Below are 72,089 nucleotides of genomic sequence, written 5' to 3'. Positions count from 1 at the left end.
AATTTATTGGTTGTCCAATACCACTTCTGCAGGGGTTTCCCCACCACTCCCTGAAGTATTATTAGGCCGAGAAATTTCCAAATGTCATCTTTGGTCACTGGTTCCCACTTTCTACTTCTTGAAAACCTCAGACGCAGAGTAGCCAATTGTTGTTCTTGGTACCGGTTTGCCTCAGTAACAATTTTTTCAATAACCTCATTGGTCAGAAATAATTGTAAGTACGCCAAGGGGTTGTCATGTTCGACGTCTACCTTCATACCAGGTGCTCCAGTAAATAGGAATCTTGGGGGCGCTGCCTGATCCATACCACAGTCAATAGTGCATCAAGTTCGCACATCACTGAGCTCAGTCGCAGAATCGTCGCTGTCCTCACTTTCAATGTCTGATGACAAATTTCCCCACAAATCACTGTCGCTCAATTCTGCAAGTGATTCTAATTCACGGTCGCTGTCTTCTAGCTGGTCCAAAACCGCTTTTGGCATACAGGGATGCTTTTTGGATGCCATGGCAGAAAGAACGGTCAAAGTACAGGCATGGCACTGGACAAAGCACTGGGGACAAATCTGAAGTGAAATGGATTGATACAGTAATGTAATACTAATATATTACAATGTATTGTGTGTGTGACATTGTAACTTTTTTGAATTTCCCAACGGTTCTGCCCCCCGTACGTCCCAACGCTCACAGAGAACGGAACCCGGAATCGGCCATAGGACATGGATGGGGACGCAGGACAAGGTAAGCACTCAAGGGACTGCTGCACTGTAATCCCGAGTGTTGCTCGGGGTCACCGCTTCTGTTACTGAAAGTTAACCCCGAGCTACACTCGGGATTACCGCCAGGGAGGTTAAAGAAAAGAATATAGTTCCTACAGTTCACATGGTGGGGGGGGTCACTGATGTTTTGGGGTTGCTTTGCTGGATGTCTTGACCATGTGCATGGCATTATGAAATCTGAAGACTACCAAAGAATTCTGGGGTGCAATGTAGGGCCCAGTGTCAGAATGTTGGGTCTCCGTCAAAGGTGATGGGTCTTCCAGCAGGACAAGCTCCCAGAAATGGTTTCAGACTAAGCGCCGGAGAGGACTGAACTGGCCAGCAATGAGTCCAGATGTCAATCCCATAGAGCTCCTGTGGAGAGATCTCAAAACCCTTCCAATCTGAGGGACCTAGAGCAGTTGGTGAAGGAAGAGTGCTCCAAAATTCCAGTAGAGAGGTGGAAAAAACTCATTGATGGTTACAAGAAGCCACTGATTTCAGTTATTTTTCCAAGGGGTGTACTCCTAAATATTACATTGAAGGTGCCAACACTTTTGTCCAGTTCATTTTTGGGGTTTTGCGTGGAATGTGTCAGAGTTTTGTTCAGGCTTTTTGATTCTACACTTTTTTTGTGCTATACCAATACAAACCACAGAAATAAACATGAGAATGCCGAAACATTGGTAATTGCAACAATTTTCTGGGTGAAGTGGTGCATTGTCTGACCGAAATGCAAGGGGGACAAGATTTTTGGCCATGACTGTTCAATTCAGAATCCGTTAAGAATTCAGCAATTCCATTACATAAGATCTGTTTGGATCCTACAAGTTACAACACTTGGAAATGATTATTTGCGAAATGACCACAAAACACAACAATCTTATGACAGAAGAAAAACCTCTTTTTTTTTTTTTAAGGTCTTCAAGCCTATGGCAAGCACAGTTGCACAGATCTACAACACAGTCCCCGTGCATCAGCATTCCACAGATGAGGGATGAACAAGAAAAAAAAAAAATGTTTAAATGTCCACAGTGCAATGGAAATTTTACTGTACTGACCACATTCAAAATGTCAATTAGTATAAGTTGTCAAAGCAGTCCGTCACCTCATTAAAAAGAACCTTTCACCCCAAAAAATTATTTTGTCTCCTATGTGAAGAAAAAAAAAAAAAAAGTTAAAAAAAAATATATATATTTTTTAATTGTAAAAAATTAAAGTTACACCCTAGCATATAAAATCTCTCCCCCAAAATTTTTGAGGCACTCTGGAGGAGTGGGCGTTCCTAAGTAGACTTTATTTGCATACCCTAGGTAACATGTGATACCGATCCTCCATGATTGAAAGTACAGAAATCCAATGAATGAATGAATGGGGCGGGCCAGGGACAGTCAGGCTGGGGAGGAAAGGGCTGGAGGACCATCCAATATCATTTATAGGTATAAGTTGGCAAAAGGGTTGGTCCAGGCAGCATGCAAAAATGTGCTCAAATATACCTGGCGAGTGTCTGTTCCAGGAATGTGGGGTTCTGACTGAGCCGATCCACCAGGAGATTAAAGTCTTCCTGTACAGACTTTGCTTGTTCAAAGAGGGATCTGGGCACTGGGGAAGGGAGCAGAGTGAAAGGGGCAAAGTTCACAACCTAAAAAACAAAAATAATATAAAGCATAATAATTCAAAAACATTTCCCCAACACACCCGAATACAGGATATTTTCCTGTACTCATGTCCCTACACGATTCTCTGCTACACTCCCCCTTCCTCCATCCATGACCCAGAGGTCTTAGCTTCTAACCAAGGTATTTAGTTACCCTAAATATTTTTTCCCGTGTATTTTATAAATCACAGTCTCTATCATTTTGCTTGAGACACCCCCCACCAAGCCAATACACATAAACACATACATCCCATAATAGTTTGCTCCCAAGCCAGACACACAATAGAACAATGGGATGCAACCACTTAACATCAAACAATCAACAACCCCCCACCCCAATATTAGGACAGATCACCCTGTACCCCTAATGGGCACAGGGTGACTTACACATAATATAGGGATATGGAGAGCTGAGACAGGGGTCTCCCCACCTCTCCAAAGTGAGCTGGGTTCCATGGGCCCCCCACCCAAAGAGACTACCGTCACACTCACAAAAAAGCAACAGGGGTAGAATTCCTGCTGTAGCTGCGAAGCAAAGCATGGCTTCCTCTACAGCTAAAGGGGGAGTGGTTGGTGGTGAGAGGTGAAAACGTGGCTCAACAATGGAGTTTTACCGCCCCTAAACCACTAACGTGAACAAGCCCTAAATCTGAATGTTGGTTGATAGCAACACTTTCCTTTGAAATACTCGTTCTAAAGAGGGTTCATATACTGTACATTGTGTTGTATATGTGAACAGACATCACTTACATCGGAAGAGTTCGGACTCTCCTTTGTCCTCATAAGAACACCCTGCAGCAAGGCGAAATCTACAGCGATGGGCGCCACCTCCTCTAGCAGCTGTGCGTTGCTGAAGACGTCCTCCCACAAAGCAGACATTTTCGAACTGCAAACCACAGAACATATATATATTATTTCGATGATCGGTAAAACAATGAAAGATCCATGGCGAGAAGACACTAGTGTCCAGAAAACTCCATCAAAAATATATTTGATTGGACAGTACTATTCCAAGGGATATATAGAAACCCGTGTTTTCCCATGAAGGGCAAAGCGAAAAATTCTCCCTCCACGATATCACCTACTAACCTCTCTCATTCTCCCACCATTGGTCGGCAGCTGGAAAGAGAAGTCACCTTGTGTAAGGTACGTGTCCCTCAAGTCATTGCTCACACAGGGCCATGGATCCTCCCCATGTGACAGTGCTGGTGTCTGGTGATAGGCCCAGGGATGTCACATGGGAGAAATGGGGCTGAATTACTTGCTCTTCCATACCTGGAAGTACCGGGCATTTTCTACGCTCTTGGTGGGTCAACAGAGTACTGGAGGAGTGAAGGAAAGGAAAATACGGGCTACAGACAAGAGGGTCATTACAGTGAACCTGTTGCTTTGCTCTTCAAGAGGTTTGTCCCTCCAGGATTAGCTCTGTCAACAGAACCTAAAAAATCAAAAACGAGCTTGTGTACCAAAAGTTGTGAAAAATTGTCATATAAAGTAGGGCTTAAAATTTCAAGTCCTGAGCTACTAGCCAGGCCTTAGAGTTACTCGCCACCAACAAACTCACACACAGACACCTGTACACACACACACAGACATGTACATACACACAAATGTACACACACGCAGAGAGACACATGTAAACACACACACACACGTACATACACACACACACAGAGAGACACATGTAAACACACACACACACACACAAATACAGACACATGTATGCACACACAGGCACGTACAGACACGCATACACACAGACACCTGTACACACACACACACAGACATGTACATACACACAAATGTACACACACGCAGAGAGACACATGTAAACACACACACACACAAATACAGACACATATACACACAGATACATGTACACACACAGAAATACACATCTTCCCTCTCCTTTTCTCTCTCTCTCCCCCCCCACCCCTCTCTCTCCCCCCCTCTCCTCTCTTCTTCCCCTTCTCTCTCTCTCTCCCCCCTCTCTCTCTCTCTCCCTCCCTTCTTCCCCTTCTCTCTCTCACCTCTCTTCCCCCCCCCCCCCCGCTCTCTCTCCCTCTCCTCTTCTTCTTTCTCCCCCCCTCCCCCCTCTCTTCCCCTTCTCTCTCTCTCTCTCTCTCTCTCTCTCTCGCTCTTCCCCTTCCCCCCCCCTTCTCTCTCCCCCCCTCCTCCTCCTCTCTCCCCCCCTTCTCTCCCCCCCTCTTCTCTCCCCCCCCCCTCTTCCTTTCTCACATCATTTGGGGCTGCACACAAACACCTTCTCCAAGGGCTGCTGATCTCCAGGCAGCAGGAAGGGGGGTTGCAGCCCCCATATGATCTGTCAGTATAGGGAGAGAGGCAGGGAGATCCCACAGAACACAGCACAGCTCACCTGCTCCGGGCTTATTCCTCTCCGACACTTCTCTCCCTGCTCCAGGCTGTCCCCTGGTCCCGGCTCATCAGCAGCTGGAGGGAGAGGTACAGGAGCATCACTCTGCAACTGCCGTCCCCCGCATCGATTCTCCTGCTGTCCGGGCCACTGCAAGGGTACTGGTGCGACCCCTCTGCTGGTGGCCTTACATGGCTCTGTCCGCCGCTGCCCAAAAGGTCCCTTCTTCTGGGGAGCGGTGCCTCAAGGTAGATACGCCCCTGCCCTGGGGGACACACTCGCCCCCACCACAATTTTCGCTCGCCGTTGGCGAGTAGGCGAGTGGAAATTTCAAGCCCTGATATAAACTATAGCTGCAAACACACCGTCAGATCATTTTTGTCATAGTATGGTAACATATATAAATATGGTGTTGCACTATTCAAAACTTAAAACAAATTCTTAATTATAAAACACAAACTAAATTTGAAATCCCCAAAAAAGTCCTTTTGTGTAAACATTGGAGGATTTTTTTCACCTTAAAGTGGAGCTCCACCTAAAAGGGGAAGTTCCGCTTTAAGGACTGCTCCCCATTAAGGATTAGCACCTTTGGGGGGGCGGGGGAGCGGGTACCCAAATTTGACAGGTACCCGCTCCCACTTCCGGTCCAATCACCTAGGTGATCGGAAACGGAAAAAGTGTCCCCCCCTTCCTTTAGTCTTTTGGGTCACGTAACAGGTCCCAGAAGACTACAGGATCATTCATGAAGCGCGATGCTACTCGTGCATGCGCAGTGGGTACCCGAGTGTGAAGCCGCAAGCTGTCACAGCCCACACTGAAGATGCCGGCCTCCTGGAACACAGGACGGCCGGTAAACCGAACTGCAGGGGACACAACACGGGACCGTGGGACAGGTAAAGGTTTATTTTTTAAAAGTCAGCAGCTACAGGTTTTGTAGCTGCTGACTTTTATTCTTTTTTCAGGGTGAGTGGAACTCTGCTTTAAGTGAAAATGCCCACATTCCTCCTCTGAACAGGTAAGTGTTCAAGGATCTTCACCATCACGTCTTAAGACACAGGTGTAAAAAAGAAAAAAAAAAAGGCCCGTGGGCCGAATCCAGCCCTCCAAGCCATTTCATGTGGCCCTTGCACCTCTCCTGCAGGTACCCCCTTGTCTCCACCCCCACCTTGTCTCGGTGGCAGCAGAGAGGAGAATAGAACTCCTCTGCTAAATTCCTGCACCTCTCAGTGCAGCTGCAGCACCTCCTCATCTCTGCCGCCCCTGGTCTCAGCATTCAGCAGATTCTGGAAACTGACTCCCCTCCTCCTTTGGTCCTCCTCCAGACCCTGCACTTTCTGCTTTCCAGCTCTGCCCCCAAAGTGGGTGCACGGTGATGTTAGGGAGGGCGTGAGATTCTTGACATCTGATGTAATGGGGGGTGGGGTGCTCTGGACATCTAGTCTTACAGATACAACCAGCCCTTTGAGGGTAACCACAATGCTGATACAACCCTCGATGACATGGAGTTTGACACCCCTATCTTAAGAGAATCGGATGTATGCCTACCACAGGTAAGTGACCTTCTGATTAAAGCAAGGTCAAACAAGCTGGTTTATATATGACCCTCCAAATACTGGCGGCACTTCACATCCAGTGTAACGTCTCCTTTCACTTCAAACTAATGCACACGGAAACATGAGAAATATAAATGCACCGCATCGCGTAAAACCCTTAAAAAACGGATTAGGCTTTAAAATCACACTTACAGTGAATAAAATCAAATGCACAAAAGAAAAAAAAAAAAAAAAAAAAAAAAACAACACTCCCAGCTGCCATGTATGTCGTTTTTACCGTCACTCCCAGTTGATGCATGCACACAGCTCCTCCCTACACGTTTCGTCACACCTGACCTGTTCCAGGGCTCGATATGGGTTTGAAGTGAAAGGAGAAGTTATGCTGGTTGAGGAGACAGATTTCCTCCAGGGCCCTAGAAGAAGTCAGCTGTGACGAAACGTGTAGAGCAGAACTACGTACTTGCATCATCACATCAATTAGAAGTGACGGTAAAAACGTCATACATGCCACCTGGTAGTGTTTTATTATGTGCATTTGATTTTCCTCCTTGTAAGTGTGATTTTAAAGGCTAACAAATCAGTTACACTGTATGGTGCATTATGTTTCCATGAGTAAAGGTTTGAAGTGAAAAGAGAACCTGTCACCTTGCCCTCAATGGACACAGTGAAAGTCTTTGAAGGCTAAATACTGGAAGGTGGTGTCTAGAGTGACAAGAGCCAAGTTATGGAATTATCCACCAGGAAAAATGAAATGAGGAAAGATGGGAGAGCCCTTATGGTGTTGTGTTAAGACAAAAATATGATGTATGATGAAGGACGTGATATGATTTACATCTATTAAGGTGGTGAGTGACGATGAAATAACAGAATCAGCAACCTAGTAGACTTGCTCATGAAGAATACAGCTCCATGCAGAAAGGAACGCAGGTCGCTCCCAAGGCTCAGAGTGGAACCAATCCTAGGTCTGCTCAGAGATCATCAGAATGGTGAAGACAACTTGGTATCCATTCAAAGAGACCCATTGTCTACGAGACGTGTATAGACAGGATGATGGATCTAGTGTTGGTAGGGACTGCAGGTAACACTACAAGAAGATTTGATCAATATGGCAAACTTGATGAACCAATATTCATAAGAATATGAAGATGTATTTCATGACTATCCATCACCTTTACTGGTTCATCTCTTGCCGTCAACTATGGTACCCACCACTATCAACATCACCCAGTCTACAAAAGGGGGCATCTGCAAGTACCCAACAGTTCTTTTTTGATCGATCACACACAAATGCTCCTGCACTTGTGGATGGGCTCAATGTAGGCTAGAACCACATCATGAATGTCCTGGAATATGCACACCTTGCTGCCCTCAAAAGACCAGGGAAATCCAAATATACTGAATGAAGAAAGAACAAAGAGAGGGCACACAGGCCCTAGTGAATTACAGTAAAGTCAAAGGCACGTCATAAAAGAACAGCTGGGTCAACACCGTGCTACGTGACTGTCCGCAATAGGGAGTGTAGACATCCAATAGGCTGATGCGTTCCGAGGACTTGCCTCTTCCTCAGAGCCAACACTGAGGAAGAGGCAAGTCCTGGAAATGCGTCAGCCTATTTGAGGTCTACACTCCCTATTGCGGACAGTCACGTAGCACGGTGTTGACCAACTCTGAGGAGGAGGCAAGTCCTGGAAATGCGTCAGCCTATTGGAGGTCTACACTCCGTATTGCGGACAGTCGCGTAGCGCGGTGTTGACCAACTCTGAGGATGAGGAGGCAAGTCCTGGAAATGCGTCAGCCTATTGGAGGTCTACATTCCCTATTGCGGATAGTCACGTAGCGCGGTGTTGACCAAGCTGTTCTTCTATGATGTGCCTTTGACTTTACTATCGTTTGTCAGTACAACACCAACTTTTATTTCTTCTTAAACATTTTTTATGGTAATGCACCAGGCCCGTGCGTGCTCTGTTTGTTCTTTCTTCTTTTTTGATCGATACCAAGTCACTGCTCAGTTCTGTTGAAGCACGCATCAGCAAGTCTGCCAAAGGCATGACTATCAGGATCTAGACTCCACACATCTAAGCTACAGCAGAAGCGTCCTTCAAGGGCTTCAGGAAAGCTGTTCGAAGGTTGTCCAATGCTGTGTAACTGCTTGCTGAAGCTGCCTAACGTTTACAAGCAAGGACCGGACAATGGACAATGTGTAGGAATTTCCAGGATTGGTAAGGAAGGGGGAGGGAAAGTATGACCAGCACCACCGACACTGAGAGCAAGCCAAGAGGTGGCTTTAATCCACCAATGTCCTCCTGAACCCGGACATTATGGGATTTATGTTGCAAGCTCCTTATACAATTCTTTGAATTTTTTTGGTAAGCAGAGAGTAGATATCAGAAAGCAAAATAATACGGACTGTTTTTATAACCTTTTTGCACAAAGCTTGTTTTGTTCAGAAAATTAACTATGAACTTGAGGAAAACAGCTAAACGTCTTACAAATTACAAATATGGCAGCCGTCTTGTCTGCCAAAGGAATTGCAAATGTGTCCATCCGGTGCCAGGATTTACTCAGCTTGGCTGCGCTCGCGACCTGACTTTTTTTTCCTACTGCAGTTGTGCAATACAGACAGGTCACCTCCCCACCCCCAGCCTGTGACTGGACAATGAAGGAACAGCAGCAGACTGCCAAGGTTGTCACTCCGCTCCAAAATTCCAATTTAAATTGGGGTAAAACCGATCGGCAAGAAAGCTATGCCTATTTGATTGATTGTTGGCTGATTTGATCAAATCACACATGAAATCTGACATAAAACGTTCGGGTCTTGGGGCTCCTTAACACCATGGGAGGTTGAATGAATTTTTAAATGCACTGAGAACACGTATGCACGAAGAACGAGTGTATTTGGTAGTGCAAAAAGGTTTACGGTGGTCATTTGCTGGTATGGGGAGACCGGTCCACTCGTGGGGTGGGGGGGGGGGGGAGACTGGTCCACTCGGGGGGGGGGGGGGGGGGGGGAAGAGACCGGTCCACTCGTGGGGAAGGGGGGGGGGGGAGACGGGAGACTGGTCCACTCGTGGGGGGGGGGGAGGGAGACCGGTCCACTCGTAGGGGGGGGTGGGGAGACCGGTCCACTGGTAAGGGGAGACCACTCCACTGGTATGGGGGGAGACCAGTCCACTGGTATGGGGGGATACCAGTCCACTGGTATAGGGGGAGACCAGTCCACTCGTTATGGGCACACCAGTCCACTCCTACGGGCACACCAGTCCACTCCTACGGGCACACCAGTCCACTCCTACGGGCACACCAGTCCACTCCTACGGCAATTTTTCCTCCCCTAATTCCTGAAGCTGGGCTTTCATATGTAACACTGGCATCCAGCAGGTGGTGAGCTCAATGCAAAAACTGCAGCTTTTACCAGTGGACACAAATAGCAGGGAGATCAGACTACAAAGACTGCAAAATTAGCCACAAATCCTTCCTGGTCTCTCCTAGAAGAGAAGGGACCTATCTTCCTTTTTAGGTCATGGATGCATAAAAAGTAAAGGGTTTGGCTGGAGCTTGTCTTTAAGAAGTCTCGGTAATCACGGACTCACATACCACGGTGCTGGAACAATTACAACACTCTATAATCCAGGAATGAATTTCAGCATTCACCATGGAGAAGAAAGTATCAGAGTCCAAGGATGCCATAGTGAGCAACGGGAGTCACTGTGATTGGCTGCACACAGGGGGAGGGGCTGGGATTACATAAACTCCATAAAGGAATACAATGAAGTCATATCTGGGGATTAGCGGCGTCAGGGTTGGCAAGACACCTGCCGTTTCCAAAATTCATCAGCTGCTTTGTTTCACGTATTTCTTTACCCCTCGCCCTCCAGCACTGACAGGATGAGCTAGACAGATTCTCATTGGTCGACGCTGTCCATGTTACAGTGCTGACCAAAAAGATTAAAGTGGCTGTAAAGGCTCAAGGTTTTTTACTTTCATGCATTCTATGCCCCCCCAGCCCCCCTTAATACTCACCTAAGCCCCCTCTCAATCCAGCAATGTGCACTGGAGTCTCGGCTACTCCGGGACACTCTCTGCTCAATGGCTGAGACAGCAGCAGGAGCCATTGGCTCTCACTGCTGTCAATCACAGCCAGTGAGCCAATGAGAAGAGAGGGGTGGGGGCAAGCTGCAGCTCCATGTGTGAATGGACCCATAGAGCAGTGGGTGCCCCCATAGCAAGCTGCTTGCTGTGGGGGCACCCGACAGGAGGGAGGGGCCAGGAGCTCTGTTGGGGGACCTGAAAAGAGGAGGACCTGGTTTCTTCTGCACAAATCCACTGCACACAGCAGGTAAGTATAACATGTTTGTTATTTTTTTTTCATTTTTTAATGTAAGCCTTTAGAACCACTTTAGGCCACCAGGATTTCAAATCCCTGGATCAGTGAAGCGGCATCCCGATGTCTAATAGCGGACAGCTGAAAAGGCGCCAAGACACAATTGCTAGTGGCCATGGTGACCTGGGATTTGTCGAGCCCTGCTCTACTTCAATCTTGCATCAAAAGTCACAGCAAAGTAGTATGGGCATCTTTTCAAAATCGCTGCAACTTTAAGTAACACAGATTTGAATGGGTGCCATTGAAAAGAATGGGATACAACTTTGATGTCAAAGTGTAAATGGAGCCCGAGTGTCTTTCCTGTCTGCTGCCTCCTTCCTCTGCTATCAGAGAAAAATGGTGACAGGGGAGGGACCTCCAGCATATTGACAACCTCAGCCCGGTTTCTGTGTGCTGTGTAAAGGGGTGTGTCCCTTTCCTCCAATCAGGTCTCAGAGCTCTCCTCAGCCCCTTTTTCTGAACTCTCAGACAAGTTTTATAAATCAGCACTTTGAACGATTGTAGATAGGAGATGGCTACAGATAAACAGGTACAACTTCTGTAGGAGGATTTGTTTCATCTCTGTGTATCACCTGAGGCCAGTCACTTCACTGGGTATATGGAAGATATATGTATGTTACAACCTCTTTAAGCCCGGGTTCACACTGATACGGTCTGGAATTCGCAGAGTTTTCAGTGCGAATTCTGCACCGCATCAGAATTGCACCCCGTTCATGCGAACCGAAAGCGGTCTGCAAAACGTGGTGCGATGTACAGAATCATATCGTATAGGTGTGAATACCCATGCGATCCAATTCTAGTGCAGACCCAAAAAAGGGTCCTATACGTTTTTGGTACGGGTGTGGTTAGAGCCATACAAAATGTACGGCTCCGATCGCACCGCACACAAATCGCATGTGATGTGCACAGGAGTGCGGTGCGGTTCCTGTGCGAATCACATGCGATATACTGCACCGCACAAGTGTGAACCCGGACTTAAGCAGAATTAAAGGCACAATTTTTACCTCCTCTCTGTCTGAAGACCATCAGGGGCCCCTCTCGCTGGCTCTGGAATCTTCTCCTGGGTGCCGGACTTCCGGCCTCTTCATTGGATGGTGCGAGAGGACATAACGTCTGCATAGGAGTCAGCCATCCCAGCACCCATGGACCGTGATGGTGATGTAAGCTGAGCTGCGCATGCACAGCTCAGTTTATGTGCCGCAGAGAATGGCAAGCAGGCAGGGAGGTAGGTGTAGTTTATATCACAGAAGACACACTGCATGACTCATCTGCAATAACTAGCCTGCCTGCTGGCAATCTGTTGAAGGAGACCACCAGAGGCTGCCGACGCGGCACAGGAGACCACCAGAGGCTGCCGACGCGGCACAGGAGACCACCAGAGGCTGCCGACGCGGCACAGGAGACCACCAGAGGCTGCCGACGCGGCACAGGAGACCACCAGAGGCTGCCGACGTGGCACAGGAGACCACCAGAGGCTGCCGATCTTTGGGGAGCGGGTACCCAAATTTGACAAATACCCGCTCCCACTTCCACAGAGTTGTCCTCCCTGTAGTCTTGTAGGACACGTGACAGATCCCAGAAGACTGCTGGACCATTCACAAAGCGCAGCGCTTCTCGCACATGCTCAGAAGCCACAAGCTGTCACAGCCGGGTGCCCACACTGAAGATGCCAGGGAGAGAGGACGGCCGGTGAAAGCAGGACACCGCTGGACCGAGGAGCGGGAAGGACCGACCAGCGGGTAGGACTGAAGAGCGGGTAGGAACGAGGAGCGGGTAGGACCGAAGAGCGGGTAGGACCGAGGAGCGGGAAGGACCGAGGAGCGGGAAGGACCGAGGAGCGGGAAGGACCGAAGAGCGGGTAGGACCGAAGAGCGGGTAGGACCGAGGAGCGGGTAGGACCGAGGAGCGGGTAGGACCGAAGAGCGGGTAGGACCGAAGAGCGGGAAGGACCGAGGAGCGGGTAGGACCGAAGAGCGGGTAGGACCGAGGAGCGGGTAGGACCGAGGAGCGGGTAGGACCGAAGAGCGGGTAGGACCGAGGAGCGGGTAGGACCGAAGAGCGGGAAGGACCGAAGAGCTGGTAGGACCGAAGAGCGGGTAGGACCGAGGAGCGGGTAGGACCGAGGAGCGGGTAGGACCGAAGAGCGGGTAGGACCGAGGAGCGGGTAGGACCGAAGAGCGGGTAGGACCGAAGAGCGGGAAGGACCGAGGAGCGGGTAGGAACGAAGAGCGGGTAGGACCGAGGAGCGAGTAGGACCGAGGAGCGGGTTTTGCTACACAGAAGAGCCGAGCAGACGACCCGGTATTCTAACATGGCAGCGGCGGGAATACTGGGCCGGCAGCTGGGGTTCAACTGGTAAAAAAAAAAAAAAAAGTTGGTCTTTTTTTCTGCCTTCACTTTTCTAAGTTTCAAGCAAAACAAAAACACACTTTTTTTTTTCTTCTTTTAACTGCAAAAATTGCGCGGTTAGAAACACGCAAAGATCGAAGCTCAAACAGGTGCGTAGGCTCCTGTGCGCCATTTGTGACCATTGAGATGAACGCGCTGCCCTAGCATGGCCACGCACATTGCAATTTTCTTTCTCGCGTGTTTATAAACTGTGTCAGCACGAATACCGACTTACATGGACGCGTTATTCAACGCTTACCATCAACCAATGAAATTTACCAACAAGTCCCGGTCATTTCTTGCCAATGGCACAGTGAGAGGGCGTGATCTGTGTACGGGGGAGGGGAAATGTCTTGTACAGTGCACAGCCCAGAACACTGCATTGTGTGTCACCGCTATCCTCTCCTTCTACCTGTAGGACACGATACAGCACTCACCTGCCTCCCCTCCGAGCTCAGGAACTCTCCCAGCGCCACAGCTCGCGAGTAAAGCCCCAAGGCACCTGGGCGGAGCTCAGCTCACCCTCCCTATCCTGATTGGCCGGGAAAGGGAGGCTTGGAACGCACGCTGGACCGCAGGAGAGAAACCGGATTGGCTGCTGGGGAAGCGCTCTTTCATCATGACTGTGCAGAGCCCGAACCTCTGGGTGGGTGTGGTTAGAACGTGACAGCCAGCCAATTAGCGGAAAGAATTCTCTTTAGGACCGGAGAAAGAGTGATGATGATCCTAATGTGGATACAATGTGTGCGGATATCGAAGGGAACGTGTTCTCTATGGTGTGTAGAATCATTCTCAAATCTTTATGAAAGTTTAAAAAAGATTTACAAAAATCAGTTGTGCAAACATACATCCTGTATATGAATAAGATTTTACCGCCGCCTGCTGACCAGTCTATTTTTTTTTTCTAATCGGCACTGCGCTACTTTAACTGGCAATTGCACAGTCATGCAACGGTATACCCCAAATGAGATTTAAATCATTTTCTCCCCACAAATAGAGCTTTCTTTTATTCATTATTATTATTGAGCATTGGGCAGCACAGTGGATAAATGGTTAGCACTTCCACCTGGCAGCACAATGGTTGTTGGTTTGAATCCCAACCACAGCAACACCTGCATGGAGTTTGCATGTTCTCCCTGTGCCTGCTTAGGTTTCCTTCGGGTACTCCAGTTTCCTCCCACACTCCAAAGACATGCTGGTAGGTTAATTGGCTCCTGTCTAAAATTGTCCCTAGAATGTGTATGTATGAATGTGAGTTAGGGACCTTAGACTGTACACCCCTTGAGGGTTAGGGACCAGGGGTGGACTGACCATTTGGAAACTCGTGCACTGCCCAAGGGCCCGGGGTCAGTGTGGGGCCCCATAAGATGCCCCTGGTACCTTTTTCATAGGCTTTTTTTAGTTTGGGCAAGGACACAGGGGCCCCATGATCCCATATTGCCTGGGGGGCCCATGAGTTGTCAGTCCGCCCCTGTTAGGGACTGATGTGAATGTACAATATATATGTAAAATGCTGCGTAAATTTACAGCGCTATATAAGTTCCTGAAATAGCTCCAACAGTTCGCTCAGCACTTTACAATATTATGGGAGACAATACAGCAACAATACAGTTCAATACAAGAGGGTTAGAAGGGAGATCCTGGGAGTTTACAATCTAAGAGGGAGGGGCTAGTGGTACAAAAGGTAGTAACGGGGGGGGGGATGGACTGGTAGGAGAAATAGAAGATCCTGTTATTAGCTGAGGGCAGGATAGGCTTCCCTAAAGAGAGAGGTTTTCAGAGATTGCCTAAAAGTGAGCAGAGTAGGCGATAGTCTAGATTGGGGTAGAGAGTTCCAGAGGATGGGGGAGGCTCTGGAGAAGTACATGATACTAGCATGGGAGGAGAAGACAAGGGAGATAGAGAGCAGGAGGTTGTGGGAGGAGCGGAGAGGATGGTTTGGGTAATATTTGGGAACAAGATTGGTGATGTAATTTGGGGCAGAGTTATAAATGGTTTTATATGTGATCGTTAATGTTTTGAATTTTATTCGTTGGGCAATAGGAAGCCAGTGAAGGGATTGGTGGTATTTGTTCAAAAGTGACTGCGAAGCTCAGTCTCAGTCCCGTGAAGTCTGAGTCCCGTGAAGACTGAGATTGAGCTCTGCAGTCACTTTTGCAGTCGTTGTTTTCTTATGCCGGGGCACGATCCTGTGCACAGTGAACAGTCTAAAGCTTGATGCAGTGGACTGTATTACAGTCTTCCATTGATCAATTAGTCCACAATTTATGGGAGTTGCACCACTTTCTCACTCTTCTGAGCAATTTATGTAATTTTTTTCCCCACAAATAGAGCTTTCTTTCAGTGGTATTTGATCGCCTGTGCGGTTTTATTTTTTGCGCTATAAACAAAAAAAAATTTTGAAACAAAAAAATATAATTTTTTTACTTTTTGCTATAAAACATATCCAGTAAAAATGTAAAAAATATAATTTCTTCATTTCTAAATTTAGGCCAAAATATATTCTGCTCCATGCCTTTGCTAAGAAAAACATCCCAATACATATAAATTGGCTTACGTGAAAGTTATAGCGTCTACAAATGGCGGTATAGATAATGGGACTTTTCTTTTTTAATACTAGTAATGGCGGCGATCAGTGACTTATAGTCGGACTGCGGCGGGCATTCTGACACTGGGGGGGGATGACTTAACTGCCACTGACATCCCCAGTGACACTAATACAGTGATCAGTGCTAATAAAAAGCACTGACACTGTACTAATGACAATGGTCAGGAAGGGGTTAACATCTGGGACGATTAAGAGGCTGTGTGCTGTGTTTGTTTTACTATGTAAGCATGCTGCTTTGTATTCCTCTGCTATGCAGAGCAATACAAAGCAGCATGTTGGTGCTGACAGGTGAGAGACCTGTGGTCTTTACACCGACCTCTCCCCTGTCACTGTTCCTCGGCAATTGCTGGCGGGGAATCTCCGTCTGAGACCCGGTGATCAATATCTGTAGTCAGCAAAAAAAACAATCGGCTGATTTTCGCACCGTTAGTGGGATAATTGGTCAGCCATTTTTCGGGGTTTTGGCACATTTTTTTATCGGTAAAGTTGGAAAAAAAATCAGCCAATTTTGCCGATCGGCCGATTTTCCCGGCAATGATGGGCAAATCGGCCGATTGTTTTACCGATAAAAAAATCTGCGCATGAGCCATGACCTGCAAGAAGAAGAAGAAAAAGAAGAAAAAGAAAGAAAAAAAGAAGAAAAAGAAGAAGAAAAAGAAGAAGAATTCCAGTCCGCTATTATATTTGACATGAAAAAGTCTTGTGGTTGCAACAATGTATCTATTTGTATCCGAATAAAAACATCTGTATCCAAAATGGATACAAATGGATACATTGTTGCAACAGCAATACTTTTTCATTTCAAATATAATAGCGGAGCTCTCTGAAGGGACAGAAGTAATTAAATGCCGGCCGTGGATGGAACGAAAATTGGCTGATTTTTTTTACCGTTGGTGGTAACGTCAGCCTATTGAACGACCGATTTTTCGTTTTTTTTTTAAAAAACGGCCGGTTTTCGACCCGTCTATGGCCTGCATTACAGATAGTGTCTGGGAACACTCAGCCTACTGCCGCTCACAAGGTCGAGACCCTTTAAGTGGACAGTGATCTATCTGGCACAGCCAACCCTTTCACCTTGTAGGCCAAGGAGATGAGCTTCATCCACCAGGAGGCAATAATCTTGTTGGAAGCCATAAAATCATTACACGCTCCACCTAGAAAGACAAACAAGTGCTCCGACCTTCTGATGCCAGATGTCACCTTGATGTTAAATTTTAAAGCTTGACCCACATCTGATGGGCTAACTTCTCAGGTTCTCCCCAAGAGGGATGTAGGAAGGCAACTTTCTATGTGATATGGACTATGAAGGCCACTTAGGCACAATCTTGAGTATCAGAATGAGTACCTCCCATCCGGGATGAACGTAAGAAAGGGTTCTTTAAACCCCAGGGTCGCAAATACAAACCAGGGGCGGACTGACAACTCATGGGGCCCCTGGGCAATAGGGGATCATGGGGCCCCTGTGTCTTTGCCCAAACTCAACAATGCCTATGAAAAAGGTACCAGGGTTATCTCTTGGGGCCCCCTACTGACCCTGGTCCCTCGGGCAGTGCCCGAGTTTCCAAATGGTCAGTCCGCCCCTGATACGGACACTCCTCTGGTTGAAGTAATTGCCACCAGGAAAGCAGTTTTCAGTAAGAGGTACCGCAAGAGGCCACTTTGATTGGAGGCATCTGATGTAAGCAAGTCCAACACCAATGGGAGATCCCTCTTCACAAACAATCCCTTAGGTTGGTTTCAACCAAGTTGTAGCTTGAAGGACAGTATACAGTAACTGAGTGTTGGATAACAGAAGAAGAAACAACACAGTGTAGACCAGGGGCGGACTGACAACTAATGGGGCCCCCGGGCAAGAGGGGATCATGGGGCCCCTGTGTGCTCGCCCACACTCAAACCACACCTAAAATAGCCTATGAAAGGTTCCAGTGGCATCTCATGGGGCCCCTTACTGACCCCGGGCCCTTGGGCAGTGCCCGACTTTCCGAATGGTCAGTCCGCCTCTAAGTGTAGACTGTTCGACAGCTTTAATGGTTAAAAGGTAAGTTTAACAACTCACATCTTTAACCACTTACAGTCCGGACACTATTACCTCCTTCCTGTCTAGGCCAATTTTCAATTTTCAGCGCTGTCGCACTTTGAATGACAATTGCGCGGTCATGCAACACTGTACCCATATGATTTTTTTTGAGACAGATAAAACTTTATTTTGGTGGTATTTATTTACCACTGGGATTTTTATTTTTTTGCTATATAAATGAAAAAGTCCAAAAATTTGGGAAAAAAGTATTTTTCTTATACAGTTTTGCAAATAAATAATATTTCATCATAAATCTTGGCCAAAATGTATTCAGTTATCTTTTTAGTAAAAAAAAAATATAACCCAAATTAGTTTATATTATTTTTTATGGGGGTTTTTTTTAACATACTGTCACCCTAGCAGTACAGTGACACTGTACTACTTGTGGGGGGTGATGAAGATTTTTTTTTTTACACTGATTGCTTTTACAACCATAAAGGCTGTAAAAGCAATAATTTCTCCTTCTCTCTGGCTGCATTCTTGCAGCCATTGAGAAATACTGGGTGAGCTGTGATTGGTCACAGCTTGTCACATGGCAAGCTGACAGCGTAAGAAAAGTGCAGCCGAGAACCCGCAAGTGCATTTCCCGGTGATCAGCGTGTCAGTAGGACACAGCGATCACGCAGATCGCCGGGGGCACGTAGGAGAGCATGTTCTGGGAGGGCGTCATATGACACCCTCCCAGAACTGGCTGGCCACAGTGCAGCCGTCAATCGGCTATCTGCAGTTGGCAACTAAGTCACGTTAAAAAATTTGAGTTTTTAGCGTTTTTGTATTAGCGTTTAGCGGCATTTTTTCACATTTGCATTTTTTAGAGGGTTTTTTTACCACAAAAAAGTGTTTGTTGGTAACAAAAAGTCCAAAAACGCTTGTTTTCCGCGATTTGACTGCGTTTTGACACATTAGAGCATTTTTACAGCTAAAATACTCCTCTAGAAACCCACTAGTCCCAGGTTTTTTCTCCAGCCATAAAAACGCTGATTACAGTCTCTGTGTGTATGGACACATAGGATAACATGCTGGGGGTTTACTGGGTGTAGAATAAAATGCCAAAAGCCAAAAACAGCCGTTGTAAGAGCTCATGCACACTTGACGTTTTTACAGCGGCTGTTTTTGGTGTTTTTATTTTTTTTTTTCTACAGCTAGTAAACCCCCAGCATGTTATCCTATGTGTCCATACACACAGAGACTGGAATCAACATTTTGTGTCTGGAAAAAAAACCCCAAACTAGTGGGTTTCTAGAGTTTTTTAGCTGTAAAAACGCTCTAACACTGAAAAACGCTGCAAAACGTGGTAAAACGCCACAAACTAGCGTTTTTGGACTTTTTTTGACAAAAAAAGCAACAGCAGAAAAACGCGAGAAAACGCCGCTAATTGCAGCAAAACGCCACTAAACGCTAATATAAAACAGCTAAACAAAAAGCTAAAAAAAATCCGTTTTTTAACGTGACTTTACTCAGCTAACGTTACCAGTGTTATCATAGCGTCCCGTGTGCATGAAGGCTGAACATGTGAGCTCCACTTCCCTGAGTTGTGTCTATTGATACTTTCTCACATTAAAGTTGATTAATTGAAAAAAAATTGGAGTGGAGGTCACGTTTCCTGTCCAGTGGAGCTCCACTCTGCGGCCTCTGCTTTGTTGCATTGAAGTTCACAAGAAATAAAAAATGTGGATTGGAGGTCACGTGTTTCCTGTAGAAAATGGAGCTCCATTCTGCGGCCAGACTCTATTGGGTATTCTGGGAATAGTTTTGTTGCTCCGCCCTATCAGGTGACCTCTGACTCTCCGCCCCACCCAGCGGACTCCGGTCTCTTCCTACCCGGAACCAATCTGCTGGATTGTGTGTGTCCCCTCTAATCCCGCCCCCCAGCGCTGTGCATCGAGCCTGCGGTCCCCGCTCTGCGCTCCGGGGGAGGCCGGACACTGGGCCCCGCACACCACCAATGTCCCTGGAGCCCGAGCGAAGCTTGCCGATCTAAGCTGTGTGTGACCTCCCAGATCTCATCTCTGTGTCACATTCTCCATGCAGATCTAAACCCTGTATTCTGTATATATGTGATCTTTGTGTCCTCCAACCAGGCCTGTACCCTGTCCTTCTACATCCTCCATGCAGATTTGATCTGTGTCCTCCAACCATACCTGCACTGTGTCCATCTACATCCTCCATGCAGATCTGTGCCCTTCCTACAGCCTCCATGCAGATTTGATCTCTGTCTTCCAACCAGACCTGAACTCTGTCTAGCTACATCCTCCATGCAGTTCTGTGTCCTTCCTACAGTCTCCATGCAGATTTGATCTCTGTGTACTCCAACCAGACCTGTACCCTGTTCTTCTCACATCCTCCATGCAGATTTGATCTCTGTCCTCCAACCAGACCTGTACCCTGTCCTCCCTACAACCTCCATGCAGATCTGTGTCATTCCTACAGCCTCCATGCAGATTTGAGCTCTTTGTCCTCCAACCAGACCTGTACCCTGTCCCTCCTACATCCTCCATGCAGATCTGATCTCTGGCTTGCCCACTCCCTGCCACCCATCTTGATCTGTGTTTCCTCCCCGCATCCTCCATGCAGACCTAAGCCCCACTTTTCCTATCAGATCAGGCGTGCCCCTCCCCCGGCTCTGTGTATGTCGCCCTCTGTATGATCGATCCCCCCACATACATGGAAGAAAGACTGAGGGAAGCATCTGCTTTGGGGGACCTGGAAGAAGTGCAGAAACTGCTCAGCTCCGGGGCGGACGTCAACTCCCAGAATGAGATCAACGGCTGGTGAGTGGCTGCACCGCGTCTGCATGGAGGGTGACATGTATACACATCACTACTGATCTACAGTATAGAGGACGTTCAAACTGTATCGTGTCCGCATGGAGGGTGACATGTATACACATCACTACTGATACATACAGGATACTCAGACTGTACCGTGTCCGCATGGAGGGTGATATGTATACAAATCACTACTGATACATAGAGGACATTCAGACTGTACCGTGTCTGCATGGAGGGTGACATGTATACGCATCACTACTGATATAGAGGACGTTCAGACTGTACTTTGTCTGCATGGAGGGTGACATGTATACACATCACTACTGATACATAGAGGACGTTCAGACTGTACTGTATCCACATGGAGGGTGACATGTTAAAACATCACTACTGATCCATAGAGGACTTTCAGACTGTACCGTGTCTTGCCTCTCTGTGCTGGTGGTCAGTGGAACTTTGCCCCCTTTGTGCTGGTGGTCAGTGGAACTTTGCCCCCTTGTGCTGGTGGTCAGTGGAACATTGCCCCTCTGTGCTGGTGGTCAGTGGAACTTTGCCCCCTCTGTGCTGGTGGTCAGTGGAGCTTTGCCCCCTCTGTGCTGGTGGTCAGTGGAACTTTGCCCCCTCTGTGCTGGTGGTCAGTGGAGCTTTGCCCCCTCTGTGCTGGTGGTCAGTGGAACATTGCCCCCTTGTGCTGGTGGTCAGTGGAACATTGCCCCCTTGTGCTGGTGGTCAGTGGAACTTTGCCCCCTCTGTGCTGGTGGTCAGTGGAACATTGCCCCCTTGTGCTGGTGGTCAGTGGAACATTGCCCCCTTGTGCTGGTGGTCAGTGGAACTTTGCCCCTCTGTGCTGGTGGTCAGTGGAACATTGCCCCCTTGTGCTGGTGGTCAGTGGAACATTGCCCCCTTGTGCTGGTGGTCAGTGGAACTTTGCCCCCTCTGTGCTGGTGGTCAGTGGAACATTGCCCCCTCTGTGCTGGTGGTCAGTGGAACTTTGCCCCCTCTGTGCTGGTGGTCAGTGGAGCTTTGCCCCCTCTGTGCTGCAGCTAAAGTTACGTGCAGATCCTGACTCTGGAGGGTGTTGAAGAATATGCCAGCACGTCTTAGGCCAGGTTCACACCTATGCAGTTTGCGTTTGATCTGTTTCTGCTGTGCATTTTGCATTTTTGCACACGTGTTTTTGCCATGTTTTTGATGCGTTTTGCGTTTTTTTTCCAACTAGTTGCTGGGCAGAATAAAACGCAAAATGTATCATAAGCACACCATGTGCGTTTCTGCAGCATCTCTATTGAAGTTTATAGAACCAAAAACGCAACATTTTGCATTTAAAAATAGTCCCTGACCCTTTCCAAAAAACGCAGCGGGTGAAAACGCAGAGATGTGAACGTGTCCCATAGGAAGTCGTGTTAAATGGACTGCTGTGCGCCTCTGCGAAACGCTGCGGAAAACGCTTAGGTGTGAACCTAGACTTACTGTTGTTTGTTTTCATCTCCAGCAGCATAAAATCATCAGACCCGGCCCATAGGCTGCAGAAAGGACCATTGGTATCTGTATGCGAGCAGCAGCCCCTGTCACTCATTTTGGATCTCTGCAGAGAGACCACTGCTTACACCCAGAAATCCGAGGTGGATGTGTGTTTCAGGGATTACTGCTTTGTCACCTCTTCTTGTTCTCTTTTATCCCTTGCTAGTATGATAGCCTTGTGTTTCCCCCTCTGCACAGGACCTGCCTTCACTGGGCTTGTAAACGCAATCACCTTCACGTCGTGTCCTACCTGCTAGAAGCCGGGGCTGATAAAGAGATCTTCACCAACAAAGGAGAGAAAGCCGCTCAGCTCACCTCCAAGAGAGAAATCAAGAGAGTTCTGGGAGGCAAGTTTGTCGTAGGTTCCCAGCCCCCTCCCTGTGCAGACCCCCACAGCCACCAGGCCAGGCATGTGTTGATAAAGCTCTTTAACATGAGGACAAGGGGGTGCCCCCTGGTAGGGTACCCTCAAAATGCTGTGGGCATGTGGCCTGGTATAGCTCCCCAGCCTGCAGCCAAATGTCATTGGCCAGATATAGTCAGAACCATATTTGGTGTGTGTATGTATGTATGTATGTATGTATGTGTGTGTGTGTATGTATGTGTGTGTGTATGTATGTGTGTATATATCTGTGTATGTATGTACAGTGAAGGAAATGTGTATTTGATCCCCGGCTGATTTTGAATGTTCGCCCCTCACAAAGAAATGATCAGTCTAACAATCAAATGTTCGATGTATTGTAACACTGAGACAGAATAGCAACAACAAATTCAGCAGAAATGCATCTAACAAATGATGACTGATCTGCATGTTCATGAGGGAAATAAGTATTTGATCCCCTATCATTCAGCAGGATTTCTGGCTACCAGGTGTCTTTCATACAGGTAACAAGCTGAGATTAGAAGCAGTCTCTTAAAGAGAGTGCTGCTAATCTCATTTTGTTACCTGTATAAAAGACACCTGTCCACAGGAGCAATCAAACCATCAGATTCCAAACTCTCCACCATGGTAAAGACCAAAGAGCTGTCCAAGGATGTCAGGGACAGGATTGTAGACCTACACAAGGCTGGACTGGGCTACCAAACTATGGCCAAGCAGCTTGGTGAGACGGTGACAACAGTTGGTGCAATCATTCCCAAATGGAAGAAACACAAAACAAGTGTCAGTCTCCCTAGGTCTGGTGCACCATGCAAGATCTCACCTCGTGGAGTGTCAATGATCATGAGAACAGTGAGGAATCATCCCAGAACTACACGTGAGGGTCTTGTCAATGATCTCCAGGCAGCTGGGACCACAGTCACCAAGAAAACAATTGGTAACACACTACGCCGACCAGGACTGAAATCCTGCAGTGCCACAAGGTGCCTCTGCTCAAGAAAGCACATGTCCAGGCCCGGCTGAAGTCTGCCACTGAACATCTGAATGATGCAGAGGAGGACTGGTTGAAAGTGTTGTGGTCAGCTGAGACCAAAATCCAGCTCTGTGGAATCAACTCGCTGTGTTTGGAGGAGGAGGAATGCTGCCTATGACCCCAAGAACACAATCCCAACTGTGAAACATGGTGGTGGAAACATTCTGCTTTGGGGGTGTTTTTCTGATAAGGGGACAGGACAACTGCACCGCATTAAAGGGACGATGGAAGGGGCAATGTGCCATCAAATCTTGGGTGAGAACCTTCTTCCCTCAGCCAGGTCATTGAAAATGGGTCATGGATGGGTGTTCCAGCATGACAATGACCCAAAACACACGGCCAAGGCAACAAACGAGTGGCTCAAGAAGAAGCACATTTAGGTCCTGGAGTGGCCTAGTTAGTCTCCAGACCTTCATTTGATTGAAAATCTGTGGAGGGAGCTGAAGGTTCGAGTTGCCAAACGTCAGCCACCAAACCTTAATGACTTGCAGAGGATCTGCCAAGAGGAGTGGGCCAAAATCCCTCCTGAGATGTGTGCGAACCTGGGGGCCAACTCCAGGAAACGTCTGACCTCTGTGATTGCCAACAAGGGATTTGCCAGCAAGTACCAAGTCATGTTTTGTGAAGGGGATCAAATACTTATTTCCCTCATGAACATGCAGATCAGTCATCATTTGTTAGACGCATTTCTGCTGAATTTGTTGTTGCTATTCTGTCTCTCAGTGTTACAATACATTTAGTTTTTTAGACCGATCATTTCTTTGTGAGGGGCAAACATTCAAAATCAGCCGGGGAGCAAATATGCATTTCCTTCACTGTGTTTGTGTAATATAAATTGTGTTATATTTGACTTTTTAATTATCATGAATTTAAATAAATACAAATTTATTTTCAGCACTTTTTTGGCTGCTTTCACACTGAGCAGTTTTTGAAGTGCTTTTGCATTTAAGGGCTCGTTCACACTTGGCTGTTTTACCAATGCTTGCCAAACGCCCCTATAGCGTTTGGCAAGCGTTGGTCCGGCGTTTGCAGAGCGTTTTTTAACGCTCGTCAAAAGCCGCATGCGCAGTGTAGCGGCGATTGCTAGGCGTTTGCCGAGCGTTAATAACGCCCCACAAACGCTTATAATGCAGTATGAGTGGTGTTACCGCTCCGCAAACGCCAGGCGGGCGTTTGCGGAGCGGCACCATAGACGAGAATAGGAGGATTCAACGCCTCCTGACTCAACCAGAGGCGTCCGTTTTGCCGCGACGCAAACACTCCCGTTAGAACAGCACCATGTGCTGCAATGTGCAGAATTGGCAGAGGTGTTTGGGAAGCTGTAAAAACGCTTCCCAAATGCCTCTCTGCCGCCTGCACACAACGCTAGTGTGAACGTAGCCTACAAAGAAAGCTCAAGAAAAATGCATCCTTTTAAATTCAATGTATGTGTTCACACTGGTCCTCTGTGCTTCCCTTGCGGTGTAAAAAATCTTACTTGTCTCATTTTTGGTGCATATTTGCCGAGTTTAAGAAAAAAGAAAAGAAAAGACACCGCTCTGTGACTAGTCATCACATTTTTCATTTTTATGTTTGTAAATAAATGTTTCTTTTTTTTTTAGTGGAGGATTTAGAAGCGGAAGAAGTTAGGCCTGAACCCGATTTATCTTTTGTCCCGAATTACCTCGCCAATCCGCCTTTCCCGTACAGTTACACCCGCGACAGCGCTGCCAAGCAAGAGACCACCCCCGCTGCGTTCGCGGAAAACGGAAACCCACACATCGCACCGCCGCCACCCACCGCCAGCTTTCCTTTGCTAAGCAACGGCGTGGAAAACATTCAACTGACTTCTTCCGTGAAGAAAGAGGACAAGTTCCCGGCTTTGTTTTACAACGGCGAAGTACAGATCCCGCAAGAATGTGCGCACTCGCCTGTACAGACTGGATCCGTGTGCCAGACGCCGGTCTCCCAGAACCGCGGGATGTTCTCGCCTGTTCCGTCTAATCTTCCACACAGCGCCGCTCATGGTGGACCTATGCAAGTCTTTCAGCCGTTCTTCTTCACTGGAGCCTTCCCTTCCAACATGAAAGGTATTGCTGCATGCTCTGCCAGGGTCTCAAATATGTCTCCTTCCCTGCAGGAGGAAGAGCCTAAGCGGCTGTGTTTTCCGGTTACCTCTTCCATCAGGTCACTAGCGGCTCCAACACTACAAAGTGGTTCAACCCTCTCAGGGGCCATTTTTGCGTTTTTTTGCACACGTTTAACCACCACCCGTCCGGCCGTTGTATATAAACGGCCTGACGGTGGCAGTGCAGGGTCGGGTGGCCATTTATAAATGGCCTCCTCGCCCCCTGCTTCTGCGCGCTCCCTGGGAGCACGCAGCACCGCAATCCGGTGCCCGCTGTGTCCTCTGGACACAGTGGAACACCAATCGTTGGACGGGACCTCTGCACGAGGTCCCGATCATGTGATCACTGATTGGCCAATCAGTGATCACATGCAAAGTAGTAAGCAAGATGTCACTTCTGACATCATTGCTTACTACGTGTGAAATCTGTGAATGATCACAGAGGTCATATGGTACAGGGCTGTTCACAACAGTACCATGTGACAAGCTGTGACCAATCACAGCTCACTCAGTAGTTCTCAATGGCTGCAAGAATACAGCCAGAGAGAAGAAGAAATGATTGCTTTTACATCCGTTATGGGTGTAAAAGCAAACAGTGTAAAAAAAACAAAAAACATCTTCATCACCCCCCACAAGTAGTACAGTGTCACCATGGTGACACTGTACTGCTAGGGTGACAGTATGTAAAAAAAAAAATAATAAACAATATAAAAAATGTAAAAAAAAAATGTTTAAAAATTATAATTTTGGTTATAAACTAATTTGGGTTTTTTACTAAAAATATAACGGAATAAATTTTGGCCAAGATTTATGATGAAATACTATTTATTTGCAAAATGTTATAAGAAAAACACTTTTTTTCAAAATTTTTGGGCTTTTTAATTTACATAGCAAAAAAAATAAAGATCCCAGCGGTGATTAAATACCACCAAAATAATGCTTTATCAGTCTCAAAAAATGCTAAAAAATTCATATGGGTACAGTGTTGCATGACCGCGCAATTGTCATTTAAAGTGTGATAGCGCTGAAAGCTGAAAATTGGCCTGGGCAGGAAGGGGGGGGGGGGAGTGTCCGAACTGGAAGTGGTTAAAAAACATTTTTAGGCCTGAAGATTGCATAAACCCCCAAACCATTATATATCTTCTGAAAGCAGACACTCTAGAGCAGTGGTTCTCAACCTTTCTAATGCCGCGACCCCTTAATACAGTTCCTCATGTTGTGGTGACCCCCAACTATAAAATTATTTTCGTTGCTACTTCATAACTGTAATTTTGCAGTGGGAGGAATAGTGCCACGTCATTGGTGTCAGTGGGAGGAATAGTGTCCCATCACTGGTGTCAGTGGGAGGAATAGTGCCCCAACACTGGTGTCAGTGGGAGGAATAGTGCCCCATCATTGGTGTCAGTGGGAGGAATAGTGCCCCATCATTGGTGTCAGTGGGGGGAATAGTGCCCCATCATTGGTGTCAGTGGGAGGAATAGTGCCCCATCATAGGTGTCAGTGGGGGGAATAGTGCCCCATCATTGGTGTCAGTGGGAGGAATAGTGCCCCATCATTGGTGTCAGTGGGAGGAATAGTGTCCCATCACTGGTATCAGTGGGAGGAATAGTGTCCCATCACTGGTATCAGTGGGAGGAATAGTGCCCCAACACTGGTGTCAGTGGGAGGAATAGTGCCCCAACACTGGTGTCAGTGGGAGGAATAGTGCCCCATCATTGGTATCAGTGGGAGCAATAGTGCCCCATCGTTGGTGTCAGTGGGGGGAGGAATAGTGCCCCATCGTTGGTGTCAGTGGGGGGAGGAATAGTGCCCCATCGTTGGTGTCAGTGGGGGGAGGAATAGTGCCCCATCGTTGGTGTCAGTGGGGGGAGGAATAGTGCCCCATCGTTGGTGTCAGTGGGGGGAGGAATAGTGCCCCATCATTGGTATTAGTGACACCAATGATGGGGCACTATTCCTCCCACTGACACCAATGATACTTACCTTGCTGACCCCTGCTCCAGCCTGGGCTCGCTCGCTCCCTCCCTCTCCCATGGTACAGACACTTACCGGTCAGATGTCTTCCTTCTCCGGCCGCTCTCCTCCTCTTCACTCGCTCGATCTTCGCGGTGCCGCTCGGCTCCTCCTCTCCAAGCTCCACCTCCTCGCCGGTAATTGGCCGCCTGTGTGCCTCTCCTGAGCTACAGTTCTGGCGGCCAATCATCGGCGAACGATTGATCCCGGGGGTGTGCCCAGATGACAGGGACGGCATGTCATCCCGCCCACACCTGGAGACAGATAGAGGAGCGGTGTCTCGGTTCCTAAGGCCATCGGAAATATGTGTTTTCCGATGGTCTTAGGCGACCCCCTGGGAAAGTGTCGTTCGATCCCCAAAGGGGTCGCGACCCCCAGGTTGAGAACCGCTGCTCTAGAGAATAAAATGGCGGTAGTGCCAATATTTTATGTCACTAAGGTCTAAGAAACGCAACATTTCTGTAAAAAAATTACACCAAAGTTAATTTTAAGGCACACAAATGCAACAAATCACCCAATTGTTTGGTAAAATATAAAAGTTGAGGTTGCACCAAGTACATGGATATCCAGCATGTCAAACCTTAAATTTGTGTGAAATGGCAACAAACTTCAGTTCCCTACATTTTTCACAGGAGGAAGTCACATGATGTGATGTAACGCTTAGAGTGTACCAATGACGTCAAGCCGCTAAACCGGAGGTTTACAAGCCGCCATCTTGGAAATTCCTGAACACATTGAAAATACATTATAACAAGGTTTTTTTTACTGTGGTGTCCCAGCAGTGTACACACGCTAATTCACGAATCCAGTGTCGTTTGTCTTCTGGGTTGAGTGATGCCCGGTATCATTCAGCCCACTTTCGGCGAGCTCAGAATGTCAAGGCAAAGTCCCCCCCACTTCTTACTGGCTACAGAGAGGTGCTCCATCATTACATGGCGTCACTGTGCAGCATTCAAGGTCTGCTGATGGAAAAAAATCGGGTGGTAGCAGAAATCGCATAGCTCATGAAAGACATCTTAACTATGGGGTTTTACCACCCCCCCAAAACTGCAAATGTGAATGGACCCTTACTGTTCAAGGCTGCTTTCACATTGATGTGTGACTTTTCCTGGGTTAGCTGCGCTTTGCCATAGACTTCTATTATGTCCTGCGGGTGTGGTGCACTGTTTGAAAGCGCACCAAAACTCCATTCATAAAGGGCACCACACCCGCAGGAAGTAACCGAAGTCTATTGCTATGAGCAGAAAACCACAAAGAAAAACTGCAGGTACACTGCACTGCACCCGCGATGTGGGTAAGCCGCAGCAGATCAGTGTGAAAGAAGCCCTATACAATTCTGCCCAGTGTATTGCTTCACACTGACCTGAAGGTCTCTTCTTCTGCTGGCACCACTCTGGATGTCGCTAGCCGGGATAAAAGATGGAGTGCAGTTGGTGTCACTCGGCATGGGACAGGAGCCGGCACTACAGAGGAGCTTATGCGGCTCTTGCTCCCTACTGCAGCTGCCACTTTACTAGTCCCTCTGCATTGCACTCTGTTTGATGCTCTGGGATGGTGGTTCAGCAAGCCCAGACCGAGGTCTACCAGTCACTTGGCCAAGATCTACTGGCTGCTGACCCCCGTGTTAGATGGAAAAGGAAGCTGGTATCTGTGAATGGTACAAGGACGTTTATTTTCATACATTGTACACTGTATCTCTGATGTGATTTTTTTTTTTTCTTGTTTTTGAGCAGAACTAGTCCTGAAAGTGAGAATTCAGAGTAATGCCCCTGGTGACAACGATTTCATCGAGGTGGAGATGGACAGGGAGGCCCTGACCTACAGAGAGCTGCTCCGAGTCTGCTGCTATGAGCTGGGCGTCAGTCCAGACAACGTGGAGAGAATCCGCAAACTGCCGAACACTATGCTCCGGAAGGTAGGCGCTAGATCGGTGCTGTCATTGGTTTCCTCTCTCTTACCCCCCCCCCCCGTCTAATTGAAGAGAGGGGGTAAAGGTCTCAAAAAGAAGTAGTAGGCAAGCGGCTCCAGAACGCAGGTTATTATGGTTTAGATTAGAGGGTGAATTTAGCAAAAGTTGTATGGGCTCTTTAACCCCTTCTCTGCCGTAGACATAAGTACTATGTAGTAGAACGGTCATGTGGACTGACTCCTGGGTGCCAGGGATGAGCTCAGGCGTGAGTCTGCACCCGCCTGAGCTGTCCCACCAGGAAGCCATCAAAGATGATAGCCAATCATAGGCAGCGTCATTTCTTACTGCACAACCGCACGTATGCATGGGGTGTTTTATACTTGTGGCTATGGGGTGGGGGAAGCCTCCGTCACCTATGATTGGCTGTTGGGTTTGACAGCTTCCTAGCAGGATAGATCAAGTGGGTTCATAGTCATGTCCAAACATGCTTGGGGCCATCACTGCTGTTGCAGCTGGAAGTCTGTTTACATCTCCTTTCAACTTTGTGATCACTACCACTCATGCTGGAAGGTGTGCCCGCCAGTCATGTATCCCTGCCCCCCCCCCCTCCTACCCCTCCTGGGTGCTTGCAATGCCCATGGTGGCTGTCAGTGGGGAGAGTGGAAGGAAATCCGCTTCAGTGGGGTACAAAAGTGACATATAGGGCTAATGTCTGCTTTGAAGAGGGCCTGTCATTTCCATTTTATTATCACATAATGGTCTTTCAGGAACGCAGAACATAATATTTCTACCCTACCTGTCCTTTACAGTGGCGGCCATGACTGGCTGAGGGCAGGATTTGGATGGCACTGCTGATACGCGCTTAGTGCAAGGTTTCCTCCTGTGAATGTGATGCTTTGGTTTTTATCATTTTTGTTCTTTAATTTATTTAACAAAAACACTGAGCTGTTAGGCTCTACGATATACAATATGTTTGTTTTCACTTTAAATATCAGCGGTTCTAATCATCAGCACCCAGAAATAATCGTGCTGTTCATGTTACAGTTAATTATTTTTTAAAACGGGCATAACTGATTTAAGCCCCGGTTCACAGGAAAGTGCCATTCACATGTGAGTGCAGTGCGATTTGAGCCCATTCATTGTGAATGGGTTGATATTGCACCACATGCACATATTTTGGAGCCGCACTGCAACCGGATCACATGGTCGTTTTCTGAGGAAGAGGTACAACCTTGAAAAGCGTCAGCCAGCAGCTATCTAGAGGTGTACAGTCCCCCACCAGACCACCTTCAGGGGTTTTGGACCATATTGCATCCCTTGTGACATGCTTTCCATCTGATTTTATTTCTCTTGTGAGTATTTTACTTTTTATACATAAATCTCATTTTTAACCCCCCTGGCGGTATTCCCGAGTGTAGCTCGGGGTAAAGTTTCAGCACCACAAGCGGTAACCCCCCCCCCCGAGCTACACTCGGGAATACACTGCAGCGTTGTTCCGGGATCTCTTCTTCACTTACCTTGTCCTGCACTCCCGCGATGTCCCCCCTGCAGTGTCCCCGGCAATGTCCTCCAGCCGATGCCGGCATCTGTCTTCTGGGTTCCATTCCCTGCGACGTCGGGACGTACGGGGGACGGAACGGCAGGAAATTAGAAAATTGTAAAAGTGACATTCACTAAACACACTAAAATCACATAGTATAACATTCCTGTATCAAACCATTTCATATACATTTTGTCCCGAGTGCTTTGTCCGGCGCCCTGCCTGCATTTTTACTGTTCTTTCTGCCTGGAAACTGAGAAACGTCCATCGCGTCCAAAAAGCGTCCCTTTAGGTCAAAAGCGGTTTTAGACCGGCTAGAGAACAGCGATAGTAAATCAGAACCACTTGCAGAATTGAGTGATAATGATTCGTGGGGGAAATTCCTCATCAGACACTGAAAACGATTCTGCGACTGAGCTCAGTGATGTGCGAACTTGGCGCTATATTTCACATTTCAGTGTTTTTGGTTTGATTATATTATTGAATTAAATGTATTATCATATTATTTTTATGATTATTATATTATAATTTATGATTTTGTGTTTCAAATTTTATCATACCCGGGATGTTTACTAGACTCTTGTTCGGACAGATTTCAGTGAGTTATTCCTAAAAATTACAGGCCTACAATAAAAAAAAAATACATATTTACATGCAAAAAAATGTACCGCTTTGAGCACAGAAATACAGACATAATCAGACCGCTAGGGAGGCTACAGGTAATGCACTAGGCCCATGCGCCCTCTTTTTGTCTCTTTATATACATGGTCGTTTTTGTACCGTACTATCCAGTGCAGGCAAATGCATTGCTTTCGCGACCTGTGTTTGGGGTGTTGTTCAATTGTTTTGACAGCCGCAGCAGATCGCAAGGGCAGTGCAATTGCAAAGCAGTGCGGGAAACGCGTTGGGACATAGGGTTTCCCGCACCACCTAAGTGTGAACCTAGATGTCTAAATATTCCTCCTGTGAGCAGCCCTACTGTCAGCTAGAGCCAAACCTGTCATGTGACAGGCAGCTGGATTACAGTCACGTGACAAGTGGCTGGATAACAATCTGGAATTATACATTAACAAGAGTCAGGCTATCTTTTGTGTCCTTAGGCCTTAATTACACTGCCGTGTGCACAGACATGCACTTCATTGTGTGTTGCGTGTTACACTTCAGTTTTTAAGATTCCTGTTCAGTAGATTTGGATGTAACTATGTAGGGACAGTTCACCCGCAGCATAAAAGGCTATTACCTGACACTCTGCGACGCAGCACAATAAGTGTCCATAGACACAAACAGCAGGACTCAGCCCCACCCCACCCCCCTCCTCTTCACTGGCTGTGAGTGACAGCAGTAGGTTCCAATGGCTCCCATGGCTGTGTCTCAGCCAATGAAGAGAGAGAGACCCAGGAGAGCCCAGACTATAGAAAGAATCCATGATGGTATAGTAGAATTCTGGGATAAACCTAACTAGTCTTAAAAATGCCCCTTCCCAGGGGCGGACTGACCATTGGGAAACTCGGGCACTGCCCGAGGGCCCGGGGTCAGTAGGGGGCCCCATAAGATACCCCTGGTACCTTTTTCATAGGCTTTTTTGAGTTTGGGCAAGGACACAGGGGCCTCATGACCCCTATTACCCGGGGGGCCCCATGAGTTGTCAGTCCGCCCCTGCCCCCTCCTAACGGCTATGCTGATTAACCTGTTTAAGAAAGATGTGTATATTTACCTAGTCCGCACTGGTCACGTGACGCCTGTGTCAGTCAGCAGTAGCTGCTGGGGAGAGGAGAGAGCTCCTCTCCCCAGGAGCAGTGACAACCTATATAAGTTTCAATGGCCCTTCCCTTGTTGGTGCTCCCTCCTCTCCCCTGCAGCTGCTGCTGACTGACACAGGAAAGCCAGATCACGTGACAAGACCAGAGCACCCTGAAAATCGGCACGTATATACATCTTTCTTACACAGGTTAGTCAGCTTAGGTGTTAGAAGCGGGGTGGGGTCTTTTTAATAATAGGTTTTTCCTGGAATTGTATTTTACTTTATTTTAACCACCTCCCGTCCGGACGGTGGCAGTGCAGGGGCGGGTGGCCGTTTAGAAACGGCCTCCCCGCCCCCTGCTTGTGTGCGCTCCCTGGGAGCGCGCAGCACCGCGATCCGGTGCCTGCTGTGTCCTCCAGACGTATGGGACCTCTGTGCAAGGTCCCGATCATGTGATCACTGATTGGCCAATCAGTGGTCACATGCAGAGTAGTAAGCAAGATGTCAGTTCTGACATCATTGCTTACTACATGTGAAATCTTTAAATGATCACAGAGGTCACATGGTACAGGGCTGTTCACAACAGCCTTGTACCATGTGACAAGCTGTAACCAATCACAGCTCACACAGTATTTCTCAATGACTGCAAGAATGCAGCCAGAGAGAAGGAAAAATGATTGCTTTTACAGCCTTTATGGGTGTAAAAGCAATCAGTGTAAAAAAGGAAAAAAAATCTTCATCACCCCCCACAAGTAGTACAGTGTCACCATGGTGACAATGTACTGCTAGGGTGACGGTATGTAAAAAAAACATAAGTAATAATATAAAAATGTAAAATAAAGTTTAAAAATTATAATGTTTGGTTATAAACTAATTTGGGTTTTTTTTTTTTCTAAAAAGATAACGGAATAAATTTTGGCCAAAATTTATGATGAAATATTATTTATTTGCAAAATTTTATAAGAAAAACACTTTTTTCCAAAATTTTTGGAGTTTTCATTTACATAGCAAAAAAAATAAAAATCCCAGTGGTGAATAAATACCGCCAAAATAAAGCTTTATCTGTCTCAAAAATATGCTAACAAATTCATATGTGTACAGTGTTGCATGACCGCGCAATTGTCATTCAAAGTGTGATAGCGCTGAAAGCTGAAAATTGGCCTGGACAGAAAGGGGGTGAAAGTGTCCGGACTTGAAGTGGTTAATAAAAGATTGAGAAAGGATCAATAGTTTGCTAAGTGCTTTGCAAAGCGAGACAGTACAGTTACAACTCCATAGGTTTAGGAGGACCCTGCTCGTGGGAGCTTACAATCTAAAAGGGAGGAGCAAGTGATGCAAACGGTAATAACTGTGGGGGGTTGAGTTGATGGAGAAGGTAAAAGTTTATTTGTGGGGTAGGGGCAGGATCGTCTCCCCTGAAGAGGCGAGTTTTCAGGGATCTTCTAAAGGCAGCAAGAGATAGCTGAACAGATTGGAGTAAGGAGTTCCAGAGGGTGGCAGAGGCTCAGGAGAAGTCTTGGAGATGAATATGGGCGGAGATGAAGATAAAGCTAGAGAGCAGGAGGTTTTGGGAGTAGCATTTTGAGATGAGGTTGGTGATGGGCTCAGTTGTGGATGGCTTTTTTTTTTTGTTAGTATTTAGAATTTTATTTGTTGGGCAATCGGAAGCCAGTGGAAGGATTGGCGGAGATGGTTGGTAAGGTGGGCGAGTCTGACAGCATATAGATCTCTGATAGCAGATAAGTCTCATTCTACTGTTCTGTTTTATTTTAGGATAAAGATGTTGCAAGGCTTCAGGATTTCCAGGAGCTGGAACTGGTCCTGAAATATGACCACAGTCCCTTCAGATCCGGGACACTGACTGATAGACCATGCTTCAACAAGAAGGCTTCACAGCTAACCTACTGATAGAAAGAACTGTGTACGTGTTCTATCCAGAGATCCACAGCTAACCTACTGATAGTTCTGTGTACGTCTTCTACCCAGAGATCCACAGGTAACCTACCAATAGACGGCTCTGTGTACTTCTTCTACCCAGAGATCAACAAGTGGTAACCTTCTAGTAGACGGCTCAGTGTATGTCTTCTACCCAGAAATCCATAGGTAACCTACCAATAGACGGCTCTGCGTACTTCTTCTACCCAGAGATCAACAGGTGGTAACCTTCCAATAGACAGCTATGTGTACTTCTTCCACTCAGAGGTCCACAGCTAACCTTTCAGTAGACAGCTATGTGTACTTCTTCCACCCAGAGGTCCACAGCTAACCTTCCAATAGATGGCTCTGTGTACTTCTTCCACCCAGAGGTCCACAGCTAACCTTCCAATAGATGGCTCTGTGTACTTCTTCCACCCAGAGGTCCACAGCTAACCTTCCAATAGATGGCTCTGTGTACTTCTTCCACCCAGAGGTCCACAGCTAACCTTCCAATAGATGGCTCTGTGTACTTCTTCCACCCAGAGGTCCACAGCTAACCTTCCAGTAGACGGCTCTGTGTACTTCTTCCACCCGGAGGTCCACAGCTAACCTTCCAATAGATGGCTCTGTGTACTTCTTCCACCCAGAGGTCCACAGCTAACCTTCCAGTAGACGGCTCTGTGTACTTCTTCCACCCAGATGTCCACAGCTAACCTCCCAATAGATGGCTCTGTGTACTTCTTCCACCCAGAGGTCCACAGCTAACCTTCCAATAGATGGCTGTGTGTACTTCTTCTACCCAGAGGTCCACCGCTAACCTTCCAGTAGACGGCTCTGTGTACTTCTTCCACCCAGATGTCCACAGCTAACCTCCCAATAGATGGCTCTGTGTACTTCTTCCACCCAGAGGTCCACAGCTAACCTTCCAATAGACGGCTCTGTGTACTTCTTCCACCCAGAGGTCCACAGCTAACCTTCCAATAGATGGCTCTGTGTACTTCTTCCACCCAGAGGTCCACAGCTAACCTTCCAATAGATGACTCTGTACTTCTTCTATCTAGGTAACACCTGACAATAACACATGCCTCGCATACAGCCGTGCCATCTAGCATTGCCCTTGGGTGGTGAGTCAGTACGTAATTCAAATAATTGACAAGGTAAAGAAAGTACACATCATTCGAACGACATCAAGAAGCACAAAGGATGAAAACCGGAAAATACCGTTTATTATGTTCTGGGTTTCCATTTCCGTTAAATGCCGAATACGGCAACCTTTGGGCATCCAGCTTTTGTGGAACTAAGAACACGCTGAGACTTGTGGTTCAGCTGCTAGAAGAGTCTTTGGATACCAAGCCTGCTCCTGTCCCATGTAAGGTATACCTGTCGCATATCATGCAGATTCAAGCAAAACTACACTCACCAGCCGTTGTAGAACCGCAGGCTCCAGCATCAAAGGTGTGCTGGAACTTGTAGTTTCACGACAGCAGGAGGTCAGCAGTATGCCTAACACTGATCTGGGCAGTACCTAAGCTAAGCTCTGAGCTATTATAGGAGAATACTGACACTTTTGTTGTTTACATTTTTAAAAGGACGATTTTGCTGGAAATAAGATCATTTTACCAACGTATTTCCTAGAATTATGTTCCCAAATTATCTCCCGCTGTACATTCACCTCCATCGGTTTGTGTGTCCATGTCCAGGAACTTTGTACTCCCTCAGTCCTGCTGTGGTATGAAACAGTGGAACATTTTATGGAGCTGGTAGGGGTTAAGGAGGGCTTGGGGATTGTTTCCAGTAGGCCTGGATGATCCCAACAGACCATATGGAACATGACGACCTTTATTGGTATCCGTTCTACCTCTGGGTCGTTTGATATGATTGACTGCTTTTCTGCATGCCAGGTTTTTGTTGAATTCCTTTAAAAGATTCTTTTAAAGAACAAGTTCACGATACAAAAAAAATCCTCCAACCCCCCTACCTAGCTCCTTAAAGTGATAGTAAATCTTCTTTATGTCTTTTTATTAAAATATCAAATATGTCATACTTCCCTGCTCTGTGTAATGGATTTGCACAGAGCAGCCCCGATCCTCCTCTTCTCGGCTCCACCCGCTGGCGCCTCTGGCTAATCTACACCCCCCCGCCTGAGTGCCCACATAACAAGTCACTTGCCATGGAGGCACTTGTGTGCTCACTGCTGAGCCCTGCTCTGTGTGTCCACAAGACACAGAGCAGGGCTCAGCCCCACCACCCGGTCCCTCCTCACTGGCTTTGATTGACTGCAGCAGGAGCCAATGGCTCCTGCTGTTGTATGTGGACCAATGAGGAGGGAGAGAGCAGAGAGAACCTTGGCTCCCGTGCACTTGGCTGACTCCAGATTGGGATCAGGTTTGTATTAAGGGGAACTGCATGCAGAAGGTTTTTTTTACCAAAACCATCCTCCCATCGCCCCAACCCCTCCGCACACACCCCCACAGGTCCATACTTAAATTCTTTTGATGGCAACAGCCCCCCATGCTGTCTAGAGCTCAGTCGGTAAAATTTTAATTCCAGGGTGCCTGCGCCTGCATAGTCCCATAGACTTGAATGGGCCATACCTGCTCTGAAGGAGCAACATCCAATTGAAGTCTGTGTGATGTAAGTAGACAGGCCAGGCTGGAAACCACACAGGAGACCCCAAGTGCCAGAGGAGGTAAACACAAACCTGTGGGTAGGTATGTAATTTACTGAATTGAGGGGTCTAGGGGGACTTTACATGAACTTGTTCTTTAAGTAATCTTTGTTTCCTACAAAATCTCCTGCTTACGGTTGGCTTAAAGGGGGGGTCCATTTGTGATTTTAGTAGATTCCAAAAAGTTAACCTACCTAACATCTGTCTGGGAACTCTGGAGGGGAGATCTATGTACTGGGGTTCTGATGTCTGCACTCAAGTCTTGCCATCCTGGCTACTCCTGCACATTGCAGCCCCATAGATTTCTAATGGATCATCTCCGATAGTGGTTATAAATATAAAAAAATGCAGCGCTAATCACAAAAACATAAAAAGTTCAAATTTGTAAAAGTCCCAAAAGTATTCCCACGATCTACCATCACCAGGACACCCGAATGGTTCAGCCTCTTACCAGATATTCTGACCATAACACACCGGTCAATATAGGCAACTCCAATGGGAGATGAACGTGAATCATGGAATCAGCAGTACTCATCTAGGTTGATATCAATCTTCCAAAAAAGAGGGGTTTGTGAAAAGAGATTCACAGAAAAGCGGCTACATAATGAATAGAACGTGACACTCAGAAAATTTCCAAAAATTATGCTTTATTACACATATATAGATATGACATATGGGCATATGCCCTGGTTTACCATCACCTCAGTATGAGACAATAACACACAGACCTAAAACCATATAAAATGACATCAAGACCGGTCTAAATGCATGTGCAACAGAAAGAATGACTTCAAGAGTCTAATACCTCTGCAGCGCAAGCACATAGGTGAACACTTCCATGGGGAGGTGTATCCAAAAATTGTACCATAAGTATACCATAATATTGAATATATAATAAGTGACCATATCAATCTGGTGAATCCCAATAAGGGAATCCAAAAATTATACTATGGATATATATGTATATCACATGTATGCAAGGCAGCAGCACAAAAAGCGTGAAGAAGAGAACAATAGGCCTAGGGCCTGTATGGAAAAAGACATAAATGTCCAATATATGATACAATGCATTCCTGTGCCAGCACACGTGGTTGGGGCCCATTCATCTGTAATATGAACAGCTGTATCTCAGAGCTTTTGAATGAAAATAAGCCCCAGTTATTCCCAGGATGGGAGAAAAGATGCAAATAGCAACATACTGCTTGAAATGGTGTCTTCACCACTGTTTGTGGACTACACACCACCTTTTGTAGAAAAAACAACAAGACATATCCCAAGGTATCTTCTGCTTGTAGAAATATATATGGTGTTATATCTTGTGTCCTACATAAAGCACCATGATGTCCCCATCCTGTAGTAAAACAAATAATGTGGGAAGTCACTGACAGAGCTTACACTCAGTAAGATATATAGATCATATAGATCACAGAGGATCATATATCTAATGTCCCGCAACAATCCACTCACCACCTGTGCTGTGGAAAATGAGAATAAAAGAAATGTCCTTCATGGGTATTGCCATACACGGCCACAGAGACCAGGGAGCCACCGCTGACATCCACCGATATACCGCGGGCTCCAGCCCCCTCTTGGCGCTTGTGCTGCTCACACTTGCCTCATGGCATGTGAAGATGGCTTCCTCCTCATGGACCAGCGTGCGTTCCACCTAGTGCGCATGACCGGAAGTGACGTAACTGACGTATGACGTCAACGCGTTTCGCCGATGGGCGTATCTCACTCAGCTTCGTCAGGACCATTGGTCCTGACGAAGCTGAGTGAGATACGCCCATCGGCGAAACGCGTTGACGTCATACGTCAGTTACGTCACTTCCGGTCATGCGCACTAGGTGGAACGCACGCTGGTCCATGAGGAGGAAGCCATCTTCACATGCCATGAGGCAAGTGTGAGCAGCACAAGCGCCAAGAGGGGGCTGGAGCCCGCGGTATATCGGTGGATGTCAGCGGTGGCTCCCTGGTCTCTGTGGCCGTGTATGGCAATACCCATGAAGGACATTTCTTTTATTCTCATTTTCCACAGCACAGGTGGTGAGTGGATTGTTGCGGGACATTAGATATATGATCCTCTGTGATCTATATGATCTATATATCTTACTGAGTGTAAGCTCTGTCAGTGACTTCCCACATTATTTGTTTTACTACAGGATGGGGACATCATGGTGCTTTATGTAGGACACAAGATATAACACCATATATATTTCTACAAGCAGAAGATACCTTGGGATATGTCTTGTTGTTTTTTCTACAAAAGGTGGTGTGTAGTCCACAAACAGTGGTGAAGACACCATTTCAAGCAGTATGTTGCTATTTGCATCTTTTCTCCCATCCTGGGAATAACTGGGGCTTATTTTCATTCAAAAGCTCTGAGATACAGCTGTTCATATTACAGATGAATGGGCCCCAACCACGTGTGCTGGCACAGGAATGCATTGTATCATATATTGGACATTTATGTCTTTTTCCATACAGGCCCTAGGCCTATTGTTCTCTTCTTCACGCTTTTTGTGCTGCTGCCTTGCATACATGTGATATACATATATATCCATAGTATAATTTTTGGATTCCCTTATTGGGATTCACCAGATTGATATGGTCACTTATTATATATTCAATATTATGGTATACTTATGGTACAATTTTTGGATACACCTCCCCATGGAAGTGTTCACCTATGTGCTTGCGCTGCAGAGGTATTAGACTCTTGAAGTCATTCTTTCTGTTGCACATGCATTTAGACCGGTCTTGATGTCATTTTATATGGTTTTAGGTCTATGTGTTATTGTCTCATACTGAGGTGATGGTAAACCAGGGCATATGCCCATATGTCATATCTATATATGTGTAATAAAGCATAATTTTTGGAAATTTTCTGAGTGTCACGTTCTATTCATTATGTAGCCGCTTTTCTGTGAATCTCTTTTCACAAACCCCTCTTTTTTGAATGCCTTTTTTGGCTACTGAATAGAAACCGAATATTGGGTGACATGATAACTTAACTGATAACCTCTTAACAATTACCTTTAGTATATGATATCAATCTTCCCCTTTAAGGATCTGAAGTCGGTCCTAAAAGAATACTCTGATCCAATATTTAAGTAAAGGATAAAAGAAAAAAAACACTTATAGTGTAGTATTTGATTAATAAATTCACCCTGTTTAATTTCAAGTTACTCGTACATTGTTTTGGAGGGTTACCAGCATTTGTATTACGTTTCCAACCAAGAAAATGTGCGCCGTCCCTCCAAAAAACGTGATGTCAATTGGATGACGAAACGCGTTGGTTGGAGCTTCAGCATGTGACGTCATCACGTTTTTGGAGGGACTGCGGCCATTTTCTTGGTTGGAAACTTAATATAAATGTTGGTAACCATCCAAAACAATGTACGAGTAACTTGAAATGAAACAGGGTGAATGTATTACTCAAATACTACACTATGAGTGGCTTTTTTTCTTTTATCCTTTACTAATTTACAAATTGGAACTTTTTATGTTTTATTGGATTAGTTGTTTTTGTGATTTGCGCTGCATTTTTAAATATTTTTTACCATTTTGTTTATTGCTTAATATGCTAGCTGCTTTTCTATGTTATTTGTTTAGTTACCTAAGTGCAGCTTTTTTTGTTTTTCATCTCCGATAGTGTCCGGCCTTAGCACAGCCCATAAAAGTCTATGGGGCGCTAATGTGCAGGCATGGCCAGAACAGTGAGACTTGCAGTGCTGGATGTAAACAAACAACAGAGGCACTGCATCCAGAGATCGAGCAAAATATGCATCTGTGGAGGGGGTTGGTGGGGCAGGTTAGCTCCAGGAGATGGGGGAGAATAAAAACATTTAAGGCACTTTGTCCTAATGTGCACTTACCATTTGAATCTAAAACTCTCCCTGGTGATCCTGCCCTGAAATCCTTTGTTCAGGCACTTTGTTATAGCTTGGTTTCCTGTCTCTCAACCGATCTCCTGCATTGTTACCCTGTCACATGGACTTCCAGTGGTGACTACAAGTGGTCGTTTCAACACACGATACTCAGGCATGGTCCACCGTTGTCATCATCAGGAAACCTGGAAACAAATCTTACCCAAGTTCAACTGCTCTATTCACTATGTGGAGACAGGAAACCAATGCACTGGCTGGGGCGTTCACTCCTCACAGTATATGTCCACAATACAGGTAGCCGGGACTTCGGAAAGCTTCTTAATGTAAATCTATTGGTTACATTGAATACAGAATTCACAAATCTTCACGAAGCCTTCCTCATAGCATATCAAGCTAAAATGCATTAGGTTTTTGGATCCTTTATTCATGTAACCAATAACGATTTACATTAAGAAGCTTTCTGAGTCGCTGGCTACCTGTATTGTGGACATATACAGTCAGGAAACCTTCCCCGAGAAATGGCAGGGGACCCATGCTGGAGTGCATGTAGACGAGAAGCAGTTGCCAAGAAAATGCAGGAGATCAGAATCGCTGAGATTGAACGAAGGGTGAAAAGGATGAAAACAAGGACAGAACACAGAGCAAATGAAATGCCATCCAGTTTGGGTTTACATCCAATTTATCTGAGACAATGATAGAGATTTACTACAAGTGGAGAGTGCAAAGTCTGGTGCCGTTCTGCATAGTAACCAATCAGCTTCCAGGTTTTATTGCCAAAGCTTAATTGAACAAGCTGAAGTTAGAAGCTGATTGGCTCCCATGCACAGCTGCACCAGATTCTGAGTGAACCACCTTTAGTAAATCTCCGCCAGTGTTCACTTTCTGGAAAAAACCCGACACATATACTGTTGTTCACATGGAAATTTGTTGTTCTGCATTTCTTCAGACCCATCAAATCTCACACTCAGTCCACCAAAGAGCAAATGAACTGTTTCTGCAGCTTCTTCTCAGCACTGAGACTCCACATGCGTTGCAGCACTTTAACAGATTTTTTTAATTCTAGCAAATGCTATTTGCCTGGCTGTAAAGCCAAAACAAGCATACAGCCAGTGAATCTGGAACTCCTGATCTACATATTTGGTCTCAGGTCAATGGCTCGGAGTATTGAAGTCAGAGGACAAGCATGACGGGCAACTAGCACTTTCAACCAGAGACCAGCCATGTATTTCTTTCATTTTAATGTTCCTTTAATTCTGGATCTTGGAAATTTTTAACCAATTTAGTAATCTGCAGATGTGGTGGTCGGTTTTTGCAGAAGTGGTGGTCAGTTTTACTACAAGTTACAACAATGGGAGACACACCCGAGGAACGCTGCAATTAGAATTGAGGATGTGTTTATACCGATGTCCTCCACTTTTTCCATTGCTGTATAGATTTGCAGTATATAACTTACCTGCAGTATTTTGGAGGGTGACCGAATCCTCATAGTCTTCCTCCTAACAAGTCCCAATAATTAATACTTGGTAGGGTTGACTAATGTGCACCCCCTGTGATTCATTCTGTACAGATTTTATGTAATTTACTTATTGTTTACAAATAAAATAACTTCAACGCTAATCTGTTCAGCGGTGTCCTCCTTTAACTATGTTTCCTGCAGTTCATCACATCAGCCTACCACTGGGTTGGCTCCACTCCCTGACCAATGGTAGGCTGACATGATGAGCCTCTAGGAAAGGTAAGTATGGATAATTGTTTTCCATATTTTGAATCCAAAGCCTGACCCCAGTCACAGTCTTCTGCAATACCCAGTTCTTCAGGTTATCCTGCCAGAAGCCTTCCATGATACTTCATTGGTCAACTAGGGTGTTTTAAAGGAGAACTCTCCATTCACATGCACAGAATCTTGTCACTCCAAGCCTGGACAGCTAAAGCTACCTGTAAAAAGCACCTCACAATATGCCCTTTCAGCAGATGCCTTTATGGGGAGGCACTTGTCCAATTCATCACAGATGTCACAGGAAGGAAGGTTTAACTTCAGTAGAGGAAGATTCCAAAACTTCCCTCCTCAGGGGCCTTTACCTTCTCAAATCGCAGAGCACCTAACCTGTCTACCCAAACTTTTTGAAACCTAAATTCAGCCCTTCCTTTTGGTACAATAAGTCCTTGGTGGTTTCAAAGGGGTACAAAATAGAGTTCAAAACTCTACCCCCTCACGGATTTCTTCTCTCGACTGAACCAGAAACTGCTCAAGGACGTGAGATTTGAAGGATGCCCTTTTCCATCTCATGTCCCAGGGAGTAATTGTGACAGAACCAAAGCACAACAAGGTTATTCTTCCTATTCTGGACTTACAATTGCTCAACAAATACCTTTGAATTCCAAAATTTCTCATTGACCTGGCAGCCGTAGACATCCAAGATGCCTATCTGCATATTCCCATTGATTTTCCGTATCAGCGAATTCTCCACAGAGATTTCCAGTTTGGAAGCAGAGAATAGGCTGAGTGGTAGTACAACAGAGTATTCTCAAAGGTCTTGCCATCTCAGCTTGCCCTTCCCAGAGCTCAGGGCATCCAGGTCACAAATTATCTAGATGACCTTCTCCTTAAGGATTAATCTCCCTTACAGCAGTCTGCAAACATTCACAGAATGATTCAGCTACTCCAGGCCTTTGGTTGGGAAATCAATTCCCAAAAATATTCTCTCCAGCCTTCTCTTTGCTTGGAATACTAGGGTCTGGTCCTGGACACATCTCAAACAAAAGTTTTTAACCCAGAAAAGAAAAATTCTTTCTCTCAGAATGCACACTTGAGATTTGAGATAAAAGAGACTTCCCACAATGAGATTCTCCGTGAGAGTTCTAGGCCTTATGGTAGCCTTCTTTGAGGCTGTACCATTTGCTCAATTTAATTTGAGAGCACTCTAGCACAGTATTTGTTGAACCAGCCCAGCCTTGACAGGGAAATCTTCCCTTCCTTATCACTGGAAGGGATAACAACATATGCCAGTCTTTCAGGCGGGGAGGAGCATTCCAGCTCTTTGCGGTCTGAGGAACTTGGTCACCCATGGAAGCCCAGTTCCCCATCAATATTCTGGAGCTCCAAGCAATTCAAATGGCATTGCAACACTGAACCCCCCCTTCTGCTAAGACACCCAATCAGGGTGCAGTAATTCAACCATCAAAGTGGGCACAAAGAGTTTTGCAATCTTGAAAGAAGCAAGCAAGATAATCGCATGGACGGAAGCTCACTGTCCATCAACCTCTGTGGTACACATTCCAGTTGCTACAGAACTGGAAAGTGGACTTTAGATGTAGACACACTATCTTCCAGATTCAACAACAAACTACCTCTGTTTGTGGTCAGGACAAAGGATCATCTAGAGCACTGGCTTTGAATGCCCTGATAATTCCCTGGTCTTAATTCACACTAATTTATGCCTTTCCCCCAGTGCGAATAATGCCTCGTCTGCTCTAAAAGATAAAGCAAAAGAGGAAGACTGTGATTCTCATTGCAGCAAACTGGCCTACAAAAGCCTAGTACGCAAACATACTCCGACATCTAGTAGACAACTCATGGGCTCTCCCCAACATGAAAGACCTGCGGTCTCAGGGCCAGCTATTCCATATTGCTTCTGTGGTAAGCAGCGGTTCCTCATCCTTCACAATGACTAGGTAGCTCTACACCTAAGACCATCCTTTCTTCCAAAGGTTTTAACAGTCTTCCACCACAATGAGGACATAGTCGTACCATTCTTATGCCCTGCTCCAAAGCATCAAAAGGAAATCTGTCTGCATTGCTTGGATGTAGGCAGAACCATTAGAATCTACCTCAGAACAACAGCTTTGATCAGATGGCCGGATTCCCTGTTTGTCCTGTTTTAGGACTTCACCAGGGACACCCTGCTTCCAAGTCCACTATTGTTTGATGGATAAAAAATCTAATCGCCAGAGCTTACACTCTCAAGGAAACATCTCTTCCTGTACTTTTATGTGTCCATTCCAACAGAACGGTGGGCAGTTCCTGGGCTTTCCAGTCTCAGTAGCCCAGCTTTGTAAGGCCATGCACATGGTCCTCTGTTGATACTTTTTTGAAGTTCTACCAGGTGGTTGTCTAGTCTTCTGCGAATTCAGCTTTATGCTGAAAGGTTCTTGCAGCGGCACTATGAAATTGGGTCTTTAGACCCTTGTTGTTGGACCTGTTGGTATAGCTCTGTTTACCTAGTTGTTGACCACCCTTTTTATCCAATGCCTAGGGATATCACAGAGTCTATGAATACATTGCCTGTGTCCTATACTGTACAATTAGGACGAGGAATTATGACTTGCCTGTCAATTCTGTGTCTTGAAGTACAGTACGGGACACAGGTCACCCTCTCTTCCATTCCTTGGTTACTCTGCATTGCTTGCTACAAAGTTGAGGACTCATGGAGTGGGTTAGGGTTGTATGGGAAGCGCTTAGAGGGCTTCTTCTCGAAAGCTTTGCCAGTGTCCAATCTCCTGAAGGTACAAGCCTATAACTCCTGTCCTGTACTGTACTCCACAATATGGAATTAACAGGCAAGTAAAAAAATGTTTTTTTGTTATATTTGTTTTTTTAATATTGGTTTTCAAAAACAATGTAGTTCAAGCAAATGCAGGATTCACTTGACAGGTGAGTATAGCATAACTGTATTTAGATAACCCAAAATAGATAACTGTAATAAAACAGAATGCATAGTCAGCAGAACATAAATCATGTCCCAGTTCAGGATGCATGGAGGCAGTGTGAAAGTCATACAGATCTACAAAATAACAGGGACTTTGGTACCCTAAGTGGGATAGTGTGTTTGAGAACACTACCTAAGTGGAATTAGGTTTGGGGAACCTGTTGTTTCTGGATCTAAGGGAAAGAGCAACAGAAGGGAAGGGGACAATAAGAGGAGTATGAGGGAGGATAGGATGGGAAAGGCTGGTTGAGGGTAAGGTGACAGGAGCTGAACCAACCAAAATTACAATCTTCTAAGGCAGTGATGGCGAACCTTTTTGAGCCCGAGTGCCCAAACTGCAACCCAAAACCAACTTATTTCTTTCAAAGTGCCAACACTGCAATGAAACCTGAATATCGAGCTTTTGGTTTAGAAAAAAACACTTGTACAGTAGTGCAAACTAATTAACAGTACAGGGATGACCAGAGACTGCGGACACAGTACAGGGATGACCAGAGACTGCGGACACAGTACAGGGATGACCAGAGACTGCGGACACAGTACAGGGATGACCAGAGACTGCGGACACAGTACAGGGATGACCAGAGACTGCGGACAGTACAGGGATGACCAGAGACTGCGGACACAGAACAGGGATGACCAGAGACTGCGGACAGTACAGGGATGACCAGAGACTGCGGACAGTACAGGGATGACCAGAGACTGCGGACACAGTACAGGGATGACCAGAGACTGCGGACACAGTACAGGGATGACCAGAGACTGCGGACAGTACAGGGATGACCAGAGACTGCGGACACAGAACAGGGATGACCAGAGACTGCGGACAGTACAGGGATGACCAGAGACTGCGGAAAGCACAGGGATGACCAGAGACTGCGGACAGTACAGATGACTGCTGACCTTTGGGGAGGGAGGGGGAGCGGGTACCTGAATTTGACAGGTACCCGCTCTTACTTCCGCAGAGTTTTTTTTTTATCTTACCTGTTCCTTTATCCAGCCGCGCGCTGTCTTCCCGGCTTCTGTAGTGTGGGCGCTCGTCGGACAGCCGGATGCCCAGTGCGCATGCGCGAGAAGCGCTGCGCTTTGTGATTGGTCCGGTGGCTTCTGGGATCTGTCATGTGTCCCAGGTACCGCCTTACCATTCACAAAGAGCACTGCTTCTTGCGCATGCGCACTTGGGACCCGGCTGTCACGCACACTACAGAAGCCAGGAAGACAGCGCGCCGCTGGATAGAGGGACAGGTACGGTCCCACTGCAGAGCTGAGCGGCCGGCCCGGTATTCTGACAAGGCGGCGGTGGAAATACCGGACCGGCCGCTCTATATTCGCTCCATAAGACGCACTGACATTTTCCCCCCTTTTTTGGGGGAAAAAAAGTGCGTCTTATGGAGCGAAAAATACGGTATTCTCCTGGCGTGCCCACAGATAAGGCTCGGCGTGCCGGCTGTGGCATGCGTGCCACGGGTTCGCCATCACTGTTCTAAGGCAAAGCTTGGGTGTTCTAATTTCAGATTGTCAGAAAGTCAAAAGGAAAGTAGGACTCAACCCACAGTTCCAACCTTTTCAGAATTGTTTCATAGTGTCAATCTGTATAGTCATAAGCTTCTCATAAAACATGACTTGAGAAACCCGGTCCTTGACTTCCACAAAGGGTAATTAGTGGTATCTACAGTCTTCGGCTATAACTCTTTTGGCTGCCCTCTAGAATATGAGTGACCATATTCTAGGGTTCGGCACCCTGGTTGAGAAAGGCTCTTCTAACCTGTCCAATATCTAACTCCCTGAAAAAACATATGAGATTGTTTCATATCTAAGACCACTTTACCATGACAGTTTGCTGTCAACATGAAATGATTGGATTTTACTCTTGTTACAGTAAATTTCACAATCTTCTAAAGTTGCAGTAGTATGTGTCAAAAAAAAGTATGTCTAGACTACTATTATTATTATTATACAGTATTTATAAAGCGCCAATAGTTTGCTCAGCGCTGTACATTACAATGGGAGACAATACATGAGACAGTACAATAACAATACAATACAATACACGAGGGGTTCGAGGGCCCTGCTAATTGGAGCTTACAATCTAGGAGGGGGGGGATAGTGGTACGGGAGGGATAGCTGTGGGGGATGGAGTGGTAGGAAGAGTAGAGGAGATCGCCAATTAGCAGGAGGCGGGTAGGCTTCCCTGAAGAGGTGGGTTTTCAGGGTGCGCCTAAAGGAGAGGAGGGTAGGTGATAGTCTGATGGATTGGGGTAGGGAGTTCCAGAGGATGGGTGATGCCGTGGAGAAGTCCTGGAGGTGGGCATGGGAGGAGGAGACCAGGGAACTAGAGAGAAGGAGATCTTGTGAGGAGCGGAGAGTGCGTTTTGGGTGGTATTTGGATATTAGGTCGGTGATGTAGTTTGGGGCGGTATTATGGACAGCTTTGTACTACTGCATTTCAGTTAGTAAAGGAAGTGTTTGTTTCACCTTTACAAGTCCAAAGTGAGCTAATGTATTCCAGTAGGTCAATGGGAAAACAAACTGATCCCTTCACATAAATGTCATCTCACATACATAAGGTTAAAGTACAGACTATTTCGATCCATCCATGGGCAGCTCAAGTGACTACAAAGAGAAGTATAACAAAGTGCTGAGAGTAAAGTATTTCAAGACAAGAATCTGTACATGTTCTGAAATACCAGATCTAATAAAGTCAGAGCCATAATTGTGCTGAGGAAAATAAAAGAGAGAATATTGCATATGAAGAACTACTAGAGGAAGGAGTCTGACTACCTTATCAGGGTGACTTTGCACTATACATGGGAACTGGAGTCCCATAAATCCTCACTTCATCCTGAGTGTTGTGTAATAGGAAGTACAGTATCTCTGAGGACTGCTGTGTCTGCAAGATATAGAGTTCTAACGTGGCGACCACAACAACGGCATACTGGATATTGTCTTGTGCTCTATTCTTTACTGTAGCACAGGCTGGGAAGATTCTGGTTATACCTGTAGATGGAAGTCATTGGATTAATATCAAGGTTCTTATGATGGAGCTGGTCCAGAGAGGACATGACAGTCACCCAACCCTCCAACCAGGGGTGGACTGACAACTCATGGGGCCCCCGGGCAATAGGGGATCATGGGGCCCCTGTGTCCTTGCCCAAACTCAAAAAAGCTTATGAAAAAGGTACCAGGGGCATCTCATAGGGCTCCCTACTGACCCCGGGCCCTCGGGCAGTGCTCAAGTTTCCAAATGGTCAGTCTGCCCCTGCCTCCAACATGTATATTGATGAGACATCCAAACACTAAGATCGAGAACATTACTGTGCCTGAAACACAACAGCTTAGTCAAAAAGAATTTGAGGAGTATGCCTTGGACTGGGTTTTTCAACAAGCTTTCACCAAACATTCCTCCCCTTTCACCATGGCCTTGGATTTTATTCTAGACCTTCATTTTGGGTCTCAGATGGTCACAGGAGCAGCATTTGAGAATACAGTATAGAAGTCATGGAGGGATTGGCCAGTGCTGGCTTTGACTTGATTCTTGGCTGATCCTTACAATGTGGCTGGAGTGATGTTTGCTCACTACTTGAAGCTTCCCATAGTATTTTTCGGTAGGTGGATGCCTACTGAAGATAGACACTTTGCGATTGCCCCATCTCACTTTCCTACAGCGCCTTGGAAAAGTATTCATACCACTTGAAATTTTCCACATTTTGTTATGTTACAACCAAAAATGTCAATGTATTTTATTAGGATTTTTTGTGATAGACCAACACAAAGTGGTACATAATTATGAAGTGGAAGGAAAATGATAAATGGTTTTCAAAATGTTTTACAAATAAATGCGAAAAGTGTGGTGTGCATGTGTATTCAGCCCCCCATAGTCAATGCTTTGTAGGACCCTCTTTCTCTGTAATTCCATCTGCAAGTCTTTTTGGGGATGTCTCTACCAGTTTTGCACATCTAGAGAGGGACATTTCTGCCCATTCTTTTTTGCAGAATTGCTCAAGCTCTGTCAGATTGGATGGAGAGCGTCTGTGAACAGCAATTTTCAAGTCTTGCCACAGATTCTCAATTGGATTTAGGTCTGGACTGTGACTGGGCCATTCTAACACATGAAGATGCTTTGAACTAAACCATTCCATTGCAGCTCTGGCTGGATGTTTCAAGTCGTTGCCCTGCTGGAAGGTGAACCTCAGCCCCAGTCTGAAGTCTTTTGCAGACTAACAGGTTTTTTTCTAAGATTGCCCTGTATTTGGCTCCATCCATCTTCCCATCAACTCTGACCAGCTTCCCTGTCCCTGCTGAAGAAAAGCATCCCCACCACATGATGCTGCCACCACCATGTTTCATGGTGGGGATGGTGTGTTCAGGGTGATGTGCAGTGTTAGTTTTCTGCCACACAAAGTGTTTGCTTTTAGGCCAAAAAGTTCAATTTTGGTCTCATCTGACCAGATCCCCTTCTTCCACATTTTCTGTGTCCCCCACATGGCTTCTCGAAAACTGCAAACGGGACTTCTTATGTCTTTTTTTCAACAATGGCTTTCTTCTTGCCTCTCTTCCATAAATGCCAGATTTGTGGACTGTGCGACTAATAGATTCTCCCACCTGAGCTGTGGATCTCTGCAGCTCCTCCAGAGTTCCCATGAGCCTCTTGGCTGCTTCTCTGATGAATGCTCTCCTTACCCGGCCTGTCAGTTTAGGTGGACGGCCATGTCTTGGTAGGTTTGCAGTTCTGCCATACTCTTGCCATTTTCAGATGATGGATTGAACAGTGCTCCGTGAGATGCTCAAAGTTTAGGATTTTTTTTTTTATAACCTAACCCTGCTTTAAACTTCTCCACAACTTTATCCCTGACCTGTCTGGTGTGTTCCTTGGCCTTCATGATGCTGTTTGTTTACTAATGTTCTCTAAAAATCTCTGAGGGATTCACAGAACAGCTGTATTTATACTGGGATTAAATTACACACAGGTGGATTCTACTAATGTGGTGACTTCTGAAGGCAATTGGTTCCACTAGATTTTAGGAGGAAACTCACGCGGGCACAGGGAGAACATGCAAACTTCAGGCAGGTGGTGCCATGCTTGGGATTTGACCCAACAACCCAAGTACTGCCAGGCCGAAGTGCTAACCATTTAACCACTCCGCTGCCCTTTCTCTCCTTCCCCCCAGTGTGCTTTTGCACATCCATGCTGTATTTATGGATTTTTCATATAATAAAACAATTACATTAAGACCAAGGGAGTGCAACCAGCTAGAAAAATAGCTTCATTTGTGCTCCTGAAGAAGAGATCCCCCGAGAGGCAATTGGATATTCACTGGATCAACTTTACCTATAAACGTTAGTATTCAGTTATATTCTGTGTATCTAAAAAAGAATCCAGGACTTTTTTGAAGCAATCCACTGAGCTGGCCACAACCAACTCTTGAGGGAGTCTATTCCACATTTTCACAGCTTTCACTGTGAAGAAACCTTTCCGTGTTTGGAGATTACATTTCTTTTCCTCCAGACGTAAAGAGTGCCCTCTTGTCCTCTGTGATGACCTCAGGGTGAATAACTACACCGAGTTCACTATATGAACCACTGATGTATTATACATGGAGATCATATCCCCCCTTATGTATTATACATGGAGATCATATGCCCCCTTATGTATTATACATGGAGATCATATCCCCCCTTATGTATTATATATGGAGATCATATCCCCCCTTATGTATTATACATGGAGATCATATCCCCCCTTATGTATTATACATGGAGATCATATCCCCCCCTTATGTATTATATATGGAGATCATATCCCCCCTTATGTATTATACATGGAGATCATATCCCCCCCCTTATGTATTATACATGGAGATCATATCCCCCCCTTATGTATTATACATGGTGATCATATCCCCCCTTATGTATTATACATGGTGATCATATCCCCCTTATGTATTATACATGGAGATCATATCCCCCCTTATGTATTATACATGGAGATCATATCCCCCCTTATGTATTATACATGGAGATCATATCCCCCTTTATGTATTATACATGGGGATCATGTCCCCCCTTTATGTATTATACATGGGGATCATATGCCCCCCTTATGTATTATACATGGAGATCATATCCCCCCTTATGTATTATACATGGAGATCATATCCCCCCCTTATGTATTATACATGGAGATCATATCCCCCCTTATGTATTATACATGGAGATCATATCCCCCCTTATGTATTATACATGGAGATCATATCCCCCCTTATGCATTATACACGGAGATCATATCCCCCTTATGTATTATACACAGAGATCATATCCCCCCTTATGTATTATACACGGAGATCATATCCCCCCTTATGTATTATACACGGTGATCATATCCCCCCTTATGTATTATACACGGTGATCATATCCCCCCTTATGTATTATACATGGAGATCATATCCCCACCTTATGTATTATACATGGAGATCATATCCCCCCCGTATGTATTATACATGGAGATCATATCCCCCCCGTATGTATTATACATGGAGATCATATCCCCCCCGTATGTATTATACATGTAGATCATATCCCCCTTATGTATTATACATGGAGATCATATCCCCCTTATGTATTATACATGGAGATCATATCCCCCCCTTATGTATTATACATGGAGATCATATCCCCCCTTATGTATTATACATGGAGATCATATCCCCCCTTATGTATTATACATGGTGATCATATCCCCCCCTTATGTATTATACATGGAGATCATGTCCCCCTTATGTATTATACATGGAGATCATATCCCCCCTTATGTATTATACATGGAGATCATACCCCCCCTTATATATTATACATGGAGATCATATCCCCCTTATGTATTATACATGGAGATCATATCCCCCCTTATGTATTATACATGGTGATCATATCCCCCTTATGTATTATACATGGAGATCATATCCCCCCTTATGTATTATACATGGTGATCATATCCCCCTTATGTATTATACATGGTGATCATATCCCCCCCTTATGTATTATACATGGAGATCATACCCCCCCTTATGTATTATACATGGGGATCATATGCCCCCCTTATGTATTATACATGGAGATCATATCCCCCCTTATGTATTATACATGGAGATCATATCCCCCCCTTATGTATTATACATGGAGATCATATCCCCCCTTATGTATTATACATGGAGATCATATCCCCCCTTATGTATTATACATGGAGATCATATCCCCCCTTATGCATTATACACGGAGATCATATCCCCCTTATGTATTATACACAGAGATCATATCCCCCCTTATGTATTATACACGGAGATCATATCCCCCCTTATGTATTATACACGGTGATCATATCCCCCCTTATGTATTATACACGGTGATCATATCCCCCCTTATGTATTATATATGGAGATCATATCCCCACCTTATGTATTATACATGGAGATCATATCCCCCCCGTATGTATTATACATGGAGATCATATCCCCCCCGTATGTATTATACATGGAGATCATATCCCCCCCGTATGTATTATACATGTAGATCATATCCCCCTTATGTATTATACATGGAGATCATATCCCCCTTATGTATTATACATGGAGATCATATCCCCCCCTTATGTATTATACATGGAGATCATATCCCCCCTTATGTATTATACATGGAGATCATATCCCCCCTTATGTATTATACATGGTGATCATATCCCCCCCTTATGTATTATACATGGAGATCATGTCCCCCTTATGTATTATACATGGAGATCATATCCCCCCTTATGTATTATACATGGAGATCATACCCCCCCTTATATATTATACATGGAGATCATATCCCCCTTATGTATTATACATGGAGATCATATCCCCCCTTATGTATTATACATGGTGATCATATCCCCCTTATGTATTATACATGGAGATCATATCCCCCCTTATGTATTATACATGGTGATCATATCCCCCTTATGTATTATACATGGTGATCATATCCCCCCCTTATGTATTATACATGGAGATCATACCCCCCCTTATGTATTATACATGGAGATCATATCCCCCCTTATATATTATACATGGAGATCATATCCCCCTTATGTATTATACATGGAGATCATATCCCCCCTTATGTATTATACATGGTGATCATATCCCCCTTATGTATTATACATGGTGATCATATCCCCCCCTTATGTATTATACATGGTGATCATATCCCCCCTTATGTATTATACATGGTGATCATATCCCCCTTATGTATTATACATGGTGATCATATCCCTCTTATGTATTATACATGGAGATCATATCCCCCCCTTATGTATTATACATGGAGATCATATCCCCCCTTATGTATTATACATGGTGATCATATCCCCCCTTATGTATTATACATGGTGATCATATCCCCCTTATGTATTATACATGGTGATCATATCCCCCCCTTATGTATTATACATGGTGATCATATCCCCCCTTATGTATTATACATGGAGATCATATCCCCCTTATGTATTATACATGGAGATCATATCCCCCCTTATGTATTATACATGGAGAGCATATCCCCCCTTATGTATTATACATGGAGATCATATCCCCCCTTATGTATTATACATGGAGATCATATCCCCCTTATGTATTATACATGGAGATCATATCCCCCCTTATGTAAGAGGGAGGGGCTAGTGGTACAAACGGTAATAACTGTGGGGGATGGGCTGGTAGGAGGAATAGAAGATTCCATTATTAGCTGAGGGCAGGATAGGCTTCCCTGAAGATTGCCTAAAAGTGGGCAGAGTAGGCAATAGTCTGATAGATTGGGGTAGAGAGTTCCAGAGGATGGGGAGGCTCTGGAGAAGTCCTGGAGACGAGCATGGGAGGAGGAGACAAGGGAGCTAGAGAGCAGGAGGTTGTGGTAGAAGCGGAGAGTACGGTTTGGGTGATATTTGGAGACAAGATTGGTGATGTAATTTGGGGCGGCGTTATAAATGGTTTTATATGTTATTGTTAATATTTAGAATTTTGTTCGTTGGGCAATGGGAAGCCAGTGGAGGGATTGGAAGAGAGGAATGGAGGACACTGAATGGAGGCCAGTGGAGGGATTGGCAGAGAGGGATGGCAGATATGGAACAGGTAGTAAATAATAAAAATAAATAGTAAATGACAACAGTCCTCTGTAATTCACACTTCCATCTTGCTTGTGAAATGGCTCCACCAAGCCAGCCGGTGGACCAAACCTGCCTTTTAGTTACACCAAGTCACAGGTTTCCATTGTGCACCATTACGACCTTCTAGCTGCCGACGTCCTGACAACCAACGACATCATCAGTTGATAAGGAGGATGTCAGCTGCCTGCACAGCATCCTAGTTTTACTCTCCCCCGCCCCTCTCCATCAGTGTTGGGGTCACATTAGCTGAGAGAAAAACTGAGGGAGAAGAGAAACATTGGCATACTAGTCATTACCAGTGTGCAAAAGTGTATTTGCTTTGGAGGGATAAATCACCTCTAATGTTGGGTGTCCTACATGTGTGGATGTTGCTGCGTTATATAAAACTATTAGAATCGTTTTTTACATTGTAGAATGGGGCTCCTCAAGACTGTCCATCATTTTAAAGGGTGCCTGGGGACTGGCCATAATTTTTGAGGGTGCTTTGACATTTTCAATCATTTTAAAGGGTGTTTTGACTAAAAAAAAAAAGGGTTGAGAAACACTGCCTTAGACAATAACTGGTTCACTTCTCGGCACCAAAATTATCCATCACCACAAACAAGAATCACCACATAGGAAGAGGAAAAGGAAGCATCCAATTGTGGAATAACATTTAACACAAAGTGTAAAAACAGCAATAAAATGCGCTCACAGTATAAAAAGTCATCACCAGCGGTGTAAACCAACAACTTCCGGTTTTCAGCTCCGTACTGAAAGTGACGTCACTAGGCTCCTCCCTACGCGTTACGCCTCCAACCAATGTGGCTTCGCCAGGGTAAGAAGTACTGCTATAGGGCAGCACAGGTGCGCAAAATCACGTGTGTGTATATATATATATATGTGTGTGTGTGTGTGTGTGTATATATGTATATATATATATGTGTTTATATATATATATACACACACACGTGATTTTGCGCACCTGTGCTGCCCTATAGCACTACTTCTGCTATAGGGCGGACGGGAAGCGGTTAATAGCAAAAAGTCAAAAATATTGCAAGAAGGCTGAACTCTGCCCTTTGTGTGTAGCGCACCCCCAAACTCTGCACTGTGTGTAGCTCACCCCCAAACTCTGTACTCTGCGTGTAGCGCACCCCCAAACTCTGCGTGTAGCGCACCCCCAAACTCTGCAATCTGCGTGTAGCGCACCCCCAAACTCTGCACTCTGTAACGAACTCTGTGTGTAGCGTACCCCCAAAATCTGTACTCTTGTGTGTAGCGCACCCCCAAACTCTGCACTCTTGTGTGTAGCGCACCCCCAAACTCTGCACTCTTGTGTGTAGCGCACCCCCAAACTCTGCACTCTGTAACTGCACTTGGTATATTATGCACTCCTGGTATTTTATGCCTCTTTAGGACCCTCCCACTGTTAGTGAAATTTGACCTTACCCACGGGGGGGGGGGGGTTTTGGGGGGATGTAGTTGAGTTCCTGCACCAATAATCTGAAAAAAAGCCCTGGTTATCAGTATGAAATGATTGGATATTGCCCTTTGAAAGAAAAGTGTTACAATAAGTTCCACAAACTTTTGAACTTGCGACTTCCAAAAAGTTGTCTGTACTTCTACTACTGTGCTTAGCCAATGAAGGAGGTGGTTCTTCACTTTTACAGGTCCAAGGTGAGCTAAGGCATTGCAGTGCCTCCAAGGGAGAACAAACTACGAGCTATTCATAGAATGTCACAAATGTCTCATGTACAGAAGGTTCAAGTACAGACTAAGTGACTCTAAAAAGAGGTGTAAAATGTGCTGAGAGCAAACAATTCCAAGATAAGAATCTGCAGATATTCTGAAACCCCAGCACCTATAGGGCCATACGTGTGCTGTGGACAATAAAGAGGTTTGCCAGGGAAAACTGTTCATATAGAACTAGAGGGAGGAGTCTGACTGCTCTATCAGAGTGACTTTGCACTATACATTGAAGCCGCCTTCCCATAAATCCTCATTCAGCGTGCACGTTGTGTAGTAGGAAGTACAGGATCTCCTAAGGACTGCAAGGCACTAACATGGCAGCTACAGCAACGGCTTCTGGTATTTGCTTACTGTCTTGTGCTCTGTTCTTCACCGCTGCACAGGCTGGGAAAATTCTGGTTATACCTGTAGAAGGAAGTCACTGGATTAATATCAAGGTCCTTATGATGGAGCTGGTCCAGAGAGGACATGAGCTGACGGTCACCCGACCCTCCAACAGCATTTATATTGATGAGACATCAGAACAGTTCAAGGTGGAAAACATTCCCATGTCTGAAACACAAACTCTGAGTCGGAAGGAATTTGAGGAGTACGCCTTGAACTGGATTTTTCAACAAGCTTTTACCAAACATTCCTCCTCTTTTACTGTGGCCTGGGAGTTCATTGAAGCCCTGAAGACTGGTACTCAGATGTCCACAGTTGTCCTCGGGGCAATATTTGAGAATGAAAAGCTCATGGAGCGTTTGGCCAGTGCTGGCTTTGACATGATTCTGGCTGATCCTTACAATGTGGCTGGAGTAATGTTAGCTCACTATCTGAAGCTTCCAATAGTATTTTTCGGGAGGTGGATGCCCACTGAAGATATACACTTTGCGATTGCCCCATCTCCACTTTCCTATGTGCCAGTGATAAACTCTCGAGTCACAGACAGAATGGCCTTCCATGAAAGGGTTAAAAATGTGGCCCTTTATTACCTATACTTGGCTGCCAGCCACCTCCTTGTATACCCATCTTATGACAAACTGGCTCAACGCTACCTCAACACCGATATTGGAGTTTTTGAGATGTACAAGAAGGCTGATATCTATTTGATGAAAGTGGACTTTGTGTTCGAGTTTCCAAGGCCAACAATGCCCAATGCTGTATATATTGGAGGATTTCAGTGCAAACCACCTAAACCTCTTCCTGAAGAAATTCAACGATTCATGGACAGTTCAAAGCAAGGAGTGGTGGTGTTTTCATTGGGTACCATTGTTAACAAGCTTCCTCTTAACATTGCCCGAGAAATTGCAGCAGGCCTGGCCCAACTCAGGGAGCAAGTCATTTGGCGTTACTCCGGAGAACCTCTGGACACCTTGGGAAATAACACCATGACTGTTGACTGGCTTCCACAGAATGATCTCCTCAGTCACCCCAACACCAAGGTGTTCCTGGCACATGGAGGTGAGAATGGTGTCTATGAGGCCTTGTACCATGGTGTCCCCATCGTTGGATTTCCACTGTTTGGTGACCAGTATGAAAACCTGCTGCGTCTAAAGAATAAAGGGGCTGCGGTTCTTCTGGAGAACTTGCAAGATATAACTCCCAAAGATTTATTCAATGCAGTGCGCACAGTTATTGATGATCCCTCCTACAGCCGGGCCATGAAGCAACTTTCTGAGTTACACCGAGACACCCCTGTGCCTCCACGGGACCTGGCTGTGTTCTGGACAGAGTATGTCATGCGCCATAAAGGAGCAGGTCACCTGCAGCCTGCAGCCAATGACCTGGCCTGGTACCAGTACTACCTGCTCGACGTGATTGGCTTTCTCCTCATAACAGTTTTTGTTTCAGCCTATGTGACAATAAGAATCTTTCGAGCCGTGCTAAGGACCTTCTGCTGCCGGAAACAGAAGAAACAGAAGCAGAAGAAGCCATAAAATGATCTTCATCTGGGAGTGGTCACCACTGGAAGTGGTTTTCTAGAAGCGTCTTTGACCTTAGGTGAAAATATCCACAAGTACGTTTTTGGAACCAATTTAAAGAAACCAGAAAATACACAACATCAGACATCTTAAGATGCCAACTCTTACCTTTCCTACACTCCTGCCACTCAACTCCTCACCTGGAGGGGTTGATTTCCTATAACTGGAGAAGTCACAATCTGGTGCAGCTGTGCATGGTAGCCAATCGGCTTCTAACTTCAGCTTGTTCAGTTAAGCTTTGACAATAAAACCTGAGAGCTGATTGGCTACCATGCACAGCTGCACCAGATTTTGCACTCTCCAGTTTTAGTTAATCAGCCTCGAGGCCTGGAGAAAAATGTGTTCCTTCTAGATATGAGGTCCAGGGACAGTCTACAATTCTATGAAGAATGTCTGCATGACCAATCCCCAGGACTTGGCACAGAGGGGCAAAGGTGGGGGGATTATCATGCTTCACTTTGTGCAAAGAGTGACTTTCAGAACATCCATTTGTCAATAGAAATTTCAGGGAACCCCAGCTGGAGCACAAGGAAGGGAAGAGTGGACACCAAGGGCGGACTGACCATTTCGAAACTCGGGCACCGCCCGAGGGCCCAGGGTCGGTAGGGGGTCCCATGAGATGCCCCTGGTACCTTTTTCATAGGCTTTTTTGAGTTTGGGCAAGGACACAGGGGCCCCATGATCGCCTATTGCCCGGGGGCCCCATGAGTTGTCAGTCCGCCGCTGGTGGACACCTTACAGCTGCATGTATTGCTTTGCCTAGTCTGGACAAAGTATGGGTTTCTTTCAGAAGGTTCATCCATACAAAGTGACATCTCCATTATGGGTAGATGCTAGGAGACTAAATCACCCACTATTTTCTTTTATCAGATGGATACCTACAACGAAGATCTCCATACTGGGGTTCCCAATTCTCCCTCCAGCACTGTGGAGTCTCAGGTTTTTTTTGCTGATTCTTTATGATGTCAAATAAATGAAAATCAAAGTGAAGAATTGGATTTTCTGTCATTCTCACTCTGGCGGATGGTTAATGTGTGACTGAAGGTAAAACCTTTTTTTAAATTTTGGATAAAGTAGAGAGGCATTTGAACCCCTGTCATGGTTTTATTGCTGTCTGTGCCCCCATTTGGGAGATTCATCCTCTCTACTGGTCCTAGCAGGGCAGCACAGTGGCTAAATGGTTAGCACTTCCGCCTGGCAGTAGTAAAAGGGTTGTTGGTTTGAATCCCAACCACGGCACCACCTGCCTGGAGTTTGCATGTTCTCCCTGTGCCTACGTGGGTTTCCTCCGGGTACTCCAGTTTCCTCCCACACTCCAAAGACATGCTGGTAGGTTAATTGGCTCCTGTCTAAAGTGGCCCGAGTATGTGTATGCATGAATGTGAGTTAGGGACCTTAGATTGTACGCCCCTTGAGGGTTAGGGACTGATGTGAATGTACAATATACAGTGGGGCATATAAGTATTTAGTCACCACCAATTGTACAAGTTCTCCCACTTAAAAAGATGAGAGAGGCCTGTAATTGGCATCATAGGTAGACCTCAACTATGAGAGAAAATGAGAAAAAATCCAGACAATCACATTGGCTGATTTGGAAAGAATTTATTTGCAAATTATGGTGGAAAATAAGTATTTGGTCAATACCAAAAGTTCATGTCAATACTTTGTTATATATCCTTTGTTGGCAATGACAGAGGTCAGACGTTTCCTGTAAGTCTTCACAAGGTTGGCACACACTGTTGCTGGTATGTTGGCCCATCCTCCATGCAGATCTCCTCTAGAGCAGTGATGTTTTGGGGCTGTCGCTGGGCAACACGGACTTTCAACTCCCTCCAAAGGTTTTCTATGGGGTTGAGATCTGGAGACTGGCTAGGCCACTCCAGGACCTTGAAATGCTTCTTACGAAGCCACTCCTTCGTTGCCCGGGCAGTATGTTTGGGATCATTGTCATGTTGGAAGACCCAGCCACGTTTCATCTTCAATGCCCTTGCTGATGGAAGGAGGTTTGCACTCAAAATCTCACGACACATGGCCCCATTCATTCTGTCCTGTACATGGATCAGCCGTCCTGGTCCCGGAGAAACAGCCCCAGAGCATGATGTTGCCACCCCCATGCTTCACAGTAGGTATGGTGTTCTTTGGATGCAACTCAGCATTCTCTCTCCTCCAAACGTGACGAGTTGTGTTTCTACCAAACAGTTCTTTTTTGGTTTCATCTGACCATATGACATTCTCCCAATCCTCTTCTGGATCATCCAAATGCTCTCTAGCAAACCTCAGACGGGCCCAGACATGTACTGGCTTAAGCAGGGGGACACGTCTGGCACTGCAGGATCTGAGTCCCTGGCGGCGTAGTGTGTTACTGATGGTAGCCTTTGTTACGTTGGTCCCAGCTCTCTGCAGGTCATTCACTAGGTCCCCCTGTGTGGTCCTGGGATTTTTGCTCACTGTTCTTGTGATCATTTTGACCCCACGGGGTGAGATCTTGCGTGGAGCCCCAGATCGAGGGAGATTATCAGTGGTCTTGTATGTCTTCCATTTTCTAATTATTGCTCCCACAGTTGATTTGTTCACACCAAGCTGCTTGCCTATTGCAGATTCAGTCTTCCCAGCCTGGTGCAGGTCTACAATTTTGTTTCTGGTGTCCTTCGACAGCTCTTTGGTCTTCACCATAGTGGAGTTTGGAGTGTGACTGTTTGAGGTTGTGGACAGGTGTCTTTTATACTGATAACAAGTTCAAACAGGTGCCATTGATACAGGTAATGAGTGCAGGACAGAGGAGCCTCTTAAAGAAGAAGGTACAGGTCTGTGAGAGCCAGAAATCTTGCTTGTTTGTAGGTGACCAAATACTTATTTTCCACCATAATTTGCAAATAAATTCTTTCCAAATCAGCCAATGTGATTGTCTGGATTTTTTTTCTCATTTTGTCTCTCATAGTTGAGGTCTCCCTATGATGCCAATTACAGGCCTCTCTCATCTTTTTAAGTGGGAGAACTTGTACAATTGGTGGTGACTAAATACTTTTTTGCCCCACTGTACATGTAAAGTGCTGCGTAAATTTATGGCGCTATATAAGTACCTGTAATAAAGAATCGTAAATGAGAATCCCAAATTGTGGGTTCTCACCAGAACAAGAAAAGAGGGGAAATCTTCTAATGGAGGACACTGGTTCTGGTTATTAGACGTGCGTTTTGTTTTTATTAGGAATCGAAATTCTGACAACATTTTTGTTATTCGGAGATTTGGATGTATCTGAATTTGCGAATCACAATAGTAACGAACTTCGATGAATACGAAATAAATAATAAAATGAATTATCCAAATTCGAAAATTAATTTGAATTTGCAAAATAATATGAATACAAAATAGAGACATATTGAAATAAATACAGTAAGGACAAATGTGAAATAAGATGATGATTAGGCTGCTTTATAGTATAGAATAGACAATACAAGAATACAATATAATAGAAAATAAATGAATAGAATAGAATAAAATAGAATAGACAATACAAGAATTAAATATAATAGGAAATAAATTAATAGACCAGAATAGAATAAAATAGAATAGACAATACAAGAATACAATATAATAGAAAATAAATGAATAGAACAGAATAGAATAAAATAGAATAGACAATACAAGAATTAAATATAATAGGAAATAGATTAATAGACCAGAAAATAATAACATAGAATAGACAATATAAGAATAAAATATAATAGGAAATAAATGAAAAGAATAGAATAAAACAGAATAGACAATACAAGAATAGAATATACTAGAAAATAAATTAATAAAACAGAAAATAATAGAATGGAATAAAACAATAGAATAAAAAATCATCACAGAGGACAAGGGGGCACTCTTTACGTCTGGAGGAAAAGAAATGTAATCTCCAAACACGGAAAGGTTTCTTCACAGTGAGAGCTGTGAGAATGTGAATAGACTCCCTCAAGAGTTGGTTGTGGCCAGCTCAGTGGATTGCTGTAGGAAAGTCCTGGATTCTTTCTTGGATACACAGAATATAACTGGATATACCATTTATAGGGAAAGTTGATCCAGGGAATATCTGATTGCCTCTCGGGGGATCAGGAAGGAATTTTTTTCCCTGCAGGAGCAAATTGGATCGTGCTTTGCTGGGTTTTTTGCCTTCCTCTGGATTAGTGGTGGGTGTAGGATTATAACTTTTTTTTTTACATTTTAATGGCTGAACTGGATGTCTTTTTTTCAGCCAGACTAACTATGTAGAAAATAAAAGAATAGAATAGACATGAAAAGAATAGAATAGAAACAATAGAATAGAATGAATATAGCCATCTTCCAAAATTTGAATTTTAAAATTCAAACTTTAAATTTTAAAATTCAAATCGATTTGCAAATAACAAATACAAATACAGATTGCAAAAAATAAATAAAAATGACGGAAATGCATATAAACGCGGTTACACACGTTTACAAGTGTTTTGCGTTTGAAAAGTCGGTAAAATCTACTCCTGAACGCAAGTTTGGTGCCTTCAAAAAAACGACTGTAAACTCAGCTGCCTGTGAATGACTGTAAAAGACTGTAGACGACGATGAGTACATGGACACATAGGAAAACATTAGGGAGAGTTCAGGGGCTGCTGGAAAAAAACGCAGAAAAGCTCCTGAACGTCATTTTATCAGCCGCAGTGTACATGACGCCTTAAGGCTCCATGTACACGGGACATTTCTGAACAATGGAAACTGACTGCTGGAAAATGTAGGTTAAAAAACGTCTGTTTAGCCGCGTTTGCGTTTAGAAGCGTTTTTTAAAGATAACCTCAGGAGACCTTCCAAAATGCCCAGAATGCACTGAGAAACAGTAAAAAATTAACTATTTCAGACATTTTGAGAAAAATAGAGAGAGTAGAAGCAGAGAGAGCAGTATGTGTTGAGATTAGCTATCTTTCTTTCTTTTGTGGTGTTTGGATGTTCCGGCTCGTTTCCGTGCAGAAATTATTGCAGCCGTGTCTAACATATTTTCTTTCATGCGAAACCTCAAAGTATGGTGTACCGGGTCTATCTGAGTACCAGGAAAACGCTTTGCATGCATTATTCATGATGTAAAAGGCTCTGGACAGCATCTGGAAATGGAAGAGTTAAAAAAAATTTCCAAACACAAATGCTTGTAAACGCGGTTAGCTGCATTTACAATCGTTTGAGACGCTGATAAAATCTACTCCTGAACGCAAGTTTGGTGCGTTCAAAAAAACGACTGTAAACTCAACTGCCTGTAAAGGACGATGTGTACATGGAGACATAGGAGAACATTAGGGAGGGTTCAGGGGCTGCTGAAAAAAAACACAGAAAAGCTCCTAAATGTGCGTTTATCAGCTACATGGAGCCTAATACAGTAAACTCCATCTATAGTAATTGTTTTGGGAGAACAAGGAAAATGTACTTTTTAGGCATTGAGCCCCGGGTTCACATACATGCGGTGTGGTATATCACGGGATTCACACAGGAACTGCACCGCATTCCTGTACAGATCACATGCGATTTGTGTGCGGTGCGATCGGAGCCGTACATTTTGTATGGCTCAGATCGCACCGCACCAAAAAGGTGCAGGACCCTTTTTTTGGTCCGCACTAGAATCGTATCGCATGGGTATTCACACCTCTGTGATCCAATTCTGCACATCGCACTGCGTTTTGTGGACTGATTTCGGGGTGTTGTTAACATACACACCCGCAACGGTTCGCATGGACGGGGTGCCATTCTGATGCGGTGCGGAATTCGCTGAAAATTCTGCACCGCGTCAGTGTGAACCCGGCTTTAACTAGACTTATCTTAAAACTCAATATTTTATTCCAAAGATCAAAACATCATAAAAAAAACAAAAACAAGATATTACATTCTCATTAAAAATTCACCACCAAATCATCACATCGGTATTGTACTTTTCCTGTAGTATGCAGAGTCCTGCCCAAGGGCGGAATATTATGCGACTCAGGGCTTGTTCACACTTGACTTACTTCTAAGGGTTCGTTCACACTTGACTTACTTCTAAGGGTTCGTTCACACTTGGCTGTTTTACCAACGCTTGCCAAACGCCCCTATAGCATTTGGCAAGCGTTGGTCCTGCGTTTGCGGAGCATTTTTTAACGCTCCACAAACGCCGCATGCGCGGTTTAGCGGCGGTTGCTAGGCATTTGTCGAGTGTTAATAACGCCCCACAAACGCCTATAATGCAGTTTGAGTGGTGTTACCACTCCGCAAACGCCCCGCAACCGCACCGCAAATGCCAGTCGGGCGTTTGCGGAGCGGCACCATAGACGAGAATAGGAGGCTTCAAAGCCTCCTGACTCGACCAGAGGCGTCCGTTTTGCCGCGACGCAACGAGACGCAAACGCTCCTGTTAGAACAGCACCATGTGCTGTAATGTGCAGAATTGGCAGAGGCATTTGGGAAGCGGTAAAAACGCTTCCCAAATGCCTTTCTGCCGCCTGCACACAACGCTAGTGTGAACGTAGCCTAACTCTTGCCAAACACCCCTATAGTTTTTAACGCTCCCCAAACGCCCTATGCGGGGTTTTGAGGCGTTTGCCAAGCGTTAAAACCGCACCACAAATGTCTATACACCGTGTTCCAAATTATTCTGCAAATTATATTTTTCTCATTTCCCTCAATAATTGATGTAAATAACAGTCGGCAGAATTCTCATGTTATCACCTAAAGAGTACAATTCACATTTTATTGAACAAACCTCCTAATGATAACAGGATTTTTGTTCCAAATTATTCCGCACAGGAAGTTTCAAAACACTTTCTAGGTTGTAAAGAACTGGAAATTGTCATTTGTTGTGTTTGCAGCAGATTTACTGAAACCAAAAGCTATTTCAATCAAACTTTTCCCAACATTTTAACTTTTTAAACATTTGAAGCGGTCACGTTACATTGTAACATAGGACCCCTTATCTGATAGCAGATCACAAGTCTTGCATCCATTGAACTTGGGAGTTTTTGGACGGTTTCTGCTTGAATTTGTTTGCAAGATGTCAGAATAGCCTCCCAGAGCTGCTGTTTGGATGTAAACTGCCTCCCACCCTCATAGATCTTTTGCTTGAGCATGCTCCAAAGGTTCTCAATAGGATTGAAGTCAGGGGAGGATGGAGGCCACACCATGACTTTCTCTCCTTTTATCCCCATAGCAGCCATTGATGCAGAGGTATTCTTTACAGCATGAGATGGTGCATTGTCATGCATGAAGATGAGTTTATTACGGAATGAATAGTCCTTCCTTCTGTACCAGGGAAGAAAGTGGTCAGTCATAAACTCCACATACTTTGCAGAGGTCATCTTTACACCTTCGGGGACCCTAAAGGGGCCGACCAGCTCTGTTCCCATGATTCCGGCCCAAAACATGACTCCACCACCGCCTTGCTGACGTCGCAGCCTTGTTGGAACACAGTGGCCGTCCACCAACCATCCACTACTCCTTCCATCTGGACCATCCAGGGTTGCACGGCACTCATCAGTGAACAGGACTGTTTAAAAATTAGTCTTCATGTATTTTTCTGCCCAATGCAGCCATTTCTGCTTGTGAGCATTGGTTAGTGGTGGCCGAATAGAAGGTTTCTGCACAGTTGCAAGACTCTGGAGGACTCTACACTTTGATGTCCGTGGGACTCCAGAGGCACCAGCAGCTTCAAATATCTGTTTGCTGCTATGTAATGGTATTTTAGCAGCTGCTCTCTTGATCCGATGCATGGATCTGGCAGAAATCTTCCTCAATGTGCCTTTATCTGCACCAACCCGTCTGTGCTCTGAATCAGCCGCAAATCTCTTCATAGTGCGATGATCACGCTTACGTTTTTGTCAAATATCGAATGTTTTCATACCTCGTCCAAGGCATCGAACTATTTCACTCTTTTCGGCAGCAGAGTTGCCCATATTTTTGAAAATGGTGCTCTGCTTAATATTGTGGAACACCCTCCTTTAGTAGTTTTTCCTTAAATTGGGCTCACCGGCCAATCTAATTATCACAGGTGTCCGAGATTGTTTTCAGTGATCAAAAGAGCCCTGACACACAATGCCATCCATGAGTTACACTGAAAAACAAAATATTTCATCTTTGTGACACTTAAATAGAATTTGCATAATATTTTGGAACAGGGTGTAATGAAGTCCAGCAGTGCTGCACATCGGTGAAGTAGAAAAATTACCAGTGTTCAAAAGTTTCTAATAGAAACAAAGAAAAACTCTTTTTTAAATTTCTTTGCCCGTTTTTTGTTTAATAAAACCCCCAGCGGCGATTAAATACCACCAAAAGAAATCTCTATTTGTGTGAAAAAAATAATAATTTCATACGGGCACAGTGTCGCATGACTGCGTAATTGTCATTCAAAGTGCGACCGCTGAAAGCTGAACATAGGCCTGGGCGAGAAGGGGGTAGGCGAGGAGTTAAAGGGCAGTCCCTGTGTGCTCTCATGACCCCTGTGTCTTGGTCCAGTTGTGCTGTTGGGAAGGTTCAGTGATTTCCCCGTTTTCTCAGCCCTGAGTTCAGGCTCTGGAGGAGGAAAGCTTGTATTATGTACATTATAGAAGTGTGACTACGCCCACTCGGGCACTGCCTGAGGGCCCGGGGTCAGTGGGGGGCCCCATGAGATGCCCCTGGTACCTTTTTCATAGGCTTTTTTGAGTTTGGGCAAGGACACAGGGGCCCCATGATCCCCTATTGCCCGGGGGCCCCATGAGTTGTCAGTCCGCCCCTGGACTACACGACAACCTGCTGATTACACGACAACCTGCTGACACAATGTTGCACCTTCGGATGGAGGACGTGTCCCGACTTGTCTGTCCTGTATGTGAACCTAGCAATCTCATACACGGCACCAGGGGCGGACTGACCATTTGGAAACTCGGGCACTGCCTGAGGGCCCAGGGTCAGTAGGGGGCCCCATGAGATGCCCCTGGTACCTTTTTCATAGCCTTTTTTTGAGTTTGGGCAAGGACACAGGAGCCCCATGATCCCCTATTGCCCGGGGGCCCCATGAGTTGTCAGTCCGCCCCTGCACGGCACTCTGTACATTTCCGGCTGAGATGTGCGATGCATTATGGGTAACCTTAGTATTAAATATAAAGATATTTAATGATTTTTTTACATCTGAAGTGGACCTGTCATCCGGTTATTTTTTTTTCCTAATAAAGTTAAAAAAAAGTTAAATTCATTTTCATAATAATAAAAAAATGGGTAGGGTGAAAATCCACTTTAAGTCTTTGCAGGTGCGTTTGATTCGTTTCTTTTTTTTTTCTTGTTGCTAGGCAGATTTTAAACTCAAAACGTATCAAAAATGCTTAAAAAAATGCAGCAAAAACACAATACATGCTTTTCTACAGCGTACCCATTGGAATCTATAAAACCAAAAACGCAACGTTTTGTGTTCAAAAAAGTCCCTGTACCGCATTCCTGCGCAAATCACATGCGATTTGTGTGCGGTGCGATTGGAGACGTACATTCTGTATGGCTCTAATCGCACCGCATCCGCACCAGAAATGTGCAGGACCCTTTTTTTTAATCCACACTAGAATCGGATCGCATGGGTATTCACACCTATGCGACCCAATTCTGCACATCGCACCGCGTTTTGCGGACCGATTTTGGGATGTTGTTAACATACACCCCCCGCAGCGGTTCACATGAACGGGGTGCGATTCTGATATGGTACGGAATTCGCACAGAAAACGCTGTGAATTCTGCACTGCATTAGTGTGAACCCGGGCTGACCCTTTCCAAAAAACGCAGAGATGTGAAAATGCAGAGATGTGAACATGTCCCATAGCAAGTCATGTTAAATGGACTGTACTGCGTCGCCGTCAAACGCGGCAGAAAGCGCTTAGGTGTGAACCTGGGGTAAGGCTTGGTTCACACCTATGCAGTGTGCGTTTGACCCATTTCTGCGTTGCGGGCTGCGTTTTTGCTGCACTGTGTGGAGTTTTTTTCTTGTTGCTAGGCACATTTAAAAAACGCAGCAAAAATGCACTTCATGCTTTTCTGCAGCATTTCCATTGAAGTCTATAGAACCAAAAATGCAACTTTTTGCATTAAAAAAAAAAGTCCCTGACCCTTTCCAAAAAACGCACCGGGTGAAAACGCTGAGATGTGAACCCGTCCCATAGGAAATCATGTTAAATGTACTGCGTTTCTACAAAACACTGCTCAAAATGCTGTGAACCTGGGGTAAGAATGAATGGAACCCAAACTTGCATTGAGTGTTATGTTGCGATTTTAGAGCACTTTGGAATCACAGGCAAAATCGCACAATTCTGCCCATGGTTCCAAGTCACTCAGGTGTGACCTGTATGCAGATCTCAGTGCGTTTTCCAGTTTGCAGAAAAGCACTACAGCCCATTTCCTATGATTTCCTATGGATCTAGTTCACATCTGTGCATTTTGAGCCGATGCGTTTTTTCGAAAGGGTCAGCGACATTTTTTCATTCAGCAGATTGCGTATGTAATAGGCTTTATTGGACCCGCACCAATGCAAGCGTTGTGTTTTTGATGCGTTTCGCGGGGGGTGGTTGGCATCAGGAAAGTATTGACTTTGATGTGATTTGGATGCAACTTTGGATGAGTTTGACTTTGATGCAACTTTGATGTGACTTTGCATGGGTGGAACTTTGACTTGACTTGGAATGCGACTTTGGGTAAGTGTGATTTTGATGTGACTTTGGATAGGTGTGATTTTGATGCGACTTCAATGTGACTTGGAATGCGACTTTGGGTGAGAGTGATTTTGATGCGACTTTGATACGACTTTGGATGGGTGGAACTTTGATGTGACTTTGATGTGACTTTGGATGGGTGGAACTTTGACGTGACTTGGAATGCGACTTTGGGTGAGTGTGATTTTGATGTGACTTTGGATAGGTGTGATTTTGATGCGACTTCAATGTGACTTGGAATGAGACTTTGGGTGAGAGTGATTTTGATGCGACTTTGATACGACTTTGGATGGGTGGAACTTTGATGTGACTTTGATGTGACTTTGGATGGGTGGAACTTTGACGTGACTTGGAATGCGACTTTGGGTGAGTGTGATTTTGATTCGACTTTGATGTGACTTTGGATGGGTGCGACTTTGATACGACTTTGGATAGGTGTGATTTGGATGCAACCTTTTTTTTTTTTTTGGCTAATAGGAAAGTATAGCAGTTCTGTTCATGCAGTGCAACTTTGATGAGAATTTGATGTGACGTTGCACTCAAGTAACATCAAAGTGTCACCCATCCAAAGTCGCATCAAAGTAGCACCCATCCAAAGTTGCATCACAACAGCACCCATCCAAAGCCTATAAAAGGTACCAGAGGCGGACTGACCATTTGGGAACTTGGGCACTGCCCGAGGGCCCGGGGTCAGTAGGGGGCCCCATGAGATGCCCCTGGTACCTTTTTCATAGGTTTTTTTGGGTGTGGTTTGAGTTTGGGCAAGGACACAGGGGCCGCATGATCCCCTATTGCCCGGGGGCCCCATGAGTTGTCAGTCCGCCCCTGCCAGGGGCATTTCATGGGGCCCTCTAGCGACCCCGGGCTCTCAGGCAGTGCCCGAGTGCTGAAATGGTCAGTCCGCCCCTGATAACGACTTGTCATGCTACTGACAGGTCCACTTTCTCTTCTCCACTTCAACAGAGGCCTTGGAAGCATAGCCCGCAGGACTCCAAATACCCTGCAGATGGCTACACGCGGCAACGTGAGGCGTGAGGCACACAGGACATCAGTGATGTCAGTAGTTCGTCCCCAACAATCGTCCTAGCGTGTTCGGAGTTGGTGACGGCATTTATCAATGGACCGGCTAAATATAGAGTTCCTCTGCCTCTAGGAATAGCAGGGAAGGGCAGCGGCTGAGCTCAGCACTTTGGCAGCACATTGAGCGGATAATGTCACAAGCCTTTGCTCGGTACAGATCGCATTTCCCTCCAGGTGGATTTCAGGCTGTTCAGGATGGCGGTGGTTTAATGTCGCTGCGGTTCAGTAAAATATAATTTTCAATATTTAGGAAGACCATGAAGCACCTATGCATGCGGTGCGACCATTGGGGTGTGGTTGCCATTCGTCCTTGTTTGTCCGGGACAGTCCCCATTTCTGAAGGCCTGTCCCGGGCAAACAAACATCCTTGGCTGTGTAGTCCTATTGCATTCATGTATCCAGTCCTGTAGTCATCGCACTTAAGAGGAGCCACCCCGATGTCCCCAGTGCTGTAGTCATTGTACTGAGGCACCACCCCGATGTCCCCAGTGCTGTAGTCATTGTACTGAGGCACCACCCCAATGTCCCCAGTCCTGTAGTCATTGTACTGAGGCACTACCCCAACGTCCCCAGTGCTGTAGTCATTGTACTGAGGCACTACCCCAACGTCCCCAGTGCTGTAGTCATTGTACTGAGGCACTACCCCAACGTCCCCAGTGCTGCAGTCATTGTACTGAGGCACTACCCCAATGTCCCCAGTGCTGTAGTCATCGCACTTAAGAGGAGCCACCCCGATGTCCCCAGTGCTGTAGTCATTGTACTGAGGCACCACCCCAACGTCCCCAGTGCTGTAGTCATTGTACTGAGGCACCACCCCAACGTCCCCAGTGCTGTAGTCATTGTACTGAGGCACCACCCTAATGTCCCCAGTGCTGTAGTCATTGTACTGAGGCACCACCCCAACGTCCCCAGTGCTGTAGTCATTGTACTGAAAAGGCACCACCCCAATGTCCCCAATGTTGTAGTTATCACACTTAAAAGGAGCCACCCCAATGTCACCAGTTCTGTAGTCATTGTACTGAGGCACTACCCCAACGTCCCCAGTGCTGTAGTCATTGTACTGAGGCACTACCCCAACGTCCCCAGTGCTGTAGTCATTGTACTGAGGCACTACCCCAACGTCCCCAGTGCTGCAGTCATTGTACTGAGGCACTACCCCAATGTCCCCAGTGCTGTAGTCATCGCACTTAAGAGGAGCCACCCCGATGTCCCCAGTGCTGTAGTCATTGTACTGAGGCACCACCCCAACGTCCCCAGTGCTGTAGTCATTGTACTGAGGCACCACCCCAACGTCCCCAGTGCTGTAGTCATTGTACTGAGGCACCACCCTAATGTCCCCAGTGCTGTAGTCATTGTACTGAGGCACCACCCCAACGTCCCCAGTGCTGTAGTCATTGTACTGAAAAGGCACCACCCCAATGTCCCCAATGTTGTAGTTATCACA

The 72,089-nt window shown here is 45.6% G+C and overlaps 3 protein-coding genes and 1 pseudogene across 6 annotated transcripts in view; 3 read left to right on the top strand and 1 right to left on the bottom strand.

The window, feature by feature from the left end:
* Positions 1–1,888, top strand: part of ACSS2 (acyl-CoA synthetase short chain family member 2) — a 97,808-nt gene extending 95,920 nt beyond the window's left edge. Inside the window, exon 18 of the mRNA XM_089689630.1 lies at positions 1,676–1,888. Within this exon, the coding sequence (XP_089545756.1) occupies positions 1,676–1,749 (74 nt within the window). The 3' untranslated portion in view covers positions 1,750–1,888. The remainder of the gene's footprint in view (positions 1–1,675) is intronic.
* LOC149452246 (glutathione synthetase-like) overlaps positions 1–13,654 on the bottom strand; it is a 47,989-nt gene extending 34,335 nt beyond the window's left edge. For all 3 annotated transcript variants that reach the window (XR_016314903.1, XR_016314902.1, XM_089689632.1), the window contains exons 1-3: positions 13,546–13,654; positions 3,163–3,298; positions 2,252–2,397 (exon numbers count right to left, since the gene is read on the bottom strand). Coding sequence is in view for 1 of the 3 variants with exons in the window: in XM_089689632.1 (XP_089545758.1) it covers positions 2,252–2,397; positions 3,163–3,291 (275 nt within the window). In the remaining 2 variants the exon portion in view is untranslated. The remainder of the gene's footprint in view (positions 1–2,251; positions 2,398–3,162; positions 3,299–13,545) is intronic.
* A 5,965-nt stretch (positions 13,655–19,619) lies between these two features.
* On the top strand, positions 19,620–59,869 carry ANKRD40 (ankyrin repeat domain 40). Of its 2 annotated transcripts, none has more exons than XM_089689634.1 (5): positions 19,620–20,564; positions 22,284–22,432; positions 25,099–25,566; positions 29,351–29,532; positions 59,747–59,869. In XM_089689634.1, exons 1-5 carry the CDS (start codon positions 20,437–20,439, stop codon positions 59,837–59,839), a joined length of 1,020 nt encoding a protein of 339 aa, XP_089545760.1. In that variant the 5' UTR covers positions 19,620–20,436; the 3' UTR covers positions 59,840–59,869. The 2 variants fall into 2 exon arrangements, with proteins under 2 accessions (XP_089545760.1, XP_089545759.1); XM_089689633.1 differs by lacking the exon at positions 59,747–59,869 and adding an exon at positions 34,581–36,351 and having other exon boundaries at positions 19,624–20,564.
* Positions 57,165–59,869, top strand: LOC149452244 (UDP-glucuronosyltransferase 2B31 pseudogene; annotated as a pseudogene).
* Positions 59,870–72,089: the final 12,220 nt, after the last annotated feature.

The sequence above is a fragment of the Staurois parvus genome, unplaced genomic scaffold, assembly GCF_062004578.1.
Source record: "Staurois parvus isolate SC_StPar_1 unplaced genomic scaffold, SC_StPar_1.0 ptg000487l, whole genome shotgun sequence".
Classification (NCBI taxonomy): domain Eukaryota; kingdom Metazoa; phylum Chordata; class Amphibia; order Anura; family Ranidae; genus Staurois; species Staurois parvus.
The sequence above is the reverse complement of the archived record's forward strand: the minus strand, read 5'-3'. Positions and strand labels throughout refer to the sequence as shown.

Bases quoted from the DNA above. Each gene is read 5' to 3' on its own strand.
- ANKRD40 (XM_089689633.1), top strand. From the start codon at position 20,437: ATGATCGATCCCCCCACATACATGGAAGAAAGACTGAGGGAAGCATCT. The intron at 22,433-25,098 runs GCAAGTTTGTCG...TTTTTTTTTTAG, and splicing joins AATCAAGAGAGTTCTGGGAG to TGGAGGATTTAGAAGCGGAA. The intron at 29,533-34,580 runs GTAGGCGCTAGA...GTTTTATTTTAG, and splicing joins CGAACACTATGCTCCGGAAG to GATAAAGATGTTGCAAGGCT.